The sequence below is a fragment of the Arachis hypogaea genome, chromosome 6 (assembly GCF_003086295.3).
Source record: "Arachis hypogaea cultivar Tifrunner chromosome 6, arahy.Tifrunner.gnm2.J5K5, whole genome shotgun sequence".
In the NCBI taxonomy this organism is placed as follows: domain Eukaryota; kingdom Viridiplantae; phylum Streptophyta; class Magnoliopsida; order Fabales; family Fabaceae; genus Arachis; species Arachis hypogaea.
The window spans coordinates 74,570,096-74,642,184 of record NC_092041.1 but is presented as its reverse complement, the minus strand read 5'-3'; the positions used below and the strand labels follow the sequence as shown (position 1 = coordinate 74,642,184).

Sequence of the window (72,089 nt, the reverse complement as noted above, 5' to 3'; positions counted from 1 at the left end):
TACTAGATGGACCTTGGATGTTCTTAACAACGGCAAAGACCCTTCGGACATGAACAAAACGTTCATTTGCCTAATCCCAAAGTGTAAGAATCCAACACACACCAGAAATTATAGGCCTATTTCTCTTTGCAATGTTCTATTCAAAATTGTCACAAAGACTATAGCCAATAGGCTGAAACTGGTTTTACCAGATATTGTGGGAGAGTTTCAAAGTGCCTTTGTACCGGGAAGGCTTATTACTGATAATGGTCTTGCAGCTTTTGAATGCTTTCATTTTATGAAGAAAAAGAAAGAAGGAAGCAAGGGTTATATGGGAATTAAGCTGGATATGAAAAAAGCCTATGATAGAATTGAGTGGCCTTTTCTCATAAGGGTCTTAAAATCCATGGGATTTCCCAAAAAGTGGATAGATCTGATCTGGACTTGTGTAAGTTCAGTTTCCTTCTCTGTGCTGGTTAATGGTTGCCCAACAAAAGAATTCAAGCCGGGGAGGGGAATTAGGTAGGGAGACCCTCTGTCTCCTTACTTATTTATCCTTTGTGCGGAAGTATTTTCAGGCCTTTTGAAGCGAGCTCAAGAGAGGAAAGCAATCCAAGGCATCAAAGTTGCAAGACTTGCCCTGGAACTCACACATCTCCTTTTTGCAGATGATAGCATAATTTTTTTTGAGATCCTCAGACCAGAGTATACAAGCAGTGATAGAGATCCTAAAGGACTACCAATTAGCATCAGGCCAGAGAATTAATATGGACAAGTCGAAGATTTCCTTCAGCCAAAACGTGCCTCCTACCAGACAAATGCTTATCAAAAACTGGATTAACATAAAGGCAGTGGAATCTCATTCAAATTACTTGGGACTCCCAACATTGGTGGAGAGATCCAAGAAGCAGATATTTGAATTCGTCCAAGAAAGAACCTGGAAGAAGCTAAAAGGTTGGAAAGAAAGATCACTATCCAAAATGGGAAAGGAAGTTCTCATCAAATCAGTTGCTCAGTCTATTCCTACGTATATAATGGGATGCTTTCAGATTCCAAAAAGCGTATGCAATCACCTCGAGAGAATGATTAGCAATTTCTATTGGGGAAGTAAAGAGGGAGAGAGAAAAATTCATTGGGTGGCTTGGAACAAGATGTGTAATCCAAAGGAAGAAGGAGGCCTAGGATTCAGATGTTTTGAAGCTTTTAATCATGCGCTTCTTGCAAAACAGGGTTGGAGATTAATGTCAAAGCCAGACTCACTGGTTGCGAGAATTTTAAAGGCCAGGTACTACAATAAGAAGAGGTTCACTGAAGCTGAGAAGGGCTATAATCCAAGTTTCACTTGGAAGAGCATTTGAGGTGCAAAAGAGGTGTTGGATTTGGGTGGTTTATGGAAAGTTGGTACAGGCAGGAATATCAAAATTTGGGAAGACCCATGGCTTCCTAATCAAAACGGGTTCAAGGTCTGGAGCCCCAGAACTTGTTTTGAGCAGGAAGCCACAGTGGATAACCTGATCAACCAGGAACAAAACACATGGAAGCAACAGCTAATTCTACAAATTTTTCTACCTTTTGAAGCAAACCAAATTCTAGCACTCCCTATTGACATGCAGAGACAAGATGATAGATTTTATTGGAAGTTTATCAAGGAAGGAGAGTATGAGGTTAAGACTGCTTACCACATAATTAGAGCTCACAATCGAAGCCAACAACCAGGAACCTGTCCGAATAACTAGGAAAAGGAGAAGTGGAAACAACTGTGGAAGATGAAAATTCCTCCAAGATCTCTGAATTTCATGTGGAGGTTAATGCACAATTCTCTGCCAACAAAGACAAATATTCAAAGGAGAGGAATTAATTGTGACCCGATCTGCTCTAGGTGTTCAATGAGAGAAGAAAGTGAAGCTCACCTTTTCAGAGATTGTGACTGGGCATCTCGTTTTTGGTTTGTGTCACCTTTTAACCTCCGAACAGAAGCTGCCGCCGGAATGCCATTGCCAGAATGGGTATCACAACTCTAAAGCAAATTGAAAAGGAGAGAAAGGGGTTGTTCATTTGCTGCTTGCATAGCCTATGGCATAGTAGAAACAAACTCCTCTTCGAGAACGAGAACGTAGCACCGGAAACAATTTTGGAGAGAGCAGCCATCTCCTTTGCAGAAGCTTTGCGTCCAACAAATTCATCACCATTGATTCAAGAGCCACCTCCAAGCAGTCAAAGTCCGAGTGGATGGAGAACTCCACCACCAGGCAGATACAAAATTAACGTGGATGCAGCTAGCAATAATGGAGTCAAAGGAGGAGTAGGTGTGGTCATTAGAGATAGTAATGGAGTTGTTGTGGCTGCTGCCATGTTAGAAGTGGCCCCTGCACTTTCAGTTAGAGAAGCGGAAGCATTTTCTTTCTATCAGGGAGTGAATATTGTAGCCCAAACTTGTTTCTTAGAAATAGAAATAGAAGGAGATAACATAGAAGTAGTCAATGCTTTAAATTCTAATAGCTCATTCGGTGGGCCTTTTGGTACTATAATATCAAATTGTAAAGCCCTTTTATGTTGTTTTAGGTTTTACAAGATGTCTCACATCAAGAGAAATGGAAATAGTGTAGTCCATTCTCTTGCAAAACTTGCTCTAACCAAACCAAATTTGATGTGGTTGGAAGAGACACCTACAAAAATTTGTAACTTAGTCCATCTTGATATATTGGGCCAATTTCTATATTAATCATAGTAATTAGTTTTCAAAAAAAAAAATTGAAAATCACCAAAGCCTATGCCAATAAAATTCCATCTCTCTGCTGTTCTGATTTAATTCTTTGGATTGCTTGCTTTTTTTTTATTATTTTAAGTAAGAATATATATATGATTGTGATTCTTTGTTTTAAATAATATAATTTTTATTTATTTTTTTATGTTTTATTATTCTTACAAATATGAAGAGAAAAAGGCTAATAAAAAAGTATTAAAATCCTAAAAAAAATTTCAAAGATACTAAAAATGCTAGATTAGCATAATTCTCTAGTACCTCAATTTTTAATTTTACCCAATTCTTAAAGTGTCATCCTGTAATATTATTTTTTTTTTTCTTTATATTATTGCAAATATTAAAAAGAGAAGGTTTGTACAATTCAAAGAAAAAAAAGATAAACATGTTAAACCGAATGTTATATATGCTAGAAAAAATGTTCATCTCTCAGATGATAAAAATGGTAATTAATTTTATTGTCCTAATTGATATTTTAAACTTTAATATTTTTTTCTTAATTTATTTATTCACTAATAAAAAATGTTAGCTCAATGTTAGTACACTAAATTAGTGAAGTGAACCAGTGACACTTAACTCACAAGTAGCTGGCTAGCTGACTTTACTTTTTTTCTAATTTATTTCCTCCTTTTTTTGTTGAATTCTTTAAAAAACCAGGTAAAAGGAACAGCCTAAATCAATATTATACTCTTGTCCAAATTGGGGTACCTGTAAAACCCAGGGAGGGATATGATTTGTATGATTTGGAACTCACTGCTGTGAAGGACAACACTGAGTTGCAGAAGCTGTTGATTGAGACATCAAGCAAGTCCATTATTGTGATTGAGATCAGAGGAGGAAGAAAATTGAAAGTGTGAAGGAAGATGAAGAAGAAGAAAAAGGTCAAAGTAAGAAGAAGCAAAGTGGGTTAAAAACTTAAAATAAAGGGATGTTAAGAGCAGCCAGGCTAGCTACAAATTTTATATTGATTCATACTCTACTCTGCACATCTGCACGCTTCCCATATCCTTTTCTTTGTTCCTTTGAAGTTTGAATCACAACTTTGTAATTGCCAGGGGACGGAGTGATACGGTACAACAAACACCACACACTCTTTCATTTCATTCACTGTTTGCTACCATCAACATTCACTTCATTTTAAGGTAATAATATGCATGCATGCCAGGTAACTAACCTTGTTTTCTCTATGTTTAATTATTATTTCTATTTTCATCAATAATAATCACAATCATGCCCTTAATTCTCTGTATTGTTCAAAGATAAATATAGTTACATACAAAATAATTTCTAGGTGGATACATTGCATTGCGGCTTCCACTCTTCAATCTTCCATCGTTTTTTTTTTTTTGTCTTACTGTCGCCACTCGGTTAATCACTTAATCCTTATCTTTTGCTTTATTTATTAATTTATTTATTTGTTTTCATGGAATTTCTGTTTTACATGTTAAAGAATGAAGAACTACAACAATATGGATTTAATAATAGAAAAAGAAAAGCACCAAAATTTACTTGAACTTGCAATTAGCTAGTTAAAGTTATTGTTAGGAGTAATTTAATTGTGAGTGATTTATTTTATATGAAAATGAAATATTAAGTTCAAGTTTTATTATGATTATTAGTTCCATATTGGTTAAAGCTTTTATGATATTGAGTTAGCCACTGACAGGTTTTCGATTGAAAACAAGCTTGGTCAGGGTTGCTATGGTCCTGTTTACAAGGTATAGAATCTAACTACAGCATATTAATCCTAAGATCATGATATCTAATTACTGATATTACGTAGAGTACCTATTTGATTTCTACAGGGCATATTACCATATGGCAGGGAAGTAGCAGTGAAGTAGATATCAAAGACTTCAACACAAGGATGTGAGGAATTCAATAATGAGGTAACACTCACAGCAAGACTACAGCTTGTGAATCTTGTCCCATTGTTTGGTATGCCAAGAATATTTGGATACATGAATATATTTAATAACATGAACATATGAATATTTTGTAACATCAAGAACTGAATATCAAAACTTATTAGCTATGTGGTTGTAATTTGTAATCACAGCCTCTTAACACTTGTTGATTTGTTAAGTGTCCCTCTAAAATATTTTTTTTTATTTTCAATTCTAAGTTGCAAGATTTCAATCACCGGTCGTAGACAAGACCATCTTCTTCTGCCGGTCATGAACCTCAACAACATAGACCACCAACATTTACATTTAAAGGAGATTTATGATTGAATTGTTAGCATTTCACGTTTGGATTAAGTTAGGATTTTTCGAATTTATATTTTATGGATTATGACTATGTAAAATTTGTAGAATTTAAACTTTTAAAATACGTTGTTGTTATTTTTATAAAATGGATTCTAATCCCGATACTTGATTAAGCGGACGAGTGAGCTGAGTTGATTTTGTGTTTAACACTTTTTTAATAAGTGCACTTAAGACATTAGCTAGACCCAAACAATAATCATCATTAGCCCAACACTTCTTTGTGTTTTAAATAATTCTCATGTAACTCCTGGTTTTATTAATTTGGAAAGAAAAAAGTCAAATTCTAAAGTTAAAATATAGTTATATATAATTAATTATCATTGATTCTGTAACTTTTATTATATATGAACCCTATTATCAATTTAAGTGTGATTAACCTTCATTTATTATTTTACCAACTCTCTCGTTCTAGAGGATCTTTATCTCACTTTTAATTGGGTTCTGTGACCTCTTTTCTTTGCAACTACTTGCCTAAAGCTTAGGTTATAGTCATGATTCTTTCCTTTGTAGAAAACTTGAGTCTGGCTAAGGAATATCATTACAGTAGAATGTGTTGAAAAAAGTAAATCACTTGTGGTAGAATTATCTATTATCCACGTATCTCAGTGCCCATATCTTAATTCTAGATTAAGATCAACACAGATGGCTCAGTTAGTGAATTTGGTTTGGCAGCTTGCAGTAGTTTCATTCGAGACCACCATGAGAATTTTATTGAAATTTTTAGTGCAAGTTTAGAAGCTTACTCTATCACTCTGTCTAGCTTAACTCTCTAGTATCTTCCTTGGGCATTCAATTGCCTCCCAAGAAAGATATCACAATGTTTCGGTTGAAGTAGATTTCATGTTTGCTTTGGAGTTCCGCCAAAGCAGTTTAAAAGTTCTCATGCAGCCTCCCCTCTTGTTGCATATATCTTTTTTTTTAATTGTTTATAATTCTCTTTCTACTATAATTTCGTTCTAATTCTTTACGGATTTTGAGTTGTCTTTCCTCGTGCTGTTTCTTTGAAATTGATTTTCTTTTTTGCTTCTTGCTCGTCGATAACTTAAAACAATAAATATTAAATACAAAAATTAATAGAAAGGTACCATACAAAGTTATATATTTGATAAGATTATGCTGCGATTAAAAAGTTTAATTATTATATCAAAATATGTTTGAATATTCTATGACAAAATTTTAATTATTTTGGTGGTTAATTGTTTTTTAATTATATTGTAACTTATATATATCTACTATAATAATTAATGGGGATTAGTGTTTTTAGCATGATTTGCTTTGTATATCACTCTTATATTTCTCTGCAATGAATAATAAAAGAGAAGATCCAATAAGGTAAATTTTATGATGTAAAAATAATTTTTTTTTTTACACATGAGAAAACTAACGTGACATAGATTTAAGAGTGATACTTATCTTTTATTATTATTTGTTTGTTTTGTTGAGATATGACAAGATAAATGTATAAAAATTCATATTTTATCTTTTTTAATTAAATATTAACTCTAATGAAACTTTAATTATAAATATATTTTTATTGTATTGGACCAAAAAAATTGAGCCAAAGAAAAATAATAATTTTTTGATCGTAATGGATTATTATCAAAGAAATATATTTTATTGTGTTTATTTTATCAATAAAAATAATTAGTTTTTATTAAATATTTAAGTATGTATAAACAATGTTAAATACTACAAACAATAAATATTAAAAAAATAAATTTTCAAATTCAAAATTTAGTCTCTAAATTATTGTGTATAATACTAATTTTTTTTTTATATTTTGTATAAGAAATTAACAAGTGTTATTTTTATTTTGTGAGAGTACCTTTAAAAAAAATTTGTCAATAATATTAATTTTTTTACATTTTATATAAAAAATTAACAAGTGTTATTTTTATTTTGTGAGAGTATCTTTAAAAAAAATTTGTCATTTCATTTATGAATTAGTTAAAAAATTCTTTAGTCCATGAATAATTTATTTTTTAAAATTAATTTATAATATTTTGATTTTTAGTAAGAATGATAATTTATTTAGAATTACAAATATAATAACAAAGTTAAATTTAAAAAATAAAAAAAATATTCATATGCAAAACTGGAACATAAGTAAATATTCATATATATCAAATAATTTTAAATATTAAACATTTTAAAAATTATTCATACGTACCAAATAATTTTAGTTATGTTCCAGACCTTAATTTTATTCTTTAAGGTTTTTTTTCGTACCAAATAATTTTAGTTATGTTCCAGACCTTAATTTTATTCTTTAAGGTTTTTTTCTCATTTTTTCAAATTTAACTTTGTTATTATATTTGTAATTTTAAATAAATTATCATTCATACTATAAATCAAAATATTATAAATTAATTTAAAAAATAAATAATTCATAGATTAAAGAATTTTTTTAACTAATTCATAAACACTTTTTAATTTTGATATTGAATTCATAATAGTATTTTTCAATAACGTATGAAATTTGATGTATTTTTTTTATATAGAGATCACAAATCTAACCTTTTAATTTGTAAAGTTTAATTTTTTTTAACATAAAATTGACCCTCCGATTTGTGACACAAATCTGATCTTTCTATTTGTAAATTTTGATTTTTAAAAATTTTTAAAATACAAAATCGACTTTCTGATTTTTTGAACTACTTACAGAAAATCGATTCTCCGATTTGTGAATTTACACAAATCTGACCCTCCGATTGATGAATTTTTTTTATTTTTTAAATACAAATAAGACTCTTTAATTTGTGATTACATCTATACTAAATTAAAACATACCACTTCTACATAATCGAGAATAATACAACAATAATTCATATACAAAAATTAGCCCTTCATAAATTAAATGACAAAAATTTTTAAAGTTACTCTCACAAAATAAAAATAACACCTATTTTTTTTATACAAAATGTAAAAAAAGTTCAGTGTTATACATAATAATTGGGGGACTGTAGATTTTGGGATGGGATAGAGTGGGTGTGGAACTTCCAATGGAGGAGAGAACTCTGCCAATGGGAGATTGAGAATTTGAATCAAATGCTAGATATCTTGCTATGTAAGATTAATAGCAAGTGTACAAGATAGAGTGGTGTGGAAATTTGACAATGAAGGCGTTTATACTACTAATTCATTTGTGCAGGTCTTGCAGGAACATACTTTGACAGATGATATCCTCAACTACAAGTACACAAATGGAATCTAGAAAGGTCTAGTGCCCCCTCGAATTGAGTTGTTTACGTGGTTTGTACTAGTAGGTCGAGTTAATACAAAGGATCGATTGAGTAAATTTGAAATTATTGATCATAATGACAATATTTGTGTCATGTATAACAAGGAACTTGAAACTGTGCAACATTTGTTTGTTACGTGTGAGTATGCTTGGCAGGTATGGTGGCATGGATTACTTATGTGGGTCAGAGTTGGTGCAGGGTCCATCAGAGAACACTTTGAGACTTGGAGGACAATGCCGCCGTGGAGAAAAAAAGAGCGCAAAACATGGTTATTGAAATTTTTCTCCGTGATCTGGAATATCTGGCTGTGTAGGAATGAACTTATTTTTTAGAATAAGACAATGGTGGTGGTGAAATGCATTGATAGATCATTCCGTAAATCAAAAGAATGGTATGAAACAAACACATGTCATTGATGGCCATGCCGGAAATAACATAAAAGTTGCTATATTTTAGTTTTCAGCTTGTATGCTTCATCCAGTGTGTTGAGCCTTATGACTTTCAAAAAAAAAGTTAGTATTATACATAATAATTTAGAAACTAAACTTTGAATTTAAATGTTTATTTTTTAAATATTTATTGTTTATAGTATTTAATATTATTTATCGCATACTTAGAATATTTAATAAAAATTAATTAATTTTATTGATAAAGTAAACACAATAAAATATGTTCCTTTTAATAACAATCATTATAGTCCAAAAATTATTATTTTTCCTTGACTCAATGTAACAAAAATATATCTATAATTAATGTTTTATTAAAATTAATGTATTTAATTAATAAAAATAAAATCTAAATTTTTATGTATTTGTCTATCAAATCTAAACAAAGCAATAATAACAAAAAATAAATGTTATTCTTAAATTTATGCCACGTTGACTTTTTTATATGTAAAAAAAAAATTATTTCTACACAATAAAATTCACCATATTCTTATATAAATGAAACAAATATTTGACTAATGAATGATACTCGCTCTACAGCTACACCTATATTTGGTTGGTGTGATGTTTTGGAGGTCTTTGTTCATGAATATTATGTTGTGATTGTGGTATTATTATATGGAAAAGTTTAGATATTTAGGGACAATAATTTTATTAAATTCTGATCAATATATAATTAGTATAAAAAAATGAATAATTTTATATTATTAGATAAAATCTTACACTATTATAAATATTGTTGATAACTATTTAATAACTATAAATTACAAAAGTTACTATTCTTACTAATCTTCTTATTATATTGTATTAATTTATTGTATTATTATTCTATTTAAAAGGTAGATTCAAAAATTGATTTTTTTTTTTTTTCACGATGCAGGTAGAAGATTGAATTACTCGGCACCATGCATGCACTCTTTTATTGTGCACCTTTGTACATATTGTTTTCTGCACAATATATATGCACATGCAGGCACAGACCCACCGCACACAATACTATGTGGGGGCAATTGAGATTTCTAAAAAAGAAAAGTTTTATAGGATATGAATATTTACCCCAGAATATAATTAAAAGTATATTTTAAACTTTATTTTATTAGTAAAATTATTTTATTAATTTAATTTATGTAATAATAAAATAATTTTTATTAAATTTAATTTAATAATTTCAATAAATAACAAAAAAAATCTAAACTTACTATTTTACTTTATTTAAAAAAACCTAAAAAATTATACTATATCACTGTATTATTTTCTCTTTTTTTTTTTACTAGAGTAATTTTTTTTTTCAATTCACTCTCCTCTCTCACTGGTATATAGGTGGCATAGAAATAATCTAGGTTAGACCGTATTTTACTCTTAATATATTAAGTGTGTCATATAATTAATTAGTCTAAACCTTGATCTATAGTCTATTATAGATTTATTTTAAATACTAAGTCTAATTTGTTATTGAGTCTGGTCTAACTTAAAATCTATTAAAAAATTGACAATTTTTTTAAAAAAAATAAAAATTTTAAAAATATTATTTAAAAATTATTTTTTTTAATAAAAAGTTGCTTATATGTAATCTGCCAAATTAATGTTTACAAGAATTTTTAGACTTTTAAAATACACAACAAATATTTATAATAAAATATAATAAATATAAAATATATAATAATTTTATTAATAATAAAATATTATTTATATATTTATTTATATTTTAACAAGTTCAGACAAATTTAACAAGCCAATAAAATTAATTAGTGAGTTTGGTTCTAAAAATGGTAAAAAAATCTGCGTCCACACGCAGATACTAGCATCTGTGGATATCCGCAGGAATTACCCACAACGGGAGAGCTAACGGGGACCCACAAAATCTCTATGGGGACGGAAGCAGAAATTGAGGTACCTGCTAACCAATCCCATGGAGACCTACCCGTGAAATTTCTACGAAAAAATTACTTAAATGTCCTTAAGTGTATATTATTTTAGTTTTTCACGGTATTTTCCAACTTAACCGGCTAATGATTAATTCGCCGCGATATTGAGCTTTATTTAAAAATTTGTCGCTGGCCAATGGGTTGCTGCATGCATGAGGTGAAATTAAAATCCCCAACACTTGATTAAGCGGACTAGTAAGTTAACCACTTAACCAACCCAACTTAATTTTATGTAAGTGTATATTTTTAATGACCTTTTTTAAGTTTTATCAAGAAACAAATTAATGATGCGTATAATATTTAAATTTGTAATAACCAATTATTTAAATTTGTGTTTTACAAGGGGTGTTATTATTCAGCAATAATCGACCACCAAGAATTATTATATTTTTCTGTTGGAAGCTTTTCTGTTTCATTTTATTTTAAATTGTATGTTAGAAATTGTGTTTATATTGATTATGTTAAATTTGTATTTAGATTATATTTTAATTTGATATATTTAGTTAAATTGTATTAAATTTTATTATAATAATGTTAATTTTTAAATTTCATTTAAATTTAATATCTATGAACACTTTTGAGAATTTGTCTTTTCAGTAGGAAAAAATAAATGAAAATCTGTAACGAGAATAAGACAGAAATAAAAGACTTTATTGAACATGAACATGAGATACAACAGGAGTCTCCACTCTATAGAGTACCCTTATCATTTTTATTTAGGCTCGACCTATTAATATATATATTAAAACTTTTATAATAGTCTAACTTTAAGTCTCTTGTAACGAGTAAATCCCTATAATAGTCCCTGAGATTCGAGTCGTTATCCAATGTGATCCCTGAGATCCCAATTGCACCATTATAATCCTCCAGATATGGCTCTGAGCACCATAATAGTCCCTGGATAGTTTTCCGGTGATGAGTCATCAACAAGACGCACTACAAGATTTTTATTTATTTGTGGCACTTTTTTTTCTTATTTGTGGAGGTTTATAACCCCCACTAAATAGTTTGTGGGGGTTTCTAAAACCCCCAAAATTTGAGGTGCCACGAGGTCTTTTGTGGAGGTTTTTAAAAACCTCCACAATCTATTCAGTGGAGGTTTTGTGTGTGTTTAGTGGGGGTTTTATATTGAACTTTTGTGACAGTTCTTGGTCAATGTTTGTGACGGTTTAAAACCCCCACAAAAAGATTTTTTCATTTTGAAAATAACAGTTATTCTGTGGAGTTTTCAAACCTGTCAATATAATTTTTAAACATTAATCTACACTATAATTACACTACTAATCATTTATTATTAAAAAGAAATATTTAAGCAAGACATTAAAAATGTAGAAGAAAATTAAAATAAAAAAATACTTTACAACAAAATATAGCACACTACCATCATTTTCTAATCACATTAATTACAACTACAAAATATTAAAAAATAAATGATAAAATATAGACTTATATGTCCAAACTCCTGAACAATGAAAATAACTAGATAAATGTATTTACAAACATTGTAACTAGAACTTGACTTCTAGCCATACCATTATCATCCAAAAATAATGACAAACTAATAATGCAGTTAACAAGTCCTAATGCTTACACTAGCTGTTGAAGCTAGAACAAGAATATTTAGGAATTTCTGTTACAATGAGGAGCCTTTCTTTTAATCTCTATAGCAATTACTCCAAACAACAATACCTGATTATGTTCAATGCATCATATCAAATCTCAGGCTTACTTCACTTTCCAAATTGCAAAATTTAGGAGGACTGAAATTTGAAAAAGAAAAAGTAAAAAAAAAAACAGCAGCATGCAGAGGAGATATTTAATGTAATATAAGATTCATGCCTAGATTATTACTCCACTAGCATACCAGAAAGGACCACTGACCCCATATTTCCAAGCAACATTTGAGCTTTGCAAGATTGTAGCATCCCATGTCCACTACACCACCAATTCATAGCAATTAACAAAACATATGTGAAAAAGAAAATTAAACTACAGATTCATCAATCTGTGCAAACTTCAATGTCTTTTAAATTCATAGTTTTCGGCCGAATATAAGTGTTTGATCCAACAAAAATGATTACCTATGAAACAATGACACTAGCAATGAGTTCTATCTTAATACTTCTGCCTGCAGTATTGAACCATTCCGAGGTGTGGCAAGACCCAACATATCTCTTCTCCAACCATATCTGATCTATAAGAATCAAAGTTTCTATCAATAATTTCAGCTTGATGAAAAATTAAAAACTAAAAAACTTCATCGAAAATGAAAAATATGCTTCTCAATTAAAAGGGTGGAAAAGCATAATGTCACTCACTTGGTAATCTTTTCTGGTGTATGATAACCCATGTCAAATCTCACTACATGGATATCTAACCGAAAATAGGCATATAATTAAGTTTTGTTTCACCAAAAACTAACAAAATAATAATGATAAAGTGTTCGCCACCAAGGTTGAGACATGGGAGTGTTTAAAAAAATTTTAGACTTAACTTTTTAATGTTCTTGGTTATTTTTTGTGACCAACTATTAACATGCAACTCCACTATTTCAAGAGCTAAAACATTGAAAATTTCCTTTCCCAGTAGGTAATGGTAAATCATATTTTCTCATGAGATAAAAAAAATAGCACAAGGATATGTGCTACTTACTCTTCTTTAAGCCAGCAGACTTGACAAGCAAAACATCATTCATATTAGCAATATCACTAGTCAGAGTACCTATCTGTAAATCATATTCACCTTCGATGTTTAGACCATTAATATTGAAACATGAGAAGAAAAAGATTTAAAAATTAAAAAAATAAAGAGATAGCGGATGTATTCAAACATATATAAAAGGCATACCAATAGATTTTGAGGCTTGATATCACGATGGCAAACTCCAATACAACGATGAATATAAGACAATGCCCTAAAGATCTGCAGCATATCACACAAATTGTCACAACACCAACAAGGCAATGGCTGAACATATTAAGGGCAACAAAACATACATGGTATCTGTATAGCTTCACATATATAAGTGGCATCCTTTGGTTCAACTTGTTGTAATGTTTGATAACACGAGTAGCCAACGATTCCTATAAACATAAGCATGGATAGAATGAATGGAATGAATGCTTGCAGTACTTTCTCTGTGGAATTTACTTGCTGAAACCCTCATTATGTTATAAACATAACTCCATATATAAACTGCTCCAATCTAGAGATTATAATCAAAACAAAATAAGAATTAGCCCCAAATTAAAATGATAATAAGAAGAGATAAGAAAGCTACATAGCAGACATCAAGATCTCCAAAAGGGCTACCTTTATCTTTGCATATAGCTGGGATAATGATTATAGGCAGGTTTCCTAAGTTTCCTGTTCAAACATTAATGAAAAATTTAAGATTTCTCAGATCCATTAGTGTTAATACTTATTAGTATACAAATTAAGAGAATTTAGAGGGTTAGTAATTACTATGCCTGCAGAACACACACCAATTATCAAACTTTCTAGGTTTTTGGGAGCCCTTGTGATTTTGACTAGGATCCATCCCAAAATTGACTCTATTATAAATGTAATGAGAATGTTCACTGGCATAAACCACTTTTAACAAAAGAAACAAAGTTAGAACACATGAATCAGAAGAAACAAAATTAAAGCAACATAAATATAACTACTACTCACAGTGTAACAAAATCCTCAAATGTTATAGTATCTGCCAAACTTCCTCCGACCAGTGCAGGATTGAACACATAATGCACAAGTTGTTACCAAATAATAAACACAATTCACAACCATTAGTTATCCTCTGCATAGATGAAAAATGGTACACACTTCAAAAGTTCAAGGTGCATACACGTCCACTTAATTAATTAATTAATTACAATACATAAGAATGTGAATGACATAAAGAAACAAGTGCTTTTAGTTAGGAGATCAGAGGACGAATAATCTAGATGAACAAATATATAGTCCAAGAAATTAATAAAATAAACTAATTAGCTAGATACAAAAATTAATTAAGAAATTTAACATTTATTTTTTAAATTATAAAAATACAAAAATTTAATTTAAATAATTTCTCATTATTTAAATCTATACTTACTAACTCAAAGGTTTATCTTCAATTTTATTGCAGGGAAATTGCAAGATATAATTTGGCGTTTAGAGGCCTTACAAAATCCTTCATCAGTAGGAATTTGGCAACTCCTCAAAGCTCTAATCTATCCCAATAACGTTGATAAACCTGATAATATATACAGTGAGCAAATAAGACACAGTATCGGTTCACCGAACAAGAATTAATACAACGATTAAGAGAATAAACAATTCATCAAACACTTGGAGTGCTTGCGAATTTGAAATAATGTTCATCTATTAAGAGATAATAAAACTCATTGAATGTTATATCATATAGCAAAGCATTCAGAATCTAAAAATGAAAAACAAAGAAAATGAATAAAAAGAAAAAAGAGAAAGAGAACCGAAAATTGAGAATGAGTAGAACGAAGAAGAGCATGCAGAAGCGAGAGAATGCCGATGGAGGACACGAGAGTCGTTGGCGGAGGAGAGTTGACAGAAGAAGTTCTTTCTCTTGGTCTCAGAGGCTTGGACATTGTGACAAGATCTAGAAATGCGTTGATAAAGGAGGCGTCTTGGCTTGATCTCAGTAGCTTTTTGGCAACAGCATAAAGGAGATGAACTTTAGTAGTGACGACGGTAGCAATGGCGGAGGAGGCAGCGACAACGGCAGAGATGGCGGTGGAGATGGCTATCGCAATGTTAGGGTTTCAGCAAGCTCTCATCCTTTGCTTTTTCTCTTCAAGTGTTTTTTTTTTTTTGGATTTTGAAAAGAGTTTTAATTATTTGGTAACTTAGTTATGATAAGAATGGGTTTTATTGTTAGCTATCTTGTGGGAGTTTATCAAAATGTCATAGATAAAATATATTATGGAGGTTTTTAAAACTCTCACTAAAAAACACCCACAGATATATATAAATTTTGTAGTGACGCTGACGTGGCCTCATTTTGCCACGCTGGATGGTGCTAACAGCTAATTGAGCTGGCACAGTTTCAGTTTATACCTAATGTGGTCCCTCCCCCTATATTTAACCCTAAATTCCCAAAATGTTCAGTAATTTAATTTCTTCTTCTTCTTCTTCGTTCTTTTTCCATTCTTATTGTTGCTGTTGTTCCTGGAGCTGGAAGTGAATATCCATGATGGGTGGTGGAAGCACTAGAGTTGGAAGCTCTATTAGTTCACCGTGCAGTGGCCATCGAATGAGAACACAAAGCAGGAGCAGAAGATCCGGGGTGCCGGAATAGTGCGGTTGCGGCTGCCGGCCAGTTCTCAGGTGATCTGGGACAGATTCAAACCCAAATAAACCATTTTTTGGTTGTCCCAATTATAATGTGAGTTATCAGTATTAGTTGTGTTGTTATGATTGCTCCTTCCTACCTGACTGTTCTTCTCTTGTTCTTCTTCCCTGAAGTTTGAGCATGTTACATGTTTGCTTGATTACAGACAAGTGGAAAGAAATGGTGTGGGCTTTTTGTGTGGGCAGATACTGGGCAGGATGAACCATTTGAGAAACCAGAATCTTATGGAGATAATCATGAAGTGAACATGAACTTTGATTGGAGGCTTGGGAGATTAGAAGAAGATGTCCGGAATCAAAAATTGGTTAACCAATTGTTGGTATTAGTTGTGTCTGTATCGGTTGTGTTAATTGTTATCCTGTATTGTAAAGCCTGAGTTAAAAGAGTTGGTGGTGTATACCCTGTATTCATTGAATGAATAATATGTAAAAAATGATAACATGATTATGGTATTAGAAACTTTTGAATAGTGTTTGTTAATGGAATGTAAACTTGGATAACTCAATTAATTAAAACAGTAATATGCTAAAGAAGGCAGCATAAGTGATTGAAAACTAGCCAACACTGAATTAAGATAATGGTTCAAACTTAAAAGATAATTGTATTAAGCTAATGGTTCAACTTAACATAGTTAGTCACATAACAAAAACGGCAGCCATCTAACATGAGCATGTTAAACAAAGTTGCCTCAAAAGGGAGGACTTTACAGCAAAACATAAAGGATTGTTTTTTCCTTGTGTAGTCCTTGTCTAGCAAAAAGTACTAACATCAAAACAGATAGCTCTATACATATTAAGCTAAAGTCTTCAATTCTTCTTTCTTGGAGCCTTAAATCCTGGAGTTGGGATGAACTTCATGTAATTGACAAGTTTTGATGCAGTTCCTGAACTAGCACCCTGCATGGGATTCACTGGGATAGAAGTTGCTAGTGGAGAGGATCTTCTCCTTGGTGATAATTTTGAAGGCTTTTTTATTCCATGATCCTAGATAGAAATTATTTACATTACACATAAATGATGATTCACTTGAATCACAAAAAAATTAAGAAATGTAAATAGGAAATTACCTTTTGAGAATCTTCTACATCAAAAGCAGTTGGCTGAGATATATCTATCTCTACAGGTTGTGCATCAGAAGTGGCTTGGCCAATCTCAGAAGTGGCTTGAGGCTGCTGAAGTTGCTGCTCAGATGCAGGGGCACCTCCTTCATTTTTCTTCTTCTTATTAGCCTCAGCAGCAGCAGCAGCTGCAGCAGCATCACAAACTCTCTTCTTCTTACAACCTCTCTTTGTATGTCTTTTATCACCACAGAAACTGCAAGTAAAGGGACCCAACTACCTCTTTAGATGAACATTATCTCCAATGTTACTCTGAGGCTTGAGATCAGCTTTAGATTTTTTAGATCCTCCACCACCCTTCTCATCAGCATCCATCCGTCTTTTCATCTGTAGTTTTTCAGGTTTCCTCTTTATTTTTGGTGCATGTGGCTTGTTACATTCTTCTGCATGCTCCCATAATGGTTGTCTAGGAATTGGATTAATATGATAATTATATGTTTTCCTGTATGACTCCATTGTTAGCAAGCGGTGACAAAAGTCTTCTGGTGGCTTGTTAACCCGAGACAGTGCAGCACATGCATGCACACAAGGAATACCTGCATACAAACAACAGCCACAACAACCGTAGGTTTTACTCATATACCAATAGTCAGATTATTACTATAGCACAAGAACAATTATTATAGCAATGCAAATAACCTGTAAGCATCCAAAATTGGCAAGTGCATAGTCTTTTTCCTAAGTCCATGATGAGCGGATAATTTATACGCTTTTTGGCATTGTTTTCATATAGTTTTTAGTAAGTTTGAGCTACTTTTAGGGATGTTTTCATTAGTTTTTATGTTAAATTCACATTTCTGGACTTTACTATGAGTTTGTGTGTTTTTCTGTGATTTCAGGTAAATTCTAACTGAAATTGAGGGATTTGAGCTAAACTCTGAAGAAGGCTGACAAAAGGACTGCTGATGCTGTTGGATTCTGACCTCCCTGCACTCGGAATGGATTTTCTGGAGCTACAGAACTCCAATTGGCGCGCTCTCAACGGCGTTGGAAAGTAGACATCCAGGGCTTTCCAGCAATATATAATAGTCCATACTTTATTCGAAGAATGACGACGTAACTTGGCGTTAAACGCCAAGTACAAGCTGCTGTCTGAAGTTAAACGCCAGAAAAACGTCATGATCCGGAGTTGAACGCCCAAAACACGTCATAACTCAGAGTTCAACGCCAAGATATGCCTTAGCTCGTGGAATGATCAAGCTCAGCCCAAGCACACACCAAGTGGGCCCCGGAAGTGAATTTATGCATCAATTACTTACTCATGTAAACCCTAGTAGCTAGTCTAGTATATATAGGACATTTATCTATTGTATTAGACATCCTGGATTGAATTCTGAATCCTGTGATCACGTTAGAGAGGGCTGGCCATTCGGCCATGCCTGAACTCTTTGCTTATGTATTTTCAACGGTGGAGTTTCTGCACACCATAGATTAAGGGTGTGGAGCTCTGCTGTACCTCAAGTATTAATGAAATTCTATTATCTTTTATTCAAATCTCTCTTATTCTTATTCCAAGATATTCATTCGTACCCAAGAACATGATGAATGTGATGAGTCAGATTACCCTCATCATCATTCTCACCTATGAATGCGCGTGATTGACAACCATGTCCGTTCTACATGCAACTGAGCTTGAATGCGTATCTCTTAGATTCCCCAACAGAATCTTCGTGGTATAAGTTAGATAGTTGGCGGCATTTATGAGGATCCGGAAAGTCTCACCTTGTCTGTGGTATTCCGAGTAGGATCCTGGGAATCCGGAAAGTCCAACCTTGTCTGTGGTGTTCCGAGTAGGATTCCGGTAATGAATGACCGTGACGTGCTTCAAACTTTAACCTGCTGGGCGTTCGTGACAGACGCAAAAGAGGGATTCTATTCCAGTAGGAGCGGGAACCAACCGGTGATTAGCCGTACTGTGACAGAGTGCGTTAGCATAGTTTTCACTGCGAGGATGGGATGTAGCCATCAGCCATGGGTGATGCCTCCAGACTGGTTAGCTGTGCGAGTGACAGCCGCACAGGTTATTTCCCCGTGAGGAATGAAAGTAGCCACAGTTGATGGTGAACCCCTATACAAAGCTTGCCATGGAAAGGAGTAAGAAGGATTGAGTAGAAGCAGTAGGAGAGCAGGCGTCCCTGGGCTCTACAGCATCTCCATCCACTTATCTGAAATTCCTACCAATGAATCTGCATAAGTATCTTTATCCCTTTCATTATTTCTATTTTCAAAAACCCATAAACTATTTTAATCTGCCTAACTGAGATTTGCAAGGTGACCATAGCTTGCTTCATACCAACAATCTCTGTGGATTCGACCCTTACTCACGTAAGGTTATTACTTGGACGATCCAGTACACTTGCTGGTTAGTTGAACGAGATTGTGAAGAAAATAAACAATGCCCTCAGAGTATACATCCTTTATAAACAAAAGAACAAGTGATCACAATTTCGTCCACCAAGTTTTTGGCGCCGTTGCCGGGGATTGTTCGAGTATGGACAACTAACGGTTCATCTTGTTGCTCAGATTAGGTACTTTTCTTTTCAAAAATCTTTTTCAAAAATTTTTCTTTTATTTTTCGTTTTTACAAACTTTATTTTCGAAAAAAAATTAAATAAAAATACAAAAAAATTAGAAAATCATAAAAATCAAAAATACTTTATGTTTCTTGTTTGAATCTTGTGTTAATTTTTAAGTTTGGTGTTAATTGCATGCTTTTAAAAATTTTTCTTGCATTTTTCGAAAATCCCATGCATTCATAGTGTTCTTCATGATCTTCAAGTTGTTCTTGACAAGTCTTCTTGTTTGATCTTGATGATTTCTTGTTTTGTGTCTTTTGTTGTTTTTCATGTGCATTTTTGCATTCATATTTTTCATGCATTAAAGATTTCTAAGTTTGGTGTCTTGCATGTTTTCTTTGCATCAAAATTTTTTTCAAAATTATGTTCTTGATGTTCATCATGATCTTCAAAGTGTTCTTGGTGTTCATCTTGACATTCATAGCATTCTTGCATGCATCTTGTGTCTTGATCCAAAATTTTCATGTTTTGGGTCATTTTTGTGTTTTTCATTCAAAATTTGATTTCAAAAATATCTTTTCCTTATTTCCCTCCAAAATTTCGAAATTTTGGGTTGACTTGGTCAAAATTTTTAAAAATTAGTTGTTTCTTACAAGTCAAGTCAAAATTTCAATTTTAAAAATCTTATCTTTTCAAAATCTTTTTCAAAAATCATATCTTTTTCATTTTTCATATAATTTTCGAAAATTTCAAAAATTATTTTTCAAAATATTTTCAAAATCTTTATCTTATCTTTTTATCAAATTTTCGAAAATTAAGACTAACAATTAATGTGATTGGTTCAAAAATTTGAAGTTTGTTACTTTCTTGTTAAGAAAGGTTCAATCTTTAAGTTCTAGAATCTTATCTTGTAGTTTCTTGTTAGTTAAGTAATTTTAAAATTAAATCTTTTTCAAAATATCTTTTTCAAATATATCTTTTTATCTTATCTTTTTCAAAAATTTTATCTTTTTCAAAATTTGATTTCAAAATATCTTATCTAACTTCTTATCCTCTTATCTTTTTCAAAATTTGATTTCAAATCTTTTTCAATCAACTAACTAACTTTTTGTTTGTTTCTTATCTTTTTCAAAACCACCTAACTACTTTTCCCTCTCTAATTTTCGAAAATGCTCCCTCTCTTTTTCAAAAATTCTTTTTATTTTAAACTTTAATTTTAATTATATTTTGTTTTTCGAAATTACTAACCTCTTTTCCAAAATTATTTTCGAAAATTTCTTTCTCTTCTCTTATTCTATTTAATTATTTAATTACTAATACTTCTCTTCACCTCTCTTCATCCACAAATCCGAATCTCCCTCTTCATTCTTCTACCCCCTTCTTCTTCTACTAACATAAGGGAATCTCTATACTGTGACATAGAGGATTCCTATTTCTTTTCTTGTTTTCTTCTCTTTCATATGAGCAGGAACAGGGAAAAGGGCACTCTTGTTGAAGTTGATCCAGAACCTGAAAGGACTCTGAAGAGAAAATTAAGAGAAGCTAAATTACAACAATCCAGAAACAACCTTTCAGAAATTTTCGAACAAGAGAAGGACATGGCAGCCGAAAACAATAATAATAATAATGTAAGGAGAATGCTTGGTGACTTCACAAAACCAACATCCAAATTTGATGGAAGAAGCATCTCCATTCCTGCCATTGGAGCCAATAATTTTGAGCTTAAGCCTCAACTAGTTGCATTAATGCAACAAAACTGCAAGTTTTATGGGCTTCCATCTGAAGATCCCTATCAGTTTTTAACTGAGTTCTTGCAAGTTTGTGATACTGTAAAGACGAATGGAGTTAATCCTGAAGTCTACAGACTCATGCTTTTCCCTTTTGCTGTAAGAGACAGAGCTAGAATATGGTTGGATTCACAATCTAAGGATAGCCTGGACTCCTGGGATAAGCTGGTCACTGCCTTCTTGGATAAATTCTTCCCTCCTCAAAAGCTGAGCAAGCTGAGAGTGGATGTTCAAACCTTCAAACAAAAAGATGGTGAATCCCTCTATGAAGCTTGGGAAAGATACAAGCAGCTGACCAAGAGATGTCCATCTGACATGTTTTCAGAATGGACCTTATTAGATATATTCTATTATGGTCTCTCTGAATTTTCGAAAATGTCATTGGACCATTCTGCAGGTGGATCTATTCACCTGAAGAAAACGCCTGAAGAGGCTCAAGAACTCATTGACATGGTTGCAAACAACCAGTTCATGTACACCTCTGAGAGGAATTCCGTGAATAATGGGGTCCCTCAGAAGAAAGGAGTTCTTGAAATTGATGCTCTGAATGCCATATTGGCTCAGAACAAAATGTTGACTCAACAGGTCAACATAATCTCTCAAAATCTGAATGGATTGCAACATGCATCCAACAGTACTAGAGAGGTAGCTTCTGAAGAAGCTTATGATCCTGAGAACCCTGCCATGGCAGAGGTTAATTACTTAGGTGAACCTTATGGAAACACCTATAACTCATCATGGAGAAATCATCCAAATTTCTCATGGAAGGATCAACAAAAACCTCAACAAGGTTTTAACAATGGTGGACGCAATAGGCTGAATAATAGTAAGCCATATCCATCATCTTCTCAGTAACAGACAGAGAACTCTGAACAAAATAATTCTAATTTAGCTAATATAGTCTCTGATCTGTCAAAAGCTACTTTCAGTTTCATGAATGAAACCAGATCCTCCATTAGGAATTTGGAGGCACAAGTGGGCCAGCTGAGTAAGAAAGTTATTGAAACTCCTCCCAGTATTCTCCCAAGCAATACAGAAGAAAATCCAAAAGGAGAATGCAAGGCCATTGACTTAGTCAATGTGGCCGAATGCATCAAGGAGGAGGAGGACGAAAATCCCAGTGAGGAAGACCTCCTGGGACGTCCTCCAAGCAAGAAGGAGTTTCCTAATAAGGATCCTGAGGAATCTGAGTCTCATACAGAGACCATAGAGATTCCACTAAATCTCCTTCTGCCATTCATGAGCTCTGACTATTATTCATCCTCTGAAGAGGATGAAGATGTGACTGGAGAGCAAGTTGCTCAATACTTAGGAGCTATCATGAAGCTGAATGCCAAGTTATTTGGTAATGAGACTTGGGAAAGTGAACCTCCCTTGCTCATTCGTGATTTGGATACTTGGATTCAGGAAACTCTACCTCAAAAGAGACAAGATCCTGGCAAGTTTTTGATATCTTGCACTATTGGCACCATGAGCTTTGAAAAAGCTCTGTGTGATCTTGGGTCAGGGATAAACCTTATGCCACTCTCTGTAATGGAGAAGCTAGGGATCATTGAGGTGCAACCTGCTTTGTTCTCACTGCAATTGGCAGATAAGTCAGTGAGACAAGCTCATGGGATAGTAGAGGACGTGCTTATAAAAGTTGAAGACTTTTACATCCCTGCTGATTTCCTAATCCTAGATACTAGGAAGGAGGATGATGAATGCATCATCCTAGGAAGACCTTTCCTAGCCACAGCAGAAGCTGTGATAGATGTCAACAGAGGAGAGTTAGTCCTTCAATTGAATGGAGAATACCTTGTGTTTCAAGCACATGGCAATCCCTCTGTGACAAAGGAGAGTAAGCATGAAGAGCTTCTCTCAGTTCAAGGTCAAGAAGAGCCCACACAGTCAAACTCTAAGTTTGGTGTTGTGAAGCCACAACCAAACTCTAAGTTTGGTGTTCAAACCCCATATCCAAACTCTAAGTTTGGTGTTGGGACTAGACAACATTGACTTGATTGCTCTGTGGCTCCATGAGAGCCACTGTCAAGCTATTGACATTAAAGAAGCGCTTGTTGGGAGGCAACCCAATTTTATTTATCTAATTTTATTTTATTTTGTTTCTTTGTTATTTTTGTGTTTAATTAGGTACATGATCATGAGGAGTCACGAAAAAATCAAAAAAAATTAAAAACAGAGTCAAAAACAGAAGAAAAAAATTTTCACCCTGGAGGACGCACGGGCCGGCGTTCAGCGCCCAGAAGATGCATCTGGCCAGCGTTCAGCGCCAGAACAGAGCATCTTCCTGGCGCTGAACGCCCAAAACAAGCAACATCCTGGCGTTTAACGCCAGGATGCGCACGCAGAGGACAATCTGGCGCTGAACGCCAGAAACAAGCTTGAAACTGGCGTTCAACGCCAGAATCACGCATCACATGGGCGTTTAACGCCCAGATCAAGCATCACATGGGCGTTTAACGCCCAGAACATGCACCAATGGGCGTTTGAACGCTAGAATGGTGCATGAAGGCAATTTACACGCCTATAGGGTGAAGGAATGGTATTTCTTTTCACCACAGGATCTGTGGACCCCACAGGATCCCCACCTCAGGATCTGTGGACCCCACAGGATCCCCACCTACCCTATTCTCACCTTCCCTCTTAATCCTATTTTTGTGATTTGAATATCCATGTCACAATTCCCTATACCCTTCACCAATCACCTCAATTCCTCTTCCCAATTACCCCATGCACCATTCACATCAACCTCCTCTTCCCCATAAACCCCACCTACCCCCACTACATTCAAATTCAATTTCCCACCCTTTCCCACCCAAAATGGCCGAAACCCAACCCCCCCTCTCCCTATAAATACCTCTCCTTTCTTCTTCATTTTCACACAACACAAACCCCTTCTTCTCTCCTATAGCCGAACCCTCTTCTCCCTCTCTACTCAAATTCTCTTCTTCTTCTACTCTTCTTTTCTTTTTTGCTCGAGGACGAGCAAATTTTAAGTTTGGTGTGGTAAAAATCCTAGCTTTTTATTTTTCATTCACCATCAATGGCACCCAAGACCGGAGTTTCCTCAAGAAAAGGAAAAGGGAAGGCAAAAGCTTCCACTTCCGAATCATGGGAAAAGGAGATATTCATCTCCAAGAGCCACCAAGACCACTTCTATGATGTTGTGGCAAAGAAGAGGGTGATCCCTGAGGTCCCCTTCAAGCTCAAAAAGAATGAGTATCCGGAAATCCGACATGAGATCCAAAGAAGAGGGTGGGAAGTCATCACCAACCCCATGCAACAAGTCGGATTATTGATGGTTCAAGAGTTCTATGCTAATGCATGGATCACTAGGAACCATGATCAAAGTATGAACCCGAATCCAAAGAACTATCTTACAATGGTTCGGGGGAAATACTTAGATTTCAGTCCGGAAAATGTGAGGTTGGCATTTCATCTACCCATGATGCAAGGTGATGAACGCCCCTACACAAGGAGGGTCAACTTCAATCAAAGGTTGGACCAAGTCCTTGCGGACATTTGTGTGGAAGGCACCCAATGGAGAGTAGACTCCAAAGGCAAACCGGTCCAACTAAGAAGACTGGACCTCAAGCCTGTAGCTAGAGGATGGTTGGAGTTCATCCAAAGATCCATCATCCCTACAAGCAACCGATCTGAAGTTACTGTGGATCGGGCCATCATGATTCATAGCATCATGATTGGAGAGGAAGTAGAGGTTCATGAAGTCATAGCCAATGAACTCTACAAAATAGCTGACAAGCCTTCATACATGGCACGGCTAGCCTTCCCCCACCTCATATGCCATCTATGTTATTCAGCTGGAGTTATCATAGATGGAGATGTCTCCATTGAAGAAGACAAGCCCATCACCAAGAAAAGGATGGAGCAAACAAGGGAAGTCCCTCACGGCCCCCAAGGAGAACATGAGGAAGTTCATCAACAAATGCCTCATGGAATGCACTTTCCTCCCAACAACTATTGGGAGCAACTCAGTACCTCCTTAGAAGACTTGAGCCAAAACATGGAACAACTAAGGGTGGAACACCATGAACACGCCCTCACCCTCCAAGAAATAAGAGAAGATCAAAAAGCTATGAGGGAGGAGCAACAAAGGCAAGGAAGGGACATAGAAGAGTTGAAGAACATCATTGGTCCTTCAAGAAGAAGACGCCACTAGAGGTGGATTCATTCCTTGTTCTTTATTTTCTTTCTGTTTTCTGTTTTTAAGTATTATGTTTGTCTATGTTTTTGTGTTTCTACTTCATGATCATTAGTGTGTAACCATGCCTTAAAGCTATGAATAAAATCCATTAGTCCTTCACCTCTCTTAAAAGAAAAAATGTTTTAATTCAAAAGAACAAGAAGTACATAATTTTCGAAATTATTAGTGAATTTAATTTAATTATATTGATGTGGTGGCAATAATTTTTGTTTTCTGAATGAATGAATGAACAGTGCATATTTTTGATCTTGTTGTTTATGAGTGTTAAAATTGTTGGTTCTTGAAAGAATGATGAACAAAGAGAAATGTTATTGATGATCTGAAAAACATCATGAATTTGATTCTTGAAGCAAGAAAAAGCAGCAAAAAAAAAAGTGGCGAAAATTTTAGCAAAGATCCAAGGCTTTGAGCATTAATGGATAGGAGGGCCCAAGGAAATAAAATCCAGGCCTAAGCGGCTAAATCAAGCTGTCCCTAACCATGTGCTTGTGTCATGAAGGTCCAAGTGAAAAGCTTGAGACTGAATGGTTAAAGTCGTGATCCAAAGCTAAAGAGTGTGCTTAAGAGCTCTGGACACCACTAACTGGGGACTCTAGCAAAGCTGAGTCACAATCTGAAAAGGTTCACCCAGTTATGTGTCTGTGGCATTTGTGTATCCGGTGGTAATACTGGAAGACAAAGTGCTTAGGGCCACGGCCAAGACTCATAAAGTAGCTGTGTTCAAGAATCAACATGCCTAAATAGGAAAGTCAATAACACTATCTGAAATTCTAAGTTCCTAGAGAAGCCAATCACTCTAAACTTCAAAGGAAAAAGTGAGATGCCAAAACTGTTCAGAAGCAAAAAGCTACAAGTCCCGCTCATGTAATTAAATTAATATTCATTGATATTTTGGACTTTATAGTATATTCTCTTCTTTTTATCTTATTTGATTTTCAGTTGCTTGGGGACAAGCAACAATTTAAGTTTGGTGTTGTGATGAGCGGATAATTTATACGCTTTTTGGCATTGTTTTCATATAGTTTTTAGTAAGTTTGAGCTACTTTTAGGGATGTTTTCATTAGTTTTTATGTTAAATTCACATTTCTGGACTTTACTATGAGTTTGTGTGTTTTTCTGTGATTTCAGGTAAATTCTGACTGAAATTGAGGGATTTGAGCTAAACTCTGAAGAAGGCTGACAAAAGGACTGCTGATGCTGTTGGATTCTGACCTCCCTGCACTCGGAATGGATTTTCTGGAGCTACAGAACTCCAATTGGCGTGCTCTCAACGGCGTTGGAAAGTAGACATCCAGGGCTTTCCAGCAATATATAATAGTCCATACTTTATTCGAAGAATGACGACGTAACTTGGCGTTAAACGCCAAGTACAAGCTGCTGTCTGAAGTTAAACGCCAGAAAAACGTCATGATCCGGAGTTGAACGCCCAAAACACGTCATAACTCAGAGTTCAACGCCAAGATATGCCTTAGCTCGTGGAATGATCAAGCTCAGCCCAAGCACACACCAAGTGGGCCCCGGAAGTGAATTTATGCATCAATTACTTACTCATGTAAACCCTAGTAGCTAGTCTAGTATATATAGGACATTTATCTATTGTATTAGACATCCTGGATTGAATTCTGAATCCTGTGATCACGTTAGAGAGGGCTGGCCATTCGGCCATGCCTGAACTCTTTGCTTATGTATTTTCAACGGTGGAGTTTCTGCACACCATAGATTAAGGGTGTGGAGCTCTGCTGTACCTCAAGTATTAATGAAATTCTATTATCTTTTATTCAAATCTCTCTTATTCTTATTCCAAGATATTCATTCGTACCCAAGAACATGATGAATGTGATGAGTCAGATTACCCTCATCATCATTCTCACCTATGAATGCGCGTGATTGACAACCATGTCCGTTCTACATGCAACTGAGCTTGAATGCGTATCTCTTAGATTCCCCAACAGAATCTTCGTGGTATAAGTTAGATAGTTGGCGGCATTTATGAGGATCCGGAAAGTCTCACCTTGTCTGTGGTATTCCGAGTAGGATCCTGGGAATCCGGAAAGTCCAACCTTGTCTGTGGTGTTCCGAGTAGGATTCCGGTAATGAATGACCGTGACGTGCTTCAAACTTTAACCTGCTGGGCGTTCGTGACAGACGCAAAAGAGGGATTCTATTCCAGTAGGAGCGGGAACCAACCGGTGATTAGCCGTACTGTGACAGAGTGCGTTAGCATAGTTTTCACTGCGAGGATGGGATGTAGCCATCAGCCATGGGTGATGCCTCCAGACTGGTTAGCTGTGCGAGTGACAGCCGCACAGGTTATTTCCCCGTGAGGAATGAAAGTAGCCACAGTTGATGGTGAACCCCTATACAAAGCTTGCCATGGAAAGGAGTAAGAAGGATTGAGTAGAAGCAGTAGGAGAGCAGGCGTCCCTGGGCTCTACAGCATCTCCATCCACTTATCTGAAATTCCTACCAATGAATCTGCATAAGTATCTTTATCCCTTTCATTATTTCTATTTTCAAAAACCCATAAACTATTTTAATCTGCCTAACTGAGATTTGCAAGGTGACCATAGCTTGCTTCATACCAACAATCTCTGTGGATTCGACCCTTACTCACGTAAGGTTATTACTTGGACGATCCAGTACACTTGCTGGTTAGTTGAACGAGATTGTGAAGAAAATAAACAATGCCCTCAGAGTATACATCCTTTATAAACAAAAGAACAAGTGATCACAATTTCGTCCACCAGTCCACCACATGATTAGTTGGGTGTCCATGCACCTCAAACTTTTCATATCCGTTGTCCCCTGTCCAAATAGGCTTCCAATTCTTAGATTCTTTTCTAACTTTCTCCAGTCGACTCTTTATAACTAGTGTGAGCACTCCATTGTGATTGTTTAGTTTCACCTTGTTCTTGGCTATGGTTCGCATTACGAACATTCGAACCTCCTCCAACAATGTTATAATGGGCTTGGCTCTTGCATCCTTGATCTTTGCATTGAACGCCTCGCATGCATTGTTACAAATACTATCCAACTTCGGCTTATGGCTGAATGCGCTTCTAGTCCATGCATCTCTTTTCCATTTATCTAAATATGCACATGCATCTTCATTCAGTCTTTTTATTTTGTCCATTCCATCCCTGAACTCTTGATGAGTTGTTGCCCTTGCACATTCCCACAAAAGCCCCCTTAGTTGTAAATCCTTCCAACTCTTGTTAAAATTTTTCCACAAATGCCACAAGCAAAAACGATGGTGCACATTGGGCATCACCTCTTGCACTGCTGATATTAGTTCCTGCCAGTCATAGTCAATTAATAACACATAGTGTATTAGTCCCTGCCATTCATAATCGATCACCATAACAGTCCCTAACATAATAATACCTTCCCCATAATAGTCCTTCACATTTAACACGAGTACACATAATAGTCCCTGACGTTTAATTCGATAGCCCATGATAACTATGTACAATGGTAAAACAACACATATAGTAACTATCACATGTTAACAGCAACAATAGGCGCACTAACCATGCCAATCAACAATTCAGTCAAATAACTTCAACAATTCAGTCAAATAACTTGCAAACTAAATGAAACCTTTCTGCACTAATATAGCATACATACTATCAAGTTATAAGTTCAACAATTCAGTCAAATACCTTGCAAACTAAAATAACCTTTCTGCATTAATAAATTCAACATTTTAGCAAAATAAATTGTATTAATTCATTCACAACATAATTGTCATAACAACAATACCAGTTAACTAATAATAGGATTAATACTTGTCGAATATGCATGGTTACCTTTTGCATATCGGATATAAAGCACCAGCCATTTTCTTTGTAATGTCCCAAGTCTAGATGCAGTAATTCAAGAAACCACTTCCAGTTTTCCCTATTCTCTATTTCCACAATTGCCCACTCAATGACGTAGATATGATGGTTTGCATCCAGCTGACAGAATTTGTCCACCAAATTGAGTCTTCAGGAATGCTCCATCTAATCCAATCAAAGGACGGCAGCCAGCTTTGAACCCATTTTTACAACCACTTAAGCACACATACATTCTCTCAAAAATAACTTCTCCATTTGGTTGAGGTTTGGTACATATTTGCACTGTTGAACCGGGATTGGTTTTCAGCAAAGTCAAGCCATAGTCCCTCACCATCTTATATTGCTCCTTTTCATCACCATACACTACACTTCTAGCATCCATCAAAGCCCTCGAGATTGAATTTTTGTTTAGTGTCAAATCAAAACGTGTTCTGAAATAGGTTGTAGCTTCACAATGTCTGAAGTTGGAATATTTTCTGACCTTCTTCACAAGCTTGCTGCAGACCCAATTCCTATTAGCAGCCCTATTTTTGTCTTCTCTGGGACATGTGTGGTAGTCATTAAAGGTTTTGATCTGCCAACAAGTGTCCTCATGGTCCCTTGATGCATAAACCACCCAAGGGCACTCCTTAACCTTACAAACTGCCCTGCACCTTATATTATCGTTCTTCACAAGGCGTATGCGCCTACCCTATTGAATTGTATACTCCCTAACAGCTTCTCTAAAGTCCCACTTTGTGCCAAATTTCATACCCACCTCAAGATGCAATTCACCAAATCTTGCACCCTCCCTAAACACTGGACATGTGTCATCAGAATCGTTGTCTTCTTCTAGTTCATCTTCTAAATTTGGAGGAGTCTTCATCTCCTCTGAGTGCCATGAATTGGCATCATCCGAGTCAGCTCCAGGATCTAGACCATACTCTACACCTTCAGCAAAACTACCAATAAAACCAAGATCAACTTCTTCATCACTAACTTCTTGCACAAATGCATCATCCTCCACCAGAATCTTCTCCTTTCCTTTAGCTAGAGGACTAACATTTCTCAATATCTTCTCATTCTGGTTCTTGTTCACACTATTCTGACTCCCATTTTTGACATTCTTCACTCCAGTATCTGAATTAGAAGAGTTGTCTTGGTCAAGAGTTGGCTTAGAAAAGCTATCTTCTGCGCTCTCATAAGAGTCAGAAGACACCTCGAAAGGAATCTCATTATTAAAAACTTTGCTTTGGAATCCTCTGGCAGAAGACCTTGTACATGGTCTCCTAGATATACTTTTTTTGTTGGGCTGCTTGGACTTGTTGGTTTTATCTGTTTTGGTGTTTTGGATGGTCTTGATGGGCTTTGTGGGCTGGATGCTAACAGTGGGTTTGTTTGGCTTGGATCCACTGACTTTGTTAATGGGTTTTTTGGTCTGATTTTGATTTTTTGAAACTGTTGATGGTGGTTGTGTACCTTTGGTGTTTAAGGCAATTTTGGTGTTTGGGGGTAATGGTTGTGTTAATCTTGGAGAATTCTTTTTCTGTTGTGTATTTCCCTCCAAAACCTTTGGCAGTGATGCTCCATGCTCGAAATATACATCAATAACTCCGTTATTCATCTTAGCACACTTCACCATCTCTCTTATTTCCTTGTCATTATTCAAGCTTCTTAGTCCGTTCTCTAAACCTTTCCCAGGAACTTGCCACCAGCATTGCTTTATCTCATCATAACCAAGCTTTTTATGGTAGTTCCTTAGATAGAAGACGTCTAACGTATCCACATCTAGGTCACCTAAACAAGCCTTATTATCCAGATAATATACCATTGTTCCTTTTTGATCTTCTTTGAAATCACCCCTGTGATGAAACATAATATCCAACATCTCTTCCATCTGAAAAAAAAATTCAAAATCCATTATTTGACAATCAAGATAAATACAAATAGATTTTTCTGTCCTATTTACACTAACTATTCAAAAAAAATACATATACACAAAAATACACAAAAAATACACAATAATATTTTTCCAAAAATATACAAAAATCAGCTATACAAATATATTTGTATGTATGTGGATATACACGTTTGTATGTGTGTTATCATACATATATTTATTATATGTTTTACATTTTAGTATGCGTTATATATGAATGACAAATTAAGTAATTGAATAACAAAGTTCAGTTTTATGTGCTTCACCCTGTATACGTCTGTTTCAATTTTTGTGATAATAAATCATATTCTAAATTGAAACAATATGTTTTGAAAAACTAAATAACGGTTATTTTCATTTTTCTTAGTTATCTAAAAAACAAAAAACAAAATTGAAAACAAACGTGCACCACCATATATAGATAGGCCTAACTAAAGGGTCAGTTTGTATTTTGCCCTCTGGTAACTGGCAAGTTGGCAATTCCATAATAAGTATGCAACAAATATAATATTGACTCGTAGCTAGACATGAAATTTTTATTTGAATATGTATATTTCAAGTTCCATATCATCACATCTTCTACAAACTTAATAAAGAGTATACTTTTCTGATAATATGTTGCTATTATTTTCAATCTTCTAATAAAATTAAAATGGCTTAAGTTAAATAGATCTTTTAAAATTTCTCATCATTATACATAAGAACTGATAAGAGTTTTATCAAACAGATATTAGACATCAACAGATAAGAGTTTTATCAAACAGAACACTAATGACCATGAAACAGAACATTATTTTCAAATAGAACATGACCATAGTCAAACAGAGCTTCTCATGAAACTCTAACCTAATCAAACCATAGAACCATAGTACCAGAAAAAAAACCCAAAATTCCAACCACACTCACAACACAAGCATATACAAAAATCATCATGCATTGCAAAAAAAAATAAAAAAATTACCTTTACAAATGGCAGCACCTCTTGTTTCTGATGCAGGAGAAAACAAGCAATGAAGTGAAACTTGATTTTGATGTCTTCTGACTGCAAGAATTTCAACCTCACCAAAGGAACCCTAAGGAAGTAAAAGAGCATTATTTTCAAACAGAGCATGACCATAATCAAACAGATCATCTCATGAAACTCCAACCTAATCAAACCCTATAACCATAGTAACGGAACAAAAAAAACCATAATTTCAACCACACTAACAACACAAGCATATACAAAAATCATCATGCATTGCGAAAAAAAAAGAATAAAAAAATTACCTTTACAAATGGCAGAACCTCTTGTTTCTGACACAGGAGGAAATAAACGATGAAGTAAAACTTGATTTTGATATCTTCTGACGGTAAGAATTTCAATCTCACCAAAGGAACCCTAACGTAGTGGTATTCATGAAGAAAGGAGGAAGAAGAAGAAGAAAAGAAGAAGACAGAGGGTGGAAGTGGAGAAGACAGGTGAAGAGATAGTGTGTTTTTGATGAAACGCATTTCATATTTTTTTCTGGGCCAAACGACGACATTTTTGTCAAATTGGGGTGCCAACCCAAAACGCCAACGTTTTGGCTTAATCCAACGTGGTAACTTCGTGACACATCAAATCGTCGGTGATGACTCATCACCAGAAAACTGTCCAGGGACTATTATGGTGCCCGGAGTCGTATCTGGAGGATTATAATGGTGCAATTGGAATCTCAGGGATCACATTGGGTAACGACCTGAATCTCAGGGACTATTATAGGGATTTACTCCTCTTGTAACAAGTCCATCTAACCTATTTTTACTCACACTCGTATATCACTTTATTTTCTTGTCTCTTTCTATCTTTATTTCTATCTAATTTCTCACTTTCTCAATCTAAATATTTTGGTAAAAAAAACTTTACTCCAACTTAACTTTTTTGAGGTAAGACCATCTTCTTCTTTTTAATACTTACTTAAATTTCAATTAACTATTATTATTTTAAATAGGTTTAATTACTCTGTTGGTTCTTAACTTCCTATAGTTTTGTGAAATTTTCAATTAGATCTCTATACTTTTTTTTCTTTTAATTGAGTTCTTGTACCAAATTTTTTTTAATTAGGTCCCTACACTTTTTTTTCCTTTTATTTAAGTCTCTATATCAATTCTTTTTTTTAGTTGGATCCCTATAAAATTAAGTCAATTACTACTAAGAAGAACTTAATTGAAAAAAAAATAGTGTAGGAATTCAATTAAAAAGAAAAAAAATATAGGAACCTAATTAAAAATTTCACAAAATTATAGAAACTAACAGAGTAATTAAAACTTTTAAATATTCAAATATTCAAAGTATTTATGTAACTTTTAATCTCTTTAATATTTTATTTTCAATTCTTATCGTTTAGTTTTTTTTATTTTTCTAATATTATAAATTTTTAGTAATATAAATTTATGTAGTATGTTCCTTTGCTTGATTGTTATGTATTATATATAGGTGCGTTCTGTGGTACCTATTACTTTACTATGCCTATAAGGATTATAAAGAAGTGCTAAACCTGATTTTTCTAAAGAAATTTTGAACTAATAGTTAAGGTAAACATTCTAAACAGAATTTTGGAGAAAATAATTTTTTTATGCTAGAAAAATAAAGAGAAGATAAATGTTAGCACATCCTCTATCCTCTATAAATACTGAAATATACATGAGTTAGGTTTCTTAGGTTTGAGAAGACTGATCATTGTAGCAAACAAAAATTAAATTAAATTATATTTAAAAATTAAAATAAATTTTTGTTTATATTTATAAACACTAAAAATCCACAAACACTAGAATTTTAAACCCATACAAGAAATAAATAAAAAAAATAAAAATCCTTTTATAAAATTAATTTGGTTTTAAAAATAAAAATAATTAAATTTAATTAACATGAATAATTTTAAAAAATATATTTTTATATAAACAAAAATGTAGAATAATTATCAAAATTAATCATTGGGCATTTTAAAATGAGAGATTTTAGTCTCTTAGATTTTAAAATAGATAAAACTATCTCCAATATTTATTTTCGTTAAACGATCCAGTCTCTCTCCAATTTGATTCGAAAAGTTAAGTATAAAATTGTCTCTAAAAATTTAAAAGTAATATTTAAAAATTTTAATAGTCATTTTGATTAGAAAAATCAAATTAAAAGGAGACTGGATTATCTAACATAAAAGTAAATATTATAGATTATTTTGTATGTTTTAAAACTTAATAGACTCAAATTTTTAATATTAAAAATTTTAAAGACATTTTTGGATAATTATTCAAAAATATATTACTAATTAAAATTTATAATTTTAAAATTTAAAATTTTTATATAATTTTAAATTAATGTTACAATATTTAAATTAAACATCTGTAATTTATAAGATATATTAGTGTTTATGAATACTAATAAAAATAATAAAATTTTGTCCAAAGAAAAAAAAGAAAACCATTAAAGAGAGAAGAGAGTTTTAGACAGAGAAGAGGCATCATGAGGGGGTGTTTTTTTCTTCTTTTTCTTTTTTATTTTTCTCCTCTCCTAAATTGGATTTTCCTTTTCTTTTTTCTTTCTTCAAGCCATGTATTATAAAATGTAAATTTGGTAATCTACTATCCATGTCTAAAGAACAAAAAAGAAAAAAGAGCAAGAGAACCCAATTAAACAAATTTTATCATTTTTAACACTAACTAAGCAAGCTTCCTTTTATAATTTTTTTGCTAAGTGTTACATATTTATTGGTGGGTCAACAATTAACCACCACTAGGCACCATTTCTTGTGCCACCAAAGAATTGGCCTTATATATATTCATAAAATTACTTGTGTTATTTTTATATGAAATTAAGTTATATATGAACTTTAGAAATGGCTTTATCAATATACTAATTTAAAATATATATTTTTTTATTTTTATAATAAAATTGAAAAGATATTTTATAAAAAAATTATTATTAAAATAAAAAATGAATGGTTACACGATTATTTGATAACATATTGTAATAATCAAAAAAATAAGTAAATAAATAAATAAGTAAGACAATAGAATCTATTCATTCCTAGATATTTTTTTTTCTTTAACCCTAACCACACACTAACATTTTACACTTACTTCACCCCCTCACTATCTCTCAGCCCCACACACACACTCTCTCTCATTCTCACTCATGCTCAGAGAAGAAAAGAGAGGAGGGAGGAGAGAAACAGCGCCGGCAGAATTGGAAACTGCCATTACTATCGAGAAACAGAGTGGAGGATTGAGAGAGGAAGATCGAGATAAAAAGATAGATGCGGAGGAAAAGGAAGCGCGCGACGGAGAAGAGGAGAAAGGTTTTGTCCTTGCAATCACCGTATAACATTGTCGCTCATGGAGTCGGCGGAGCCGTCGCCATCGCCGTTTGGATGAACCTGAACCAAGCCATCATCCTTGCTGTCGGAGTTGTTGGTACCGTTGGAGCTGAACCACCTGTCATCATTCTAGTCTAGCATTTTTTCTTGATTCGGTTCTACCTTTCATGTCCTATTCTGCCACCATTTAATCTGCCTCATCTTTTTTCTAATTCAACTTTAGTTCTACTCTATTTTGGATTCCTAGAACTATTTTCAGCTCCACTTTGTCATTGCCCTAGTCTAAATTCTGCGCTCATTCATTCTATTCTATTTCAATCTTCCTCACCTTGAACTTGGCACTCCAGGTTCGGTATCTTTAGTCCCTTGGGACCAAGTTGTGAGTAGGCTTTATATTTATAATTGTTTTGCTTTGTGTATATAATTATTTTAGTATACGGTGCTTTGAACTTATTATTATACTTATAAAGGTTAATATCAAAATTACTATCAAAGGATTTTAGTTTGGCTTGAATGATCGATTTATTAAAACTAAATATTTATTCTTGTTAAACTCATTTTAATATGCACATGAGACTATATATTTTTATGAGATTATAGCAGATCGAGAGAGGGGAAAGAGCAGATCTCCTCACCACTAGAAGTTCGACGACAGTGATGGAGCTCAACACTGACATAGCAGCTCCCACCTCAGTCACGACGCAATGGCGGCGGCCGCACTCTTTCCCGTTGTCATCTCTCTTTCATGACGCGACGGCGGTGACCGCACTCTTCTCCGCCGTCACCTCCCTCTTCTTCCTTTCCTTTCCTTTTTTCTCCCTCTCTGTTTTTCTCTTCTTTCGTTCTATCTCTCATATCCTCGTCTTGTCTCTCTCTACAATCACAACACTGTGGCGGCTGCCCTCTTTTCCGCTGTCACTCCCTCTTCTTCCATTCATTTTCTTTTTTCTCCCTCTTTTGTTCATTTTCTTTGTTTTAGTTTTTCAATTTAGGTGGGAAGGGGTGGGGATAACGGGTGGGTAGGATAATGGTAGTGATAATAGAAAAAGGACATTTGTGTCGTTTAAAAATTATTATGTTCAAAAAGATTATTTTAAAATATTCAATAACTTTGAAGATGATATTAATAAAAAAATTAAAAATCATTTTGATTTTGATTCAAGATATTAGAAAAAAAATAATATATATATATATATATAAAATAGCTTTTAATTTTTTTTTTGTAATTTTGAAAGACCCAATCTTTTATAATTAAAGAAGAAAAAAAATACAAAGCCTAAATATTTATAGACCAACCTTGAAACATTAGAAGTAAATGAAGTTAAAGAAAATAATGAGAAGCGACAACACAAAAAGGCAATACAAGAAAAACTGAACAACATACAACAATCATAAAACGAAAATAGAATATCCATAACCATAGTTATTCAAACCAAATCAAACCGGTCAGTTCAATTGAAAAACCGGTGAATTGAACTCCAAACCAGACTTTTAATTTGAAAAAAAATAATTCATGATTCTAGATAAGCAAAACCGGTGAATTGAACTCCAAACCAGACTTTTATTTTGGAAAAAAATAATTCATGATTCGTACAAGGAACCTCACAAGTGATGCACTCTCCATTTACCACTAAACTATTATATTTCCTATTATTTTGTATGGCAAAAATTTATTATATAGTAAATATTTAATTAAATAATTTTATAAATATCTAAATTTAATTTAATTTTGTATTTTCTATTTTTCGAATTAATTATATTTTAGTTATGTACAATTATTAATATATTTGATCTATTTCAACGTTAGTATTGTGATTAAAGTTATCTGTTTTGATGTTAATATTAAAATCTATTGATATTATGGTTAGACGATAGGTTTTGTGAATTAATTATTACTGTTATTGTGTTAAATTAAGATATTATTATAGTAATACCCACAAATTTTATATTTATTTTTACATTTGTTATTTTTAGAGTTTGAAAATATATATTTTAAATTTGTTATTAATTATACTGTTATTGTAAAGATATGTATTTCAAATTTTAATTTTAAATTTTTTATTATTTTATACTTTTATAAGTAAGATCGATTTTATCGGTTCAACTAATAATTTTTTAGTTGAACTAATAAATCAATAAAATAATAATTTAACTGATTTTATCATCGATTCGATCCTAACAACTATCCCATAATAATTATAAATCAAAATCACAAGCAATAAGATAGAAGTAATATCAGAAAAATAAAACAAAACAACAAATTAAATATTTGACAGCACACCATTAGAAAAAATAATTGAACAATCATAAAAATTAAAAACAGTAATCGTTACATAAATCAACATGCTCCCTTTTTTCTTATCAAGAATCTTTGACACAGTCCTCTTTGGGATAATTATTATCATCGCTTTGAATATTAAGTATACTAATAAAAAAATTCGTTACCTCATGACTATAAAATAATGGATAAATAGTATAAAACATAACAAAAAAATGCAATCTATCTTCTCCTTTATTTCCCTTTTATTTTATTTTAGTAAAAGGCCAAAATGAATATGAAAAAAAATATTAACATTAGTAATACAAGACAAAATAATTAAGAGTTAGTAATACACTTAAACAAAAATAATTGTATTAGATCTGTTATTTTATTAGGACATATAAGAGAAAGAGACTATTTGTAAAGATAGAACTGTTTAAGTATGAACTTTTGATTTAATTTTTATATAAAATTTTTTTATTGATTCACTTATTCATATAAATTATTATTTTCTAACTAAAATTATTTTATAAAAATATTTATATGATTTTATGTGAATTATAGATATATTGTTTAATTATTGGGTTATAAAATTTATTTTATTTTTTTAAAAATATCTTTTAGGAATAAACATTTGATTATGTGAGTTTTTCTATTCAAGAGTAATGATGTGCAATGAGTACTTGTTCTTTATTAAATTTTTAAATATTATCTGCTCCATACATTACAAGTAAGATCTATTTATATTTATATTTATTTATTTTATTTTTTTGTTAAATATGTAATTTTTATTTTAAAAAATGTAAATTTATTAAAAATATTTATAATTTTTTTATTTATATTATATTCGAATCTGTTAGATTTGTTAGAGGACTATTTTTCTGAACACCGGTCATAACTTATTTTAGATGGTGACACATATATAAAAAGGATATTTAATCAAATCGATAATAAAATAATTATTTAGCAGTTCAAGCACACGGCAGAACAGAATCTCTGCTGCAACAGGCGATAACTTTTTGGATGGTTTGGAAGGAATGGAATAGCTAAATTTTTTAGCACAATACGTCGCAGTCCAGCGGAAGTGGTAACTTCGGCAAGAAAGCTATACCAAGAATTGCAAGACCTTCTGCGTCAATCTCCGTTTCTTAGTGCTACTTATTCGTTTATGATATTTTTGGGAGATCTGAGAGATCTCTTTTTATTTTGTTAAGTCCTGTTAATGAAATATCATTGGCTTTGAATAAAAAAATAAAAGATAAATAGCTTAAAGATTTGAACTTAAAAAAAAAAAAGTTAGTGATTAATATAATTTATTTTTAATTTTATATTCTGATAACTAATGTGTATTTATCTTTTATAAATTAGAATTAATATACTTTTCATAGATTTAGAATACTTAGGCATGGGGACAATATATGTGTGTTTTGCAAAAGGGATGTTGAACATATTTACCACTTGTTCTTGGGATGTAAGTTTACTTGGCAGGTATGGTGTAGATGGCTCTCTGATCTCGGGAGAGCGTGGTCTATTCCGGACTCACTAAAGGAACATTTTGAGAGTTGGACAGGAGTCATGAACAGAAATGAGGAGCGGAATCGATGGCGGAGGTGCTTCTTTGCGGTCATTTGGAATATATGGCTTGAGAGGAACAGGCGTATCTTTAATTCCAACGAAGGTGGTTTAGAAGAGGTGTATCAACAATCATTGACAAGTTATAGAGAGTGAAGTAGTAGGAACTTTGTTGTTGTTGATGGCAATGCCGGAGATGACAACAGGGGTAGTTGATTTACTTTGTTTATTTGCTTATTTTCATGTCCTCAGTTTGATTGTCTATTGCTCCACTGTATTGTGTTGAGCTCTCTTGTTCAAAAAAAAAAATTTATTTATTTTTGCCCCTACACAGTACCATCAATTTTCTGATTCTGTTACTGTGCATATATATTATGTCTGCTCTGTAATTTGTGCATAAATTAATGTATTAGTGCGTTGGAAAAAAATTATTAACCTTCTAAAATTTATGAAAATGATATAAAAAGATAACAAAAAATTCAATTAAAAAGAGATAAAAGTACATTTTTAAAGCTTTAAGATAAACTAAATGATCTTTTGGCATGTCAATTTATGACAGCAGATTTCATGCTCCATGATCTAAGATTTTCCACAACGATTGGTACGGTTCCATTGTTAAACACAAATAAGTGAGCTTGATCTGCCACAGCTAACTCAGGATAAACTCTAGATAAAATATTTGTTTTTCCTCCTGCTCCAAAACTCTCCACTACAGAATGATCAATCTGTCATTTAATTGAAAATAGCATAGAATGTTAGCCAATATTAATATAGTAATTCTTATATCACATAAATGTTAACACCAATAATAAGAATATGGAGGGTTTGCATTTGTACATACCAAACTCCTAAGAGAAAGCTTCTTAGTAGTAGACAAATCCACATCTACAAATCCAGCAAATGATGGCTTGTACAACTCACTCTTCAAAGAAGAACTATTGAAAAACGAGAAATTGAAGTAAGTTAATCAATTAGAAGACACGAAAAGAAGGTAACATTCTAAAATCCATTTGAATTATTCGTCAAACACAAACCTTCTTGCATCGGAGCATAAGAGCACTACATGCTTGTTCGAAGCTTTAAAAATTCTAAAGAAGACAGGAGTAAACTCCTCCAAATTTTTTGAAGCCAATGTTAGAATACCAAAAGGTCCAACCCCACCTTGAATATTTGAACCCTTTTTACCACACAAATCCTCTGCGTTGACCCAGCTTAGATCAAATGCTTCAGCCTCGTTCAAGCTTGAAAATGAGAAGGTAACTTCTACATCTGCCTGGTGTGTCATGCCATATAATATAATTGTTAGCACTTTAAAATGCATGCAACATAGAAATCAATTAATAAGTTGATGTTTAAATAATTTAGAAGTTGACCTGAGCAGCAGTAATTCCTTTAACTTCAACATAATCTCCCTTTACAAGCTTTAGATTGCTCATCTCTACTTCTTTATCCCTAAGGCTATTTAATTCCTCAATAGGCCATTGTATCAATTGTCTACCGCCAGGATCAAGCCACAGAGTTCTTGGAATTGCCTGAAATTTTAACAACAAATGCTTTATGTACACCAAAAGATAACCACCACCGACAAAATATTTTCACACATTTCTCTTCTTTGTTATAATAACTAAACCAAATTCACATTTAACCTAACATTTGTAGTGAGTGATGGTGATTGAAATAATGGTATATGCTCATATAGTACTATTCTAATTGAATTATGAAAGACTTGCATAAATTATTAAAAAAATAAATAGACAAAAGTATACTAAAATAATTTAGAATGGACATACAAAAATTTAGATTAAAGTTTATAAATATCAAGATATACACTCTAAATTTTTAAATTTTAAATTCTATAATTTTACGAATCTTAATATATATATATTTGTCTATTCTAAATACTTTTATTTATTTAATCATACTAAAACGCACCTGAATTCCTGCCCATCCTTTGTGGATATCATCTTCCTTAGTATCAGACTCATTAGCCCAACCCCACAAGATCCTTCTATTCATAGTGGGGTCAAAGAAGGACTTGGATGCATAGAAATTACCATAATCATACCTAAGACCACCCCAACCATCAACAGAGGTGTTGTCCGGTATATACCTATCTATATTGGTGAAATAGGTACCTAAAGTATAATACTCAAACCTAGTCTCATCAAGACTATTCTTCAACACATGCTTAACATGATTACCAACCACAGACGTATCCAATCCCATTGTCCCCTTCATAGAAACCGGGTAGAAATCTGGACACTCCCACATACCCGTTCCAGCAGCAGTATGAATAGGGTGTTTGGCTCGAATCCATTTCTTGAAGTCCCTACTCCTATACAAGTATGCAATTCCTCTATGCTTCCTTCTACTACCAACCAAAATCTTCCAGTGTCCGTCTTCGAACCATGCAGTTGTTGGGTCCCGGAAGTCGGTGCGATTGACGCCGGGGCCGGCGACCACGATGGGATTATACTCGTCCGGTTTGATCCATTTTGTGAGGAAAGGGTCAGATAAGTCTTCTGGGACGGCATAGCATTGAACTTGAGTTTTGTTCGCGTCGACTATTCCGGTGTACAGGATCACCGGCCCTTTTCCGGGGATGATGGTGGCTGAACCTGACCAACACCCGAACTTGTCGAAGGGTTTCGATGGATAAATGGCCGGCTCAAGTGCTTTCCAATTGATGAGATCTTTTGAGACTGAGTGAGCCCATACAATGTTACCCCACACTGAACCTTTAGGGTTGTATTGATAAAACAGATGGTAGTATCCATTGTAGTGCATAGGTCCTGTATTAATTCATTTCATTTGAGTTCATTAAACTATTCAAAATGACATTCACACATCAAAAATAATATTATATATTTATGTATAAATATATCTTAAATTTTATATTTCTATCATTTATTCTTCTAAATTATTAACATGTATTATAAATAAGAGTATAATTAACATAATTTCACATAGATTTTTTATTTCAACATGTATTATAATTTATATAATTAATTGAATATCATATTTCACTATCAACAGTTTTATGTTGAAAATATTTTTTAAGGAATAAAAATAAAAATAAAATTATTGCTATATATTGGTTAAGGTAGTCAGAAAAATAATCATTAAGAACAATTAGAAAGAAATTAAAGAGGAAAAATAAATACTAACCATTTGGATCTGCATAATTTGATTGTAGCGTCCATTAACCATTTGCGGGACCATATAAAAGGATTAAGAAAAGCAAAGAAATTTAATTAGCCAGTATCAATAACCAACGATGAATGGAGATCCAAGATTCAAGATAGGAAAAGTATAAGAAGAGAACAATATTGTTGAACAATGTGAACAATAGAGTTAAAAAAATAAATTAATCTCAAATTTAATTAGTAATATAAGTTATTAATATTTAATAATAACTAAATTTAGAATTTATTGTTTATATTATTCAACAAAATCATTAATTATCTAACCCTTCAAGATAATTTTAGAGGCAAATGCACAAAACAAGAGTTCCGAGTGCATATATAAATTTTCAGCTTCATAAGCTTGGGCTTATGTATATTGTACTATTGTCTTCTATATATAACTAAGATTTTACTTTTGATGCACATGTAATATTAAATTCTATATCTAATAAGCATTCATATTATTAAAAAAATAAAATAAAATAAAACTAATAGTCAAGCAACTTTACTAGGAACTAACTGCATCAGAGGCCATTATTATATGGGAGAAAAGAATATTCCACACACTAGCAAACATATTAATTTTCAAAATCATATAAAAGGACAAATTTGGAAAATTTTCAGATTATTAACGTCTTTCCAAATAAATTTGAGAGGAACATTTATAATAAGACAAAATTTATGGGAATAGTTTTTTTTTTTTATTTTTTCTTTCAATTATTTATTTAAGTGTAATTTTTTATTTTTTATTATTTAATATTTTTTTAAATATTTTCTTTTGATTTTACTTAAAAAAATATAAAATAAAAGATCACACTTTACCAAATAATTAAAAAAATTCATTCTCCCAAATTTACATGTCTGACATTTTATCCTACCAGAGTTCAAAGCCCAGTTTTATCCCCGCCTTTTACTTTGATCAAAGTTCTTGGATAAACCCTAACGTAATAACTAGCAGGACGCTTTTAATATTTTCTATCTTTTATTCCCAACCTTTATTGTATAATGCTACGAGGTCGTTACAACACTAACAATATTTTAAAATCATACACATTGTTCTTCGCTTTTTACCATTGAACTACCATCCAAATGAAGCATATATGAACAAAATAATATGAACATGAAGGAAAAAAAACGGTTACAAACCGTTAATCCAATTCCTAGGAGGTTGAAAATGGTATCCGGTTCTGTGTTTGCCGCTCACAGAAATCCTTGAAACAGATTGAAGATGTGGGTGTACTTTGTGAAAAGCGTCAACGCCATTATTGCTAATTATGAGTACCACAGTAAGAAATAACACCGCTATTAAGGAGTGGATGCACCTTAATTGACCCATTCAATTCAAGCAAATAGAATGTATCTTATGAAAAGTTAAAGAGGGTTTGGTAATTTGTGTGGAGTAGCCTTGGATGGAAAACGGAAAAAAATCAGAAACTATGAGAAGAAGAAGGGATTCGATTGCCATATTTATAGGGTGAGATACAAGAAAGAGTGGTCAAAGGCTAAGGTAGTTTTTAATTTAGATTTTATCTGAAGCAGTAGTTTCTCATTTTTCTGTTATAGATTATTATTCTATGGATAAGATTACAATATAGTATGTATCTTTCTTGGATTTATCTTTTATTTCAAAATGGTCAAATCCACTGGAACTTCTTGACTGAATCTAATTTTATCTATTGAGGATACATCATTCAAAATTTTAAAAATACATAAGAAGGAGAAGGAGTTATGAATACGATTATATTTTTTCAAGGATTCATTTACCTATGTCATCTTAGAGAGATACATTGTTCTTCTCGTACCCTACCTCAAACTCGGGATATTTTTAAATAAATAAATAAATTGATTATTTACTTATATATGTATTCTTAAAAATGTTTATATTTTTCATTATTTTTTACGTTCGCAACTAAATATGTGTAATAATATCTGATTTATTTGTCATGATAATGAAATACGTATCTCTTTCGTAGATTATATATTTTCAGTAAAATTAATATTAATTTAAAAAATGAAATCGATATAATTTATTAAAATTTAGATATTGTCATTTGATATTTATTTTTTTTAAAACTAATTCAATTTTATTCAAAAAGATTACTACTTATATTGTATTTATTTTTTAATCAAATTCTTATGATTTTGATCGAACTGATTTAATTCTTTTTAAAACTCTTAATACTCTTTATTTATCCTTTTTTGATGTTCTCTCTTAGAAAAAGAAAAAAAAAGACTAGTAACTAGATAGACATAAACTAGTAAACTAGTAATTAAGACTACTAATATAATAACACCTCTTAAATGTAAATCTAATTGTGTGCCATTTCATGCGTATAAAACTGTTAGAAAAGTCTAAACATACACGGAAAAATCTCACATTCAAGTTAAGGAGTGATATCATATGAGGAGCTTTTGTAGGGTTTAGAATCAAAACATTTTATCTATAACAATATATAATAAAAATATAAATAATATAGTATTCAATTTTCTTTTTCTATTTTATCCCTATTTTTATAATCTAAAATTATATACACGTACTCACATTTTGTAAAATTTTACATTAACTCACGAGAGAAATATATAACTACTTCACTTTCAATTATTAACATACTCTTTTAATATATTTCTTATTTTTACCAAAGATAGGAGACTCGAACCTGCAACCTCTTAATTGAGCTATTACTCATTGACCTTTTAATATACTCTAAGTACCTACACAATATATAATATCAATTAGTGTTTAAATTTAAGTTCCAATATTATTATAAATGAGATAGGTTTATTATTTTTTAAAAAAATATACACACGATAATTTTTGTGTCAATATATCATGATTTATTCTACATATAATATTTATTCGTCTAAATTCATGGAATGCCTTAAAAAATTATATTTAAGTAATTTTTATTTTTTAATTATTTTATATTTTGGAATTCAAAATTTTATATTTTTATTTTTATTCAAAGTTTATTTTTATATTTTATTTTAAATCTGTTAATCAAAATTATAAATTTTAATTTTAATTTTTAATTTTTAGGATAAATAAAAAGATGAGACTTTTTTTATAAATTAAATTATGAAGTTAAGTCTATTTTTCGATTATAGAAATATATATAATTCACTCTTGAATGTAGTCAAAATAAATAAAAATTTATTCAATTTTTTTAAATTTATATCAACTATTAAAATTATGATATAATGAATGTTACTCTTATAAAAACATAAAAATAATTCATAACTATTTTTTTGTTTGGAGAAAACACCACTCAATAAGTATAAAGTCTAATTTAAACAAATATAGATGAGTAAAATAAATAACAAAAAAATAACATAAAATTTAACTTTTTATTATTTGGTATAAAAATAAATATAATAAAATAATCATTGTTCTCATACATAATGGCATAAAATTTGATATTATTCTTTTTTTAGAATTATTTATTTTTTTAGTTTTTATTCTTATTTTTGTACTTTATTCTAAGGTTGTTAAACAAAAATTACTAATATCATTTAACTTTTATCATAAATGAAAATAGATGACTTTGTATGCATTAAATAATAATAAAAAAATACTCATAACAGAAAAAGTTAAATTTTCTCTTTCGGTATATTTATAAGAGTGTAAATTAATAGATGACATTCAAAGTTTTTAAAGAAATACAATAGAAACATTATCATTCTAAATATACTCTTTGTATATTTAAGAAAAATTGAGAAAAAAATCTTCTCTGTCAAATATCCATATATTATCTAAAACTTTAAACTATGGTAATTTTATATTATTTTTATTATGTGCTTTTATAATTTAACATTTTAAAGATTTTTATAATAATTTTAATTTTAACAAAATATGATATAAATAAGATAATGTTAATATTAAAATAAAAAAATATTTATCAAATAAATTTAAAAAATAAATAATATATTAAAAAATAAAATTAATTTCTTAAAAATAATATAAAAGCGGCTGAAAATGACTATTGAGCCACTAGTATTTATAAAACAAATACACTTTTGTGATTTTTTTATGTCTCCAATTTATCTCCAACTAGTATTAAATCTATGCGGTGCATAATTTTTATTCTAGTCTAACATGATAAATTGAATATGATATAAAATATAAATATAAAATAACATATTCATTATATTTATTATGTATTGATAATTTATCATATTAGTTTATCATGTTAAATGTATATTTAATATAAAATATAAATTGAATAGTTGAATATTTTTTAATCATAAAAAAAATAAAAAATAAAAATATATGTAATTGTATTATTAGTATATTAATTTTGTGTCATATATTTTTTATTTATATTTACTATAAAAATAAAGATAAAAATTAGATAATATTTTTTTTCAAACATATATATTTAAATAAATTATGTTTTTTTATTTTATTTTTATATATAATTATACTCATATATATATATATATATATATATATATATATATATATATATATATATATATATATATATATATATATATATATATCACATCATAATAATTAAACTTAAAAGTTTAGAAATGCAATGAGGGAGGTATATTGAGCCGCTAATAATAATAACGGTCTTATATATCCTTTTATCGTAGGATCATCTTTTATTTCTAGACTTATGTTTCTATCTAAATAAAGATTGCAACATAAATCTTTTTTTAAGATATATCTTTCGTAATAATGTTTTGTTGCACAACAATTTAAAAATAGAAATAATAAGATTCTGTCATTCTTTTACTCTTTTGTCTGTTTTTTTAAAGGTGGAAATTCAGTTCCAGTCGACTTTATATGAAGTTGATATTTGAGTGTCGTTAGATGATTTGACTGATTTGACTAAATTTTTATCTAACAGCACTCAAATATCAACTTTATACAAAGTCAACTTCACTTGCGTTTTTACCTTCTTTAAAATAACTTAGTGTTTGGTTAGAAGTTAAAGCAGGGTGAAGATTTAAGAGAGTAATTTTGTTTTATAAATTTGAAAAACAAGTCACCCTAAAAATTAAGGTGAAAGAAAAACGTCAGCCACTTACAAAGTATATATACAAGAGATTTTGGGTTTGTTTTTTAAAATAAATAAAATAAATTCATTATTTACCTATATATACTTTTTAAAATATTTTCATTTTTCCTCTTGTTCTTGTTTGAAGAGGAGTTTAAAATCTATATTTAAACTTATCTCGATATGTATTAGTTTTTTTTTTTTTTGTAGCAGTACGACTTAGATCAATTTAAAAGACAAAATTAATTAATATAATTTATTATGATGATATCAGCTAATTTTATGTTTAAATTAAATCATTCTTAAATTTTGGATATCATATAATTTAAATTACAATGTTTTTAACATAAAAATTTAAAATTAATATAAATTTTTAAAATGATAATTTAAAATTTTTAAATTAAAAATTTTTTAAAGTTTAAAAATTGGATAAGACATAATTCAAAAATTACAAATCTTTTATTATTATAATTTTAGATCTCAAGTGGTGGGTCAAAGACCTGACCATAAATTTTAGAAATTAAATTATAATTAACACGTGTACTCACCCTAAATAAGTTACAAATAACTTTTAAGTTTGAGAAAATATAGAAAAGGATTATTCTCCACATATAAGTCATACAAGTTATTTATACTCATGCTGCTTTTACGTTTTTTTGTACCTCTTTTTCTTCTTCTTCTTTCTCCGCGCTTCCTCTTCCTCTTTCTCTTCTTCTTCCTCTTCTTCTTCTTCTTTCTCCGTATCTCTTCGTCTTCTTTTTCTTAATTTTTCTCTCTCGTTACCGTTGTCATCAACACCACCTCTTCTTCCTTTTTTTTATTGAAATTTCTTCTCCTATTTTTCGTTTTCTCTTTTCGTTTTCTCTTTTTCCTTCATCAAGGTACTGTTTTACTGTTCTTCTATATTTTTTTTCTAGATTATCTCTGCCATGTGCCTCAACCTTAACCAGCAAAACATTAAAAGATTTCAAGAAGAAATATACTGTCCCCTCCTATATTTGGTGTATTTCTTAAATCCTTTGGGTGTATTTTTTAAATCTTTTGGAAAATTTCTGTAATCCTTTGGGTGTATTTTTGTAACTGTTTAGGTGTATTTTTGTAATCCTTTGGATGTATTTCTATAATTATTTGGGTGTATTTTTATAATCGTTCGGGTGTATTTCTCAAGTTCCATCATCTTCAAAACAATTTGAAAGCTTGATTTCAGAAATCATGAAAATCGAAAAAAACAAAAGAAGATCGAAGGCAAAGAGAGAACGTACGAAGGAGATCGAACAAATTTGACAAGAAACTTGAAAAAGGAAACGAAGATGAAACAAGCAAAGATGGTTCAGTGACGCGCGTGTTAGATTTGGCCCAACTTATAAGACTTGTAAGCCAAAATGACTTGTATGTGTAACACTCCTCTATAGAAAAATATTAACAATTGTGAACAAGGTAAATAATAAATTAAAAAAAATTATAATTAAAAATTAAATTGTTAATTGATTATTTAATTTCAAATTTTAAAATTTTAAAAATTAGGAATAATAATTAAACTTTTTCACATTACGTACGATTACTTCTAATCTCATTATTACTTTTCAATCTCCAATTTTTTTCGCCACAGCCTTACCCTCACCGATCGTGCCGACGCTGCTGTGAGGCTTCCACCGACACCACTAAAATCTCAAATTATGCCGCTGTTTCTCTGTAACCATGACGGATCACTCCGCAGCCGTCCCGTGCCTCCCCCTTTTCGCTGCACCCGCTGTCGATTGTGCCGTCACTGTCACAGTCATCCACCGACACCGTTGTAGTCTCACCGTAAATAATAACCCCTGCATTCCCCTCGCATACTCATGGATGGAGTTTACTATGGGTGAAGAAATTTCTATTGCACCATCCTCGTTAATCATTGATGATTCTATTCTTTCATATGGCAAGTGTGCTATAATGGGGCAACAATCCAAGCATGTAATGAATTAAAGTTTTATGTTGGATGCGAATGTTTAGTTTCATACAAGATCAGATGGTTGTTGTTGGTGCAGATAGTTGTATTAACGAATAATCATATGGTTATTTTGTTGGATTCAGTTTAAATGTAAATAATTAACGAATGCGGGATGTTCAGTTCTCTAGAAAACTAGATGGTTATTTTAAGTGTTACATAGATGATTGTTTTTTGTACAAGAGAGAAAATTCATTCATTCGACTAAATGCATTACCGTTTTAAAAATTAAAACCCTGGCCATCAACTAACCTATTAAAGTAGCGAGTGGACAGAGTACGACATCAGTGATCGTGTCTACCGTGCCAACCAGTGACGAATGCAAGGAGTCCGACAACATGTATCTCCGGTGAGTGGGTGAGCGTCGCACGGTGAAGATAGATGGTGATCCAAGTAGCGCGTCATGGGGAAGCACGGAGCCGAAACCGATGCCGAGGTTGGCTTTCGGCGAGGAAGAGGGAGACGCGCGGGACACGACAGAGACGCGACGGGGAAGAAGAGCCCGCCTGCGATGTTGGCTACCGGTGAGGGAGAGAGAGACGTGTAGTGGGGAGGGGGGGCTACTTGTTGAGCGGCAACAACATGATGACTCCAGTGGGTGTGGATGATGGCCGGTGAGGATGCAATTGATGCCGATAAAGTGGGATAATTAATGAAGGTGAGAGTGATAGAAGGTTTAAGAAAAAAAGTGTTTAGATAAATTAGTTTGGTAAATTAGGATTTGGTATAGTTAATTTTTTTACTAAATAACTAAGTGAATTTTTTTTATTTGAATAATTTAAAAAGTGTTTTTTATTTTTTATTTGTATTGAACCAAATTTTTAATTCATTATTTACGTTGTATAGATATTTTATTATCTATCTAACAGAATTACTTAAGTCTTAACGCCTAATATTCTTGAAGAAAAAAAACATTGGATTATCTCTACAATCCTTGATTTAGTTCCCATAACAAAATTCTTCCAAGAAACACTTGTCAAGAGAGTATGAATTAAAGTATCACCATCATAACAAAAATATTTGATAAATTTTTATATTTATATATATGATATTTGTAATAAGAAAAAAACTGAATGGTTATTTCTGGGTGGGATGAATGCAAGTATCCTCATATGTGTCTTTAACATTGTGCCTACCTTAGCTTCCTCATGTTCTTTGAGATTGTGCCTTTGTGATACTGCTAAGCATAATCAATAAATACAAATAAAGAACCTAAATTCCTCATATCTCAGTTCCCTTCTCGAAGTTCAAAATCTACCGTGATATATGTGTCCTCAAATCTGTGCTAAATTATAATCAAATTTTATGCAATTAAACAAAACTTATTAATAAATTATAATCAAGTTGAAAATTTTAAATTGAATTGAAATTCTTAAAGATCTTTAGATATCTTAAGTTCACGATTACTTACACAAATTGATGAAAATATATTATTATTATTATTATTATTATTATTATTATTATTATTATTATTATTTGAGTATTGTTTTTTTTTGTGACATATTATATTATTATTGAGAGAAAATTATATTAAAGTTATAATTATGGTTGAGTTGTTTAATTAGTGAATGATCATTTAATTGTGGATTTGGTATTAACAAAAAATCTCGTTTAAAAAAAAATTAAAAAGTGTTAAAAAGATAAGATAATTTATTCATTATTAGACCATTTTGTCAAACATTGTGTTGATCAATTAAGATAACTTACACTTAATTGATAAAAACAAGAGATTGAGAGAATGATGTGAAAAGTGTATTATTGAGTTGTATGTCAGGTACAATATACAAGGGGTATTTATAGGTGCTAAATGAATCAAAGTAATAAAGACATAGAATCCTACAATTAATGTACAGATATGCTATATAAATATAGACGATACTAATTGATCTAAATTGATTCTAATGATTCTCTAACATCCCCCCTCAAACTCAAGTGGGAGCTAAGGATACCAACTTGAGTTTGGATAACAGAATCCGAAAGCGAGTCGGGTGATGAGCTTTCGTGAAGATATCAGCAGTCTGATCCAGTGTCCCAACAGCAATAAGGATTCGTTGCCGAACAAAATGACAATCAATCTCAATGTGTTTGGTGCGTTCATGAAACACATCATTATGGGCAATCTGAATAGCACTGCGGTTATCATAAAAGACATCAGTAGGGGACGACTGAGGAGCTCCCGGATCTTCAAGAAGCCAACGAACCGAGATAACCTCAGCAGTGGTGTCATCAAGGGCACGATACTCAGCTTCTGTGCTTGAGCGAGCAGTGAACGTTTGCTTCTTAGCACGCCAAGAGATGAGAGCGTCGCCAAGAAACAAACAATAACCAGTAGTAGAACGACGATTAGTGGGATCACCAGCCCAATCAGCATCAGAGTATGCCTGAAGGGTCAAAGAGGAATTGGCAGAAAAATAAAGGCCATGAAAAAGAGTGCCTTTGACATACCGAAGAATGTGAAGAACTGCCGCATAGTGAGTAGTACGGGGAGCAGACAAGAACTGGCTGAGGACATGAACTGGATAGGCAATGTCTGGTCGGGTGACAGTCAAGTAGACGAGACCGCCAACTAACTGGCGATAAAGTGTCAGATTATCCAAAACAGTGCCATCCATAGGGGTAAATCGAACATTAGGCTCAAGAGGAGTAGACTCAGTACGACTATCTGTAATCCCAGTGCGAGCAAGGAGATCTGAAGCATACTTAGCCTGAGAGAGATAAATGCCATCATCTGTGGAGATGACCTCGAGACTAAGAAAATAGCTGAGAGAACCAAGATCCTTCATCTCAAAGGTAGGCTGAAGTGAGGTCTTGAGATCAGAGATACCATCAACATCATCTCCAGTAATGATCATGTCATCAACATACAAAAGTAGAAGAACAACTCCATGGTCGCTTTTACGAATGAAAAGTGCATTCTTATGAGGACTAGAAATAAAGCCAAGACTGCAAATGGTAGTGCTGAACTTGTCAAACCATTCACGAGGAGCTTGCTTAAGTCCATAAAGTGCCTTGCGAAGGAGACAAACCTTACTGGAAGGACAAGGATATCCTGGAGGTGGTTTCATATAGACTCTCTGTTTCAAATCCCCATTAAGAAATGCATTCTTCACATCCATCTGACTGAGAGACCATCTTTTAACCGCAGCAATGGCAAGGAGAGCTCTAACAGACGTAAGGCGAGCAACAGGAGCAAAAGTCTCTTCATAATCAATACCATACTCTTGCGTACAACCTTGAGCAACCAATCGTGCCTTATAACGGTCAATAGAGCCATCAGAGCGAGTCTTGATCTTGTATACCCATCTACTGCCCACAACTTCCTGATCAGAAGGAGGATCAACCAAATCCCAAGTGTGTGCTTTTTCAAGTGCCTGTATTTCTTCCTGCATTGCTTGTTGCCAATTTGGATTTGTGGAGGCTTCTCTGAATGACTTAGGTTCATGTTGATGAAGAATAGTCGAAAAGCAATGATAATCAAGAAGATGAGGAGGGGGATTCCTTACCCTAGAAGAACGAGTGGGAGGAGGAGGCATGACGCTAGGAGCGGGATCGCCGTCCGGACTGGAATCATCGGGAGATGGAGAAGGTGGAGGATCAGGAGCCTCGAGTGGTGGACTTGGGGTAGACCCTGTAGTATCATTACTAGGAAAGAGATCAACATTTGGGTTAGTAAAAAACGGTGATTGAGTAGAAGGAATGGACTCAAAGGAGGAAAAACTAGAGAACATGTGATGTTCCCAGAAGACAACATGACGAGATATACGAATACGGCGAGAGATAGGATCCCAACAACGATAACCCTTATGTTCAGAAGCATACCCAAGAAAACAACACATGCGAGCCCGAGGTTCAAGCTTATTATGTTCATGAGGCTGAAGAAGAACAAAACAGACACAACCAAAAACACGGAGAAAACTGTAATCGGGAGAAGTACGATAAAGACGCTCAAAGGGAGTAGTGTTACCAAGAACAGAAGAAGGGAGTCTATTGATAGCATGAACAGCAGTGAGGACAGCTTCACCCCAAGCACGCTCAGGACAGGAAGAGGAAATAAGCATCGCACGGACAGAGTCAAGAATATGACGGTGTTTACGCTCAGCTCTGCCATTTTGTTGAGAGGTACCAGGACAAGAAAACTCGGACAAAGTACCTTGTTTAGCGAGAAAATTTAAAAGTTTGGAGTCACGATATTCCATAGCATTATCACGTCTGAAAATTTTAATGACCTTTGAAAACTGAGTTCGAACCATAGTGGCAAAGTTAATATAAATCTGAGGCAACTCACAACGATTAGTCATCAAATAGACCCAAGTAAAACGGGAATAATCATCAATAAAGAGGACAAAATATCGAGCCCCTCCCATAGAAGTGGTGGGAGCGGGTCCCCAAACATCAGAATGAATAAGATCAAAAGGAGAGCATGCAATAGAGGTATTATTAGTAAAGGATAAGGCAGGTTGTTTTGCAGTGCGACAAGAAATGCAATCTAAAGACTCATTTTGAACTTGACCTAAAACACCCGTAGATATAAGAGGACGTAATTTGCCTAAGGAGCTATGGGCAAGACGTCGGTGCCACAAGTGAAGAGTAGATGGAGAGGAAGCAGCACCGAGATTGGTAGAGGGAACATGAAGGTTCTCGAGCTCAAATAAGCGTCCAACCTTACATCCAGTCCCGATGATCTTTCCCGTCCGACGATCCTGCACACGACATCCAGAATTTGAAAAAATGACATCAAAACCAAGTTCAACAAGCTGACCGACAGAGATAAGATTAAAATTCAATTTTGGAATAAAATAAGCATCAGAAAGATGAATATTGGACTGTGAAATAACCCCGTGATGTGTTGCATGCAAGAGGGAACCATTAGCAGTGTTAACAGAAGGTGCATTTGTAGTGGGAGACAACGACGAAAAAAGATGACGCAAAGGAGACATATGATTGAAACAACCAGAATCAAAATACCATTTAGAATTACCTGGAGGGGTGGAAAGAGTAGCGGGGGTATTACCAGAAAAAGAGAGAAGTTGCCGAAGAAGGGTTTCAATATCTGATGGAGAGACAGAAGGTGTGTTGAGAGATGTGGAAGAGGTGGACTTAGTAGTAGCAGCAGCAGCAGAGGCAGGCACATGCGAAGAGTTGTTGGGACGAGGTTGATACTTGTTCTGATCTGAGCGTGGTGGTTGAGTAGGACAGGTAGCAATCAAGTGACCCGAGAGCTTACCCGAGAGCTTACAATAATGGCAGAACAGTTTCGGGCAGTTGGAGCCAATGTGGCCTTTTTGTTTGCACTTACGACATTCAATAGAAGGACAGTCGGAGAAGGAATGCCCAGGCCGATTACAATTGCGACAGATTTTTCCCTCTCTGTCGGTGGCAGCAAAGACAGTTTCACTTTTAGAACGAAGCAATCCTAAGCACGTTTCTTTAGACTTAAGATGAGGAAGAGCATCTTCAAGACTAGGCAAGGGATTCTGATGAAGAAGAGAAGCCCTGACCGGCTTATAGTCATCAGTAAGTGCCATCAGAAATTGGATGAGACGTGTCCGGTTCCGATAATCCTCATATGCCTTAGCATCAGTGGGATCTTTAAGAACAGGCTCACAGGAGGTCAACTGATCCCAAATAATCTCCATCTGAGCAAGAAAATCAAAAACTGCTTGGCCATGTTCTTGCTTAAGGCTATGAAGTTCCTTAAGCAGTTGGTACTGATGAGAGAGATCAGAGATAGTGTAACGTTTCGCCAAATGATCCCATACCTCTTTAGCAGTTTCAAAACTCCCAAACTGTAAGTGAATGCCAGGAGTAGAAGTGTTACAGAACCAGGTGATAATCTGATGATTTTTACTATCCCAATCTTCCAATTTCTCTGCATTGTCCTTCTCCTTCTCAGCATCCTCCTTGGATTTGGAGGCACCATCTTTGGATACAGTTAGCTTAACAGGACAAGCAATATCACCAGTCACATATCGCCATAATTTTCTCCCTTTAAGAAATCCTCGCATGGCTTCAACCCAATGTGCATAGTTGGAGCCATTAAGAATAACAGGGATAGGCTGAAAGACATCCGGTTTTTCCATAGTAATAGAAGAAATAGCAAAGGAAGAAGAAAACTGCAAATTCGGAGCAGAAAACGAGAAAACAGAGTGTGGAATCGAAAAGAGCTCACCAAAAAACCTTAGGGAGGGTCCACTTGGCAACCACGTCAGCGCCACGTCAGCGATGCGTCAGCGGTGACGTCAGTGCCACGTCAGCGAGTGACGACACGTGGCAGCACCGGATTGGCGGAAGGAGGCACGCTGCCGACAGGTGGCACGCGGGTCGTGTCGGGTCGTCGCGGGTCAAGGTTATCCAACCAGCTTGCCTTGTGACACGTGGACGATCCAGGGACTTCCGATCTGCACGAAGATCCAACGGCTGCTGAAGCTTCTGGATGAGAAAGAATGGTGGTGGACAGCAATCTTATGACGGCGCGTGGGGGCGCGTGCGGTGGTATTTGGCGGCGATCTTGGCGTCGTTGGAAAGCTGACAGAGAGAAGAACACGATGATGCCGGAGGTGACGAACCAAAGCGTCGGAAATAGCTCGAAAATTGCGAGCAAAGAGGCACGGGTGGAATCTGGAGGAAGATCAACCTGGTCGTGGCAGCGTCTTTCGGCGGCGCATGGAGGCGCGTCTGGCGGCGGATGGCGACAGTTCTGGTTGCATTGGAATCACGGCAACAAGACGAACAAGATGGTTATGAGGGTGACGAACCAAAGCGTCAAAAACAGAACGAAAAAGGAGGCCAAAGAACACTGCCGACAAGAAAAAAAACAAAGAGGCTATGAACTAATATTCATTGAAAAAAAAAGACATAAGCTCTTGATACCATGATAGAAACAAGAGACCGAGAGAATGATGTGAAAAGTGTATTATTGAGTTGTATGCCAGGTACAATATATAAGAGGTATTTATAGGTGCTAAATGAATCAAAGTAATAAAGACATAGAATCCTATAATTAATGTACAGATATGCTATATAAATATAGACGATACTAATTGATCTAAATTGATTCTAATGATTCTCTAACATTAATTAAAAGTGAAATCTCATATGTAGTTATTTTGATGTGACATATTGGACTAATTTGATATCCAACTAATTTCAACTATCAATTTCATACGAAAAATATCTCTATGTAAATTTTCACATTAATTAAAATTCTGTTTGCTGCTAATACATTTAAATTAATTTGTAAATCTAAACAGCAAAGTATTTTATGTCATTTTTTTTTTAAAAAATAGGTAGGTATAATTTTATTGCATCATGAATTATTGGGTCCATATGGGCCTCAGACACAAAAACTTAAAGATGGACATTCCCACTTTACCATAACAGTAAACAAACCAAATAGAAAATAAGACCAGTTCTTAATAACCTCTAACATGTTTATTTTTTATATTCTTCCTTGCAGCTAGAACGGTGTGTTGGGGTGAAGATACACGACCCTAAAAAATGACTTCATTTCGTCTTTTTTAGATTTGCGAGAGGAGATTTGTCAGATATAAGATATTTGTTTGTTTTGAAAGATAGGACACAGAAATATGAACATCAAATATTTAAAAAATATTTGGAGACAAAGACATGAATACAGAATATATTATTTCAGAACAATATTTTATATTTTTGTGTTTATTCTTTTATAAAGGATAATAATAAACACAGAATTTGAGAAGATAGACACAAATTTTTTTATCAAAATTTTTTCTCTTTCTATCTATAGATATTTTTTATTATTATACTATTATTTTTTCTTATTTTTTCTAATTTTAGCTTCTTCTCTACATCGTAGTTCTTCTTTCTCTGCGTTCTTTTTTTTGGTAAAATTTTTTATTTGACTGGATAATTAATTTATTCCTTTTTATCGTTCATTCTCTTTTCTATGGCATACTGTATTAATGGAGACTTAATTCACTCTTCTACTTTATGTTACTTTATTTATTCTTAATCTTGTTACTTTAATACCATTTTTATCTTATTGGTTTATAGACCAATTTTTTTTGTGATTTTCTGTACTTGAATTAATTTGTACTTAATGTAAAAGATTTAGAATCATATCGCTATTTTACTCATTTTGTATAATATCTTAGTTCTATCTATATCTATCCAAATATAATACAGAACATTACATTAGTATCTTGTTTATCCTATCCAAACATACAATACACAAAAAATAATTTTTAGTATTTCCGTTCTATTGCGCTGACTTAGTATGATATCCTGTCTTATCTTTAAAAACAAACGCAACCTAAAATCTTCTCTTTATTTTTTTTCTATGTCTGATCTCTTTAATTAATTCCATCCGCCATCTCCAAATTTCAATTTGTGAATTAAAATTGGGAATTTGCAGTTCAGAGGCTTGCCATACCTTTAAGGAGTGCTCATATGAGAGGAGACAGTGTTGTATAAACTCAGGCAGCAGCTGACATATGGAACAAATATGTGAAATTTGAACTATTCTTTCATGAAGGTTCTAATTCATTGGGAGACCATTATGCATAATTATTCACAAGAAGGTACACACTTTCTATTAACATCGCAAGTCTCATATGGAAGCCAATAATTCTTTAACTTGACATTGCTCGCGAAGGAACTCAGCTGGAGGATAGAGAAACTGGAAGGCAGTCGTGTAACCTGACAACAAAAAAAACACTTACTTAGATATATTTGAAAGGTGTGGCTAAAAAAATGATGTCTTAGGTAAGGATTACGTTTTTTAGGTTTTAGAGACGTTTTTGTAGGAAATGTCTGTACCAGTGTTGTCTATTCTCAAAGGCTACGTTTTTCTGTATCAAGCTATGGCTCTAGTCTTTGAAAATAGAGTGCGCTTTTTAAGTGATGTTGTTCAGATCTAAAGGCTACGCTTTTTAGCATTAATGGTTACCAGAATTCAAAAGAATAGGCTACACCTTTTAGGGCTACTGCATCACTTTATAAACATAACAAATAGTATATCTATAACTACTTTATATAAGTGCAGCCTTTTGTCCCTTATTTTTTTAATTTTTGTTTATATATATATATATATAATAATAATCTTTTTATCAAAAATCTAATCTTTAAGAATATAATCCTGTATTTTTAATTAAATTAGTTAATTATTATAAAATAAAAAATACATATATAATAATACCATATAATAATCTTTAAATAATAATCCAAAAATAAAATATATTTATATAATGAACTAAAAATATTGGGATGATCATAATTTTCAGTATTCATACATCTCACACTAGAATAAGCATATTCATATCAAAATATGCATGAGACCACGTAGAGTTTATTACTAATAAATTAGAAAAAACCAAAATATTATATCATACAAATGTATCTTCTAATAAAAGACATCATCATTAACCATACATCTTTTAATTTTCAACACTAACTCCATCTTTACCAATAAATCATCATGATAAATATCTCAATCTTCATCAAATCTTTAGAATTATCCTGCATAATTATATAGAAAAATAATTATGATTTGAAAAAGTATAACAAAAAAAAATAATTAACATATTAATAACACATACAATATCGGAGCGGCATAGAGTAATTCAAACTACTCTTCTTTTCTTGTCACCAAAAACATAAAATAAGAAACAAAACAATACTATGCTTCAATTAAAAATAAACTAAAATACTTAAAATTTTTAAATTACTGGAACCTAGAACCTAAAAACTATAGACCCTTTTGTCTTAAAACAACAATCACATTCAAGAGATACTATAAGTCACCATAAAAGATATAAAAAATTGAATCATAACACAATTTTATACTAAATGAGAAGTAAAATAAGAAACTCAAGTACATTGTGCAAGTGAAAAGCAATAACATTTTTCTTTCTTTTTGGTTTTAATATTATAAAAAGCTCAAATTTTGTCCAGTATGGGTAAGGAGGCACCAAAACAGAGTATCCAATAGTACATTCAATAACACAACAATGACGTCGGAACAACACAAAGGCACAAAAAAAAACTACAAATATTAGTTACTTAGTTAAGGTACCGTATATATTAGCATACTTATATACATTATGTAGCCTAACTTATTTGAGAATAAACATACTCAATGAAAAAATTACTTAGGTATGAAACTATTTCTACCATTTAATCAAAGGATAAATACAACAAGTTGAAGCAAACAAAGTTTAGAGAAACTCAAGAGCATGAGATATAAAAACATAGTTAAGTATAGGATTTAAAATAATATCATAGTATGAAAACAGATTCTAACAGAAATATACCTCTTTAATTCCAAAACAAAAGAGTGCAGTGATAATAAATGTCACCATTGCTGCGCATGGATCCGTAACAATATCACGCCCGGGAATATGATGACGTCATAAAAAGATGGGCAAATTTTCTGCACCTCCAACAAGTGCAGCCTAACCAGAGAAATATATATATTGAAGTTAATAGTTGCATCAGAAAATTTGTACAAGTCTACTTACAGTTCCAACAAATGAATCTGCTAATTATATATATGTATGAATCTTGAAAAATAGAATCTGCTAATATTCCTTTAGACTTTAGAGTCAAACACCAATTCAGACTAATAAACCATGTGATATACCAAGTTATTGACGATGGATTCAAGGGTGTACTGATAAACCCCATTTGTAGGATTTATCTTGTATTGATTTTAGGGGATTTTATCACCTTTTATCCACATTCATTCAATGAAATAGCATGGTTTTGTATATTCTCCTTTAATTGTGCTTAAGAGTGAAAACATGCTTTTTAGGACTTAAAATAGCTAAATCTAATTCTCCTTGATTCCATTAGATGCCTTGATATGTTTGTTAAGTGATTTAAGGTTTAGGAGGCAAAGATTGGATCAAGGGAATGAAGAAAGAAAGCATGAAAAATTGGAGAACTCATGAAGAAATGAAAGAACCGGAAAGCTGTCAAGCCAACCTCTTCGCACTTAAACGACCATAACTTGAGCTACAGAGGTCCAAATGATGCGGTTCCAGTTGGGTTGGAAAGCTAACATCCGAGGCTTTGAAACAATATAAGATTTGCTATGGTTGAACCGCGCATGGTGACGCGTACGCGCATAGTACGTGCACGCGCCGTTGCTGCCACCTGGTTCACTTAAAGCAAAACGTGGCCAGCGAATTCTAAAGCCTTGTGGGCCCAATCCAACTCATTTCTGATGCTATTTAACCCAAGGAGTGAAAAGGGAAACACATGTTAGTTACCATTAGTCATAGTTTAGTTGTAGAGGTAGTTTCTAGAGAGAGAAGCTCTCACTTCTCTCTAGGATTAGGATTAGGATTAGGTTTAGTTCTTAGATCTAGATTTTAATTCATCTTCTTCTACTTCTATCTTCTCAATTCCTTGTTGTTACATTCACTCTTCTTCCATTCTTTTATTGTAATTTCCTTTATGTTGTTCTTATACTTTGTTATAGATCTACTATTTGTTCCTTCCATTTTCTTTCAATTCAATAAGAGGTAATTCATAATAATTATTCTTTGCTTTTCTATTGTTGATCTCTTGCCTTTATAGTTAGATCTCTCTTTAATTCTTGCAATTTATGTTGTTTACTTTTATTGCCTTTTATGTGTTTGTTAAAATGCCTCTTCTAGATATAGTATAGCTTTTGTTCCTCTTGGCCTAGGTAGAGTAATTAGTGACACTTGAGTTATCTAATTCCTTTGTTGATTGGTAATTGAAGAGATTGCTAATTGGTTTGGAGTGCACTAAAGCTAGTCTTTCCTTGGGAGTTGGCTAGGACTTGTGTCTCAAGTCAATTCATCCACTTGACTTTCCTTTATTTAGTAAGGGTTAACTAAGTGGTAGCAATGAACAATTCTCATCACAATTGAGAAGAATAACTAGGATAGGACTTCTAATTTTCATACCTTGCCAAGAGCCTTTTATAGTTGTTAGTTTATTTTCATTGCCATTTACTTTTCATGCTTCTTATCCAAAACCCCAAAACACATTTCTAACCAATAACAAGGCACTTTATTGTAATTCCTAGGGAGAACGACCCGAGGTTTGAATACTTCGGTTTATAAAATTAGGGGTTTGTTACTTGTGACAAGCAATCTTTTGTATGAAAGGATTTTTGATTGGTTTGGAAACTATACTTGCAACGAGAATTCATTTGTGAAATTCTATACCGTCAAAAATCCAATCATCAAAATGGTGCCGTTGCTGGGGAATTGCAATGGTGTTATGTTATTGGTTATTGTATATATGTGAATATTGTGAATAGCTTGCTTTTTAGATTGCTTGTTAGTTTTTTTCTAGTCTTAGTATTTTGTTTCATTATTTCTTATTAGTTTTTGTTTCTTATTTTCTCTTGCTACCATGAATTCTCATTTTGGCTATGAGTGTGATTACAATTATGTTGTAGGTGATGAGAGCTACAATGAGGATGTGTATCAAGGATGGGACAATCAAGGGTGGGAGGAGCAATGCGCATGTGATCAATCTTCATGTTAACAACCCCCACCAATGCACTATGAAGAAGAGCCATTTTTTGATGCATATCAATCCAATGGCTATGGTGAATCTCCTTGTGATTTTCAAGAACCACCACCATATGCCTATGAGTCATATCCTCAACATGAACCTCAACCACACTCACAAGCCTATTTTCAAAAAACACCTCCATATGACCATGATCCTTACCCACCATACCAACCTCCTTTTGAACCATATGAGCCATACATGGAACCACAATTCCAAGATTACTACTCCCAAGAACCACCTCAATACACACCACCACCTTACCAAGAAGAACCACCTTCCTATAATGAACCCTTTCTCCAAGACAATGAATCCTCTTATCCACTCCAATCATCAATGGATGAAATCCTTAGCCTTATACTTCAAGGGCAAGGAAAAATGAAAAGGGAGACACTAGAATTTATGGCTACCTTGACCAAGGTAGTAAGTATTTTAGCCTCCCAATGCTTGAGCACTCAAAGCACTCCCATGGTCACATGTGGAGAATCAATTAAAGAACATAGCATGAAGGAGAGATTAGAAACCCCGATGGAAAATGAGGAATGCCACTTTGTATTAGAACAATTGGAGAAGCCTATGATTATTGAAGAAAAGGAAGAAGTGGTTGAAGACTTAGGAGATGCGGAACTTCGATGGGAAGCTAAAATCAAAGAAAATCCCTCCAAGAAGAGTAAATTTGATGTTGAGGAGGAATGTGCACAACCTCCGAGGCATATTCTATATGAAGACTTGGAGAGAATGAAGCAAGAATTGAGTTCCCTTGGTGATGAAGATCATGCATCCAATCTTCTTGGTGAAGAATCCTTTGAATTTGAAGAACCTTCTCCCAATGAATTTAAAAGTGATGTGGAGATAGATTTCTCTCAACCTCCCATTTATGACTTGAGTGATGGAGAAGAGTTAGATGAAGTTGATGAACAAAGGATTGAGAATGAAGAAGTTTGTGAAAAGGTAGAGGCAATCAAGGACGAAAACAAGGGAGTGGAGCTTACTAGCACATTGGAAATACCTCTCCCCAAGCCACCACCATCCACTCTCTCATTCAAGTGGGTAAATTTCTTATACTCAAGCTTTATTATTCCCCTTGAATATGGTTTGCTTGAAACGGATGGACAACTTAGATATATTTGTGGCTTTAAGAGTAAAAAAGAGATGGTTAGTGGTTGAAAACATCATCCTAGGTTCATTATGGTCACATGTCCAAAGCTTGATAGCAAAGGTTGGTGTATAACTAGAGTACATGGGTATAGAAAGATGTTTGGTCACTTTGTTGAGAATTCACCTTGCTCACCACCCACATGGATTAATGATAATCAACTTGGAGATGGGTGTAAAGACAAGATATGGGATCCGGGAACACATGAGGATCAACATTGAGAGCCCATGGTTTGTGAAGAACTCCATCAAAGCTTGGAGATATTAATCTTGAATGATGGAGCTTATTGGAAGTCCAAGCATTGGTGGAAGTTCCAAGATGAGTACAACCACAAGCCACCTTGAGAGAAGCTCCCCATAAGTCCAACTTAAGGACAATAAACAAAAGTGCTAGGTGGGAGACAACCCACCATGGTAACTTCTTTTCATTTTCTCTTTTTATAAATATTGGTAAAATTAGTTTAATTTCATGTTTTGTTTAGTTAGTTGAGTATATTTGGTAGTTTAGTATGTTAAATAAGGTTTTATGTTGTTTTGGTAGCTGTTTGGAGGTTTGGAATGCTTGGATTGGTGTAAAAACATAGCAAAAATTTTTGAAAAACAAAGCACCATCCACGCGTACGCGCACTGCGCGCGTACGCGTGAATCAAGCATTTTCGACCATCCACGCGCGCGCGCCATGCGTGCGTACGCGTGGATTGAGAAGTTCCACATTCCATACATTTTTCAGAGAGTTATGCCTACGCCACGCCAACTAGCACGAACACCACTTGCGCGCACGCGCACATGACGCGTACGCGCCACTCTCGAAATAAGCCATCGACGCGCGCGCGCCATGCGTGCGTACACGTGGATGTCCTTTCTTCCATCCATTTCTCTTCTTCTCCTCTTCCCATTTCTTTCCTTCTCCTTTCTTCTTCCCTTCTTCTACCCCTCATTCAACACTTCCAAACACCATGGATAACCATTTATTTTAGTTAGTTAATTAGTTAATTAGTTAGTTTTAGTTTAGTTTTCATTTTATTTTCTCTCTTTTCATCATAAGTGTTGGATTATTGACTTTGTTTACTATACATTGCTGCCCCTTATTGCCTAAATGCTATTTTAGCATGAATGTTTTTTGATAATCTTTGTTGGACTATTTAATTGAGGTTATATTTTGCTACTTGGTTTTGAGTTTTTCATGCTTACCTTTTAAGAATACCAAGTGATGAGAATTGCATTTGAGCTTGTAACTCTTTTGAATTGCATGTTGTAGCTAGCCACCATGTGATTTGAGCCTTATTCTGTGATTAGGCAATTTCTTGATGGATGATGATGTGCATTTACCTTAATGCATTGTATTTCATGATCATATGCATCCATATGTTTTAGCTTGAATGCTTCCATGCTTCTCTAATGCTTGTTTTACCTTACAAGCTTACTTAAAGCATCTCAAGCACACTAGGATAAGTGAAGTGCATGCTTCTTTTGTGACATAACTTTTAGGCTAATGTGCGTTCTAAACCGCGCAATTTAGAATTCACACACTTATTTGTCATTCATGTCACACTAATCCACTCACTCATTTCTAGTGATTAGCACCTCATTCCATCAATGTATGCTTCCTTGTTTTTATATATTCTCATCTTATGGTGTTATATTTTTATTTTTCATGAACAATGCACCAACACCAAACATGGAAGCAAGACTAAGAACACACAGCAACTCGGAGAGTCGCCGTACCCCCTTACTCATCTTTGAGTGCACCGAGGACGGTGCAAACTTTTAAGTGTGGGGAGGTCGTCCGACCGGTCGGCGATTTTGGGTGACAAAATTCTAATTCCAACACTTTTGCATTTCATTCTAGGATTTTTGGATTTTTACTTGCATTTTCTTAGTTTTGCATACATATACAAAATAAGCTTAGTCAAAAAAATGAAATTTCTCAAGGATTTCTATCTATAGGGCACCAATTGATTTGAGTGAAAACTTTTCATAGAACTTGCTTGAATTATATATCTTGTGGATCATGTTTTGAGCTAAGAACACAAGCAAGTGAGATTTGAGCCTAATGGTGTGGTTACATCTTATAACCACTTATTTTTCCTTCTTGTGTGCAATTATTCTCTTTCTATGATTGTAATATTTGAATTGTTTGATCCTTTATATCCATTATTTTATGTATTTATGCATTTATATGATTGAGGCTATCATTTCATTTAGCTCACTTACCCAAAAAGCCTTACCTTTTATCTTCCATTGTTAGCCAAATTTGAGCCTACGATTAACCCACTTGTTCTTAATTTTAGCACATTACAAGCCTAAAGTGGAAAACAATAAATGTCCTTAATTTGGATCTTTGATTAGCTTAAGCAAGTGTGTGTGAGTATCATTCAAGTGTGGAAATCTTGGGACATTGGGTGAATAAAAGGGTAGTTTTGTATTTTTATTGAAAATATTGGGAATTGGGTACATGCTCATGTATTGATCAAATGTATAGACCTTATGCATTGATGGTCTTGTATATAGAAAGAAAAAATTGAGAAAAACAAAAGAAAAAAAGAAAAGAAAAAAAAGAAAAATAATATGGAAAAGAAAAAAATAGAAAAAGAAAGATAGAAAAAAAAGAAAAAGTAATAAAAAGGGGACAAAATGCCCCAAAGCAAGTTCCAATAAAATCAATGCATATGTGTTGTGAAATGAAAAGAAATTGCATGAGTATGTGAAAAAGTGAGAAATGGGTAGTTAGGTTAGCTTTGAAATTGTATAGGATGTCATAGGTTAGGTGGGAAGTTTAAGCTTATCAAAGATTCAAATTTCAAGCTCATTTGACCAAATATGCATCCTACCTTGACCCTAACCCCATTACAACCAAAGAAAAAATCTCATGATAGATGTATGCATGCATGGAATATATGTTGATTGTTAGAAGAAGAACAAATCTTGGAAAGCATGATTAGGGGATAATTGAGAGAATCAACCCCAAACACCGAGCGAATAGAGTGCAAATACATCCGGTGAGGGTTTGATGCTCAATTACATGTTTCCACCCAAGATCATCTCTTCTCATGCAAGTTTGTAAAAATATTTAATAACCCAATTCAACTTTGGATTAGACTTGCTAGTCCTTAGCCCTTGTGCATATATGCTTCTTGGTAATTGATTTATTTTGACCAAGCAATTGCATTCATTTAGATAGTTGCATATAGGTAGATTGCATCGCGCATTTAGTTAGTTCCCATTGAATAAATGCCATACCCTTACTTCATTCTTGGTTTAAGCATGAGGACATGCTTGGTTTAAGTGTGGGGAGGTTGATAAACCCCATTTGTAGGGTTTATCTTGTATTGATTTTAGGGGATTTTATCACCTTTTACCCACATTTATTCAATGAAATAGCATGGTTTTGTATATTCTCCTTTAATTGTGCTTAAGAGTGAAAACATGCTTTTTAGGACTTAAAATAGCTAAATCAAATTCTCCTTGATTCCATTAGATGCCTTGATATGTTTGTTAAGTGATTTAAGGTTTAGGAGGCAAAGATTGGATCAAGGAAATGAAGAAAGAAAGCATGAAAAATTGGAGAACTCATGAAGAAATGAAAGAACCGGAAAGCTGTCAAGCCAACCTCTTCGCACTTAAACGACCATAACTTGAGCTACAGAGGTCCAAATGATGCGGTTCCAGTTGGGTTGGAAAGCTAACATCCGGGGCTTCGAAAAAATATAAGATTTGCTATGATTGAACCGCGCATGGTGACGCGTACGTGCATAGTACGTGCACGCGCCGTTGCTGCCACCTGGTTCACTTAAAGCAAAACGTGGCCAGCGAATTCTAAAGCCTTGTGGGCCCAATCCAACTCATTTATGATGCTATTTAACCCAAGGAGTGAAGAGGGAAACACATGTTAGTTACCATTAGTCATAGTTTAGTTGTAGAAGTAGTTTCTAGAGAGAGAAGCTCTCACTTCTCTCTAGGATTAGGATTAGGATTAGGTTTAGTTCTTAGATCTAGATTTTAATTCATCTTCTTCTACTTCTATCTTCTCAATTCCTTGTTGTTACATTCACTCTTCTTCCATTCTTTTATTGTAATTTCCTTTATGTTGTTCTTATACTTTGTTATAGATCTACTATTGTTCCTTCCATTTTCTTTCAATTCAATAAGAGGTAATTCATAATAATTGTTCTTTGCTTTTCTATTGTTGATCTCTTGCCTTTATAGTTAGATCTCTCTTTAATTCTTGCAATTTATGTTGTTTACTTTTATTGCCTTTTATGTATTTGTTGAAATGCCTCTTCTAGATATAGTATAGATTTTGTTCCTCTTGGCCTAGGTAGAGTAATTAGTGACACTTGAGTTATCTAATTCCTTTGTTGATTGGTAATTGGAGAGATTGCTAATTGGTTTGGAGTGCACTAAAGCTAGTCTTTCCTTAGGAGTTGGCTAGGACTTGTGGCTCAAGTCAATTCATCCACTTGACTTTCTTTTATTTAGTAAGGGTTAACTAAGTGGTAGCAATGAACAATTCTCATCACAATTGAGAAGAATAACTAGGATAGGACTTCTAATTTTCATACCTTGCCAAGAGCCTTTTATAGTTGTTAGTTTATTTTCATTGCCATTTACTTTTCATGCTTCTTATCCAAAACCCCAAAACACATTTCTAACCAATAACAAGGCACTTTATTGTAATTCTTAGGGAGAACAACCCGAGGTTTGAATACTTCGGTTTATAAAATTAGGGGTTTGTTACTTGTGACAAACAATCTTTTGTATGAAAGGATTTTTGATTGGTTTGGAAACTATACTTGCAACAAGAATTCATTTGTGAAATTCTATACCGTCAAAAATCCAATCATCATGTACTTCATATATTTGCTAATAAGAACCTACAAAAGAGAGCTTCAGAGGGTAGTTTCAAATAATAGTTTAGACCTAAAATTTTATTTCTAGTAGAATGGGTAACAAATGAGTGAATAACAGAATCACATTAAAACTTTCATAAATAATAAATAAAACCAATTAGAAAATTGATTTTTTTCTTTTTTTTTTAAATAAATATTCGAAAAGTTTAAACCAATTACAAACAAGTAAGTCAAAGAAAAGGAAAATTATGATCTACACTCATACAGTGCAGCACAATCTTATTGGAAAAAAATTAAGAGAGAGAGAGGAGTGGAATAATATAATAAAATCCTATAAAAAAAGATCTAAAAAGTACTTAAGATGAGATAAATGTGCATGATTAAGAGTTTTTAGAATTTTACATTAAAATGTTTTTTGATATAAAATTTCTAAAAATACAAAAAAATCCCATAAATAATGATTCTTGCATGGTGTGTCCTAATAACTAGCTAAGTAATTATTAATTTTAATATATAGTGATGAAACTATTTTATTGTTATGAAATTTGAGCATCGCAAAACAAGTACTTTGAAAAACATACACAAGTACTGATCACTACATAGTACTTAAAACTATAAATTAGTAGAATTGAAAGAAAAAAAATTATAAATTAGTACCAAATCCATGAGGAAGACAGATAGAGACATAATGTTATGCTATGATTTGTGAATTCATGAAATGATTATAATTTAGTAAACAAAGTCAAGTCACGCGAGACATTATTGCAATTACATCCGAAACTTTTATCATTTCATGAAATTTCATATCGCCTCATGTGTATACCCAACCATTCTTTATATAAAATTTATCATGTCCTTAACTCAAAGGATTACTAATATTTATTATATGCTACTATCTTCTTTCTTCTTCCCTTGGTCAGCAGTCACCACTGCACCTCTGCTATAATAATAAATTGATAACTTTCTCTTTTATTTAATACTATTGCTTGTAAACATGAGTTTCCACACTTTCTACAACTTTTTTTATTTGGTTAAATGATTTCACTAATTAATCAATTATTGGTATATTAGAGAATATTTTACAACAATCCTTTATCCAACCTATTTAGCAGTCTCTCTATTTTATAATAAGCAACAAACATAATAAGCAACTAATATTATTTGTAGTGGCCAAGCTCACCTACATTAACGGAATGAAACTCCCAAATTTATGAGTTCTCCTACGCCGCAACAATCCCAGATTCACGAGTTCTCATGCGCTGCAACAATAATGGAATGAAACCCCAAATTCACGAGTTCTCCTGCGCCGCAAAATAGTATGCATGTTCATTAATTCACAAGTTCGCAGATTATTGTACCAAATCTCCAAATTGAAACCTTAAAATCGGAACCCTACCCTTTCAGATTTTAGAAACCAAACGAAGGTGAATACATACCTTCTTGACGATGGTGAACGAATAAAGAGAGGCTTTCAGTTGAGCGCAGAGTCTTCCTGATGTGAGCGCGCAGCGGAGAAAAGCGACGATAAAGATGAGTGGTGGCATGGTGAGTGATGAAGATGAGTGAGTGGTGAAGATGGTGAGTGGTGAGTGGTGACGCCGTGAGTGGTGAGTGGTGATGGCGAACCCTTTCTCTGATTTGGGGGTGATGAGTGGCGCGAAAAAGGGAAAAGCTAAGGGTGAGTATTATGTTTTCATTTGATTTGGCTAAGTGTTTGTGTATCACTTGCTGAAAAGTGAAAACAATTTACTAAGCGTTGGACATTTGACCTGAGATACATTAGGCAACACTTTTAAAGCGTACCTGAAACATGACAAATAGACTACTTTTCAAAAGTGCTCTCTTTGGTGTAAAAAGTAAACTCATAGCTCTTAATATAAGGCTACGCTTTATAAGTAATATTTATAATATCTAAGGAGACACTTTTCAAGTGATGCCACAAATGTGTTTCCTATTCTCCTACAAAAAGGAAACACGAAAAAAAGTGTAGGAATAGGCTATGCTTTTCAAATGTAATTTAAAAAAAGTGTGGCTGAATGGGTGTTTTTCATGTAATAAAATCTTCTTCTTCTCTAATTTATGTTTGCAAAATACTTTGAACTATCTTTAGACTAAAATTATCTGAGATTAATTGTTGATTCCATTATCTATTGAATGTGATCAGTTGTGAAACCCACTGCAATTGAGAGTCTAGGTCAAAATTGGATTCTATAAAAAGTATAATATGGTTCTGCAACTAGTTTTCTTCCTGAATTCAAACTGGATTCCCTCTGCCTACTCCAGAAAATGCCTTTTTCTAGAACTTTTCTCTCTTTTATTAAGCTCTTCCAACCCTAAGAGGGGTTATTTCCTGTCTATGCCTTAAGAAAATTAGAATACCAAAAATACTTGCTTTTATATACCTTATATAGCAGTGAGTTAGGTCTGGTCAAAATTCTCCATCCATGCTTCACCAATATTACCAGGTTAAACGCTTTTAGATATTTAAAATTTAACCCACCCTGATTTTTGGGTTTGCAAATCATACTCCATCTGACCCAGTGCAATCTTCTCTCTGATCCTTTTTGCCCCCACCAAAATCGCATCGTCATTATTTAGATATCATCTAATGATGTGTCTGGTAGCTTAAAATAGCTAAGTGTATAGATGGGTACTGTAGTAGCTATAGCCTTAATAAGAATTTTCCTTTCACTAGATGATAGAAGGGACCATTTCTAATGTTTCAGCCTTTTAGCCACTCTGTCCTTAATATAATTGAAGGCATTATATTTAGATTTTTGAATCACTAAAGGGAGACCCAAATATCTATCCTAATTACCAACGTGAGGAATGTGTAGTATAGCAGCCAACTGGTCTCTAACATTCTCGGGGGTATTCTTGCTGAAGAAAACTAATGATTTATCTAAATTCACCAACTGTCCACTAATCTGACCATAGACATGTAGAATATCTAACATGTTTTGACAGTCTTGTATTGTGGCTTTACTGAATGAAATAGAGTTATCTGCAAAGAAAAGATGGCTGATTTTAGGACATCTTTGATTCAATATCAAGCCTTTAACTTTGTTTCTCTGTTCTCCTCTATGGAGCATATGGGACAAGCCCTCTGCGCAAAATAAAAATAGATAGGGAGAGAGTGGATCCCCTTGTCGGAGACCCTGTGATAGTTTGAAAAAATCATAGGGTTGACCTTCCACAGTAATAGAGTAAGAGACGGTAGTGACACACTCTTTTAACTAGTCTGACCATGTTTTGCAAAAAGCCCATCTTTTCCATAATTGCCCAAACAAAACTCCATTCCACTCAGTCATAAACCTTGCTCATGTCTAGTTTAAGAGTTATATCATAGTCACCAAATTTCTTATTTTTAAAAAATGCATGTATTCATGAGCAATCAATATGTTAGCACTGATAAGCTTGCCCTTAATAAATACACTCTGATTATCACTAATAATTCATTATACATAGCATGCGATGAATCAAAATTTTAGAGATAATTTTATAAAAGACGCTATCTAAGCTAATCGGCCTAATGTGTTTCATAGTGTGAGCATTATCTGTCTTAGGAATGAGACAAATGTGTGTATGATTAAAAGCTCTAAGAATATGACCTTCAGAAAAGAAGCTAAATATAGTCGAAATAACATCATACTTAATTGTATTCCAGAAAAATTAAAAAAATCTAGCAGTAAAACCATCATCACATAGGACAGAGAATACTACTGCCCTGACTTCATCTTCTGTAGCTCTCCTTGTGAGCTATCTATTAGTTCCTTTATCAACTTTAGTTGGGATCTTATCTAATTCATC

General features: G+C 33.1%; 2 protein-coding genes across 2 annotated transcripts; both read right to left on the bottom strand.

The window, feature by feature from the left end:
- Positions 1-40,107: 40,107 nt before the first annotated feature.
- On the bottom strand, positions 40,108-44,203 carry LOC112698193 (beta-fructofuranosidase, insoluble isoenzyme 1-like). The gene is made up of 7 exons (XM_025751551.3): positions 43,894-44,203; positions 42,731-42,739; positions 41,495-42,354; positions 40,936-41,094; positions 40,597-40,835; positions 40,404-40,497; positions 40,108-40,287 (listed from the first exon to the last, which is right to left on the bottom strand). The coding sequence occupies exons 1-7, from the start codon at positions 44,081-44,083 to the stop codon at positions 40,108-40,110; spliced, it is 1,731 nt and encodes a 576-aa protein (XP_025607336.2). The 5' UTR covers positions 44,084-44,203.
- Positions 44,204-50,971: 6,768 nt separating this feature from the next.
- LOC140173681 (uncharacterized) lies at positions 50,972-69,823 on the bottom strand. The gene is made up of 8 exons (XM_072198194.1): positions 69,716-69,823; positions 58,321-58,419; positions 58,154-58,207; positions 56,108-56,440; positions 54,062-55,856; positions 53,258-53,371; positions 51,693-52,942; positions 50,972-51,028 (listed from the first exon to the last, which is right to left on the bottom strand). Exons 1-8 carry the CDS (start codon positions 69,821-69,823, stop codon positions 50,972-50,974), a joined length of 3,810 nt encoding a protein of 1,269 aa, XP_072054295.1.
- Positions 69,824-72,089: the final 2,266 nt, after the last annotated feature.

Bases quoted from the DNA above. Each gene is read 5' to 3' on its own strand.
- LOC112698193 (XM_025751551.3), bottom strand. From the start codon at position 44,083: ATGGGTCAATTAAGGTGCATCCACTCCTTAATAGCGGTGTTATTTCTT. The intron at 41,095-41,494 runs GTGCGTTTTAGT...TTAAAATTTCAG, and splicing joins AAGGATGGGCAGGAATTCAG to GCAATTCCAAGAACTCTGTG. The intron at 40,288-40,403 runs GTATGTACAAAT...ATTAAATGACAG, and splicing joins AGCTTTCTCTTAGGAGTTTG to ATTGATCATTCTGTAGTGGA.
- LOC140173681 (XM_072198194.1), bottom strand. From the start codon at position 69,823: ATGCCACCACTCATCTTTATCGTCGCTTTTCTCCGCTGCGCGCTCACA. The intron at 58,420-69,715 runs GTATGTATTCAC...TTTTGTTGTCAG, and splicing joins CGTTCACCATCGTCAAGAAG to GTTACACGACTGCCTTCCAG. The intron at 56,441-58,153 runs GTATGGCAAGCC...CAATGCAACCAG, and splicing joins CATATGAGCACTCCTTAAAG to AACTGTCGCCATCCGCCGCC.